Genomic DNA, 56156 nt, shown 5'->3' with positions numbered 1-56156 from the left:
CTTTTATTGGTGCTCAAGGGGTTAATGTATGCCTGGTGCTTACTGACATGTGTGGGGGGAGGGGGCTGTGTGACACAGGCACAGATCGCAGGTTCAGCTATGCTGAATCCTGTAATCTGTCCCTGCCTGTCACTTAGGAGATCTGCCCACTTTGTTTACACAAGCGGGCGAATCTCCTCACTTGATCCCCGACGATCGGGGAAGAGCGGCGGTGATCACCGCCTCTCCTCCCCTGGCCCGACTTCCGCTGTGTCTAAATACAAGGGGAGGAGTCCAGCGACGTAGCGATAATGAGCTACTTTGCCGCAGTACGCTCCATGTGAGCGGTCGGCAAGTGGTTAAACTCTTGCAATGCAGACCACATTGTCCCAGGATAAAAATATTATTATGATTAGGATAAAATATTTGTCATCCCAAATTTCATTGTATTGGACGGGAGGCAAGGGTTAAGGCAGGCTCCCAGGCTGCAACTGCAGACAGATATACCCCTTAGGGACAAGTCCAACACAAGGCTACCACCAGAAGACACTACACCCCCCTACCACCAGAAGACACTACACCCCCCCCCCCTAAGGACACACCTAATCATCCTGATTGAGTATACCCCTGAAGGACACAGCATCCTCTAATGACAACTCCATGTATACGGCTAAACTGATGAAGGCAACATCAGGTGACTCTATGCTGGAAAACCTCTTTCCCGTAAGTGTCTTAATCTGATATCCTGCAGTGCACGTAGAAGTGTCCTGATTGGGGTTTGAACTAAGACCACTAAGACATTTTGCTGCTCTGTCCTGTTCCATTTGCACCCCTCTTCAAGAATTATCTTCTTGATTAAACATCATAGGAAAAAAGGCAATGCACTCCTATGGAAGTGCTAAAACACTTGCATTGCAGGTACCTTTGCCATTTTAGGCATCCTATCAGCCTTATGAAAGGAGGTGCAAAAACCTGTTAACCCTCCCTGGAGGTCTGATTATGTCAGAATTTTTTTTATCTCAAAGCGGTACATGGTTTTGCATGGAAATCTGTTTTATATTTTAGGCCTGTAATTCTTAGGAATAACTTGCTTAAATCTGTCCAAACAAGAGTCTAGCAGACATCCTGGGTATGATAAAGTTTGAAACACAAAATCATAAATTATAATAATAATTAATTTTATTCAATAATATAATCAAACCAAAAACAGTGAAATGTGTACAAACAAGGGATGCGATAATACTAGTCACTGTAATAATGGTTTAGTAAACTTCTCGGGTATGAAAGATTTTGAAATATGGGACTGCACAAAGTCCGACGTCACAATAGGGACAATAGAATCTGGTTTCCTTTCTTATTTTCCTTCCACTGTCATCTCTCTCGGAGCAACAAACCACGCACAACCTTGTAGGTGCTGACTTTTTCTCAGTTGGTGGGATGTAGTCCATGAAGTGATGACCAGTCAGGCGTTCTGGGTTGACAATGCCAATAGCATGACATCCAGATCTATTCCTAGCCATTGATGGCGTTTGGTGATTCAGAAAGATACGTTCGCAACTTTCCAAATTAAGTCCGAATGAATCACTTTTTTTTTTTTTTTTTTTGAGCAGAATGTAGTCATTCAACAAGCATTGTTTAAGAATATGTCTGAAGATCTTCTTATAGTACTTCTTTTGCTGTTTCCTCATTTCTGGGTAGATTGTGGGGCCTTGGCTACACCGGAACATTGTACCTTTTCTCTCAATATCTGGCGGCTGTTATATGATCAATTTGGATGTATATATTTTTTTATATATTTTTTTTTTATTATTTTTTTTGTTTGATTCTTTGCCTTCTATCAGCTTTAAGGAACATTATACAACTAAGTGTTGTAGGATGGATTACTAAGTGCATATTTGCAGTGTTCTGTGCTTCAAGGCAGAAGGTCTCTGTATTCATGCCCCCTTTCTCTGACTCTAATCATATGGGGACTGCCCATTTTCTCCTCTGTGATGGTCTCTTTGATCACATGGGACTATTTGTTGGCTGCTCGGTATTTGGCTGAACCTGTCTAGGGAGATGTGTTTTGCATATGCACCTCCCCGTCGACCTCCGCAGTTGTTTCTGTTGTTGCGGCCGCCGGAGGTTTCCTCCAGCTGCGCTACAAGCCGCTAGATACGTCATTTCCGGGTATGCAGATACCGAACTGACATGAGAGGATATGGGAACATCTCCCCGTATGCGCGCATCTTGCAGAGTTTGGCGGAGGGGGGGGAGGGGTGGGGGGGCGGGAGACCTTCAAGGACTGGGTCCCGCACATAAGAGGGGCCACGGCCTTGGACCTGTAAAGCACCCTAAACGGAGCGCCTTTAGGGTTTGGTATTCCAAGGGTCCAGATCCCAGGGTCCAGCGCCTAAAAAGGACAGTGTTACAGGCAAAACCTCATATCTGGTTCCCGAGGCTCGGGTACCATCCTTTTAGTCCATTGACTGTTTTAGATGGATCCGATAGCGAACACCTTAGATCCAGTGATCTTTGTTTGGGGTATGTTAGCATAAACTTCTTTCTTCTTCTTTGAAACATAACAAACATGTGGAGCACCATTCCACAACGACCTTCACCTTTTAGACACTGGCAAAAAAACTTCCTGTGTGGGAGGGGTTATATAGGGTGTCATCAATTCTGATTGGTTAATGTCAACAGCATAAATTGCATAATATTTCCAGTAGCGCAAGGATGGTGGTAACCTCTCACCATCAGTACATATGTATAAATATAGATAATAGTGATCGCTCATAAAACAGACACAACTTGTCACTCAGTAAAATCTGAATAAAAGTCCATAAAATTCCACCAAGACAGCAAAAGTTGTTACAAAAGTCCACAGTTGCTACACACTCCTGGGATGATAGCTACATGTGCAGATGGAGTATTGGATCACCATAAAACGCCGACGTGCTCAGAGGGGGAGAAAGAATGCAAACTCACCGACTCGACTGGCCCAGCCACTCTCGTGACTAAGCAAACAAGCCCAATGTTAAACACATCCACTTATAGGGATCAGGGATATCCACAGTGATGGGTGATCAGCAGTGCTCCAGACCATGTAGGAGAAAAATAAACTCCACTAGTGTAATAACGTCTAGAACACTTTATTCATATTAATAAGACAAATATTGCACTCACATGTCAATAGCATATCACTCGCATAAACAGTCATAGGGAGGTGTTCACCGTTCGGGTATCGTATCCAGACTCCACGCCGTGGAACGCACGCCTTCCGGGTGCCCAAACAGCAAGGTATAATGACGCCGCCTGGTCACGCCCGACGCGTTTCGTCAGTTCCGACTTCTTCGCCGGGGGTGTGACCATGACGGCGCGGCAGCAGTATAAATACCCCGACTCCCCGCCCACTAGGGAGGAGTCGGGATGTACAAATAACAGACAGCTGGTCACTTTCTGCTAAACAGCGGTCTCTAATGTAAATAAATTCTGTTGTCTAACAACCACAGCCGCCGACTAGATAGAGGTTTAGTAGCCACTCCCCCACACGCTCCAAGTGTAATGATGACATGCGTAGCTTCCCCGCTTACTAAGCATGTCTTGGAGACAGGAAATAAACCAATCACATACATTAGTTGGACAGCCGCACACCACATACACTAGGGCTGCGCATCTTTACTTACCTCACGATTCGATGCGATTACGATTATTAGGGTCGCGATTCGATACGATTCGATTCCGCGATGCATCACGATTACTGCCCATGCCCAGCCCACTGCCCAACGGTTTTCAAAACTTTATAAAAAAAACAAAAAACAAACAATCAAGCATTAAAGAATCATTTTTATTTTCATTTGCTTTTAAAGGACACTCTTGTCACACTACAGGAGAGGGTCAGAGTCTGCAGACACACTACAGGAGAGGGTCAGAGACTGCAGACACACTACAGGAGAGGGTCAGAGACTGCAGACACACTACAGGAGAGGGTCAGAGTCTGAAGACACACTACAGGAGAGGGTCAGAGACTGCAGACACACTACAGGAGAGGGTCAGAGTCTGCAGACACACTACAGGAGAGGGTCAGAGTCTGCAGACACACTACAGGAGAAGGTCACAGACTGCAGACACACTACAGGAGAAGGTCAGACATACTACTACTACTACATACTACTTCTGTGGAGGGAGGGAGGGGGGGGGAGGGGGGAGGAGGGAGGGAGGGAGGGAGGGGGGGAGGAGCCAGGAATCGATTATTCAGGGTTCCCGCATCGTAACTGAATCGGAAAAGGCTGCATCGCGATGCATCGATGCGCCGATTTTCAACACCCCTAACATACACCGTCATTCAATGATCGGTGACACAAGCAGGAAGTCAGCATATGCATGATAAAATACACTTCAATCTAAATAAAGATGTCACATAAATCATGCTAAAAGTATTTAAATGATTCTATCAAAAAATGTGCCATAGCTAAAATATATATGAACAATATGACATACATTTTAAAACCACATGCAATCCTTCCAGTAATAATAAAATCCATGAAGTTAAAATACACATACATACATTATATATATATATATATATATATATATATATATATATTTATATATATAAAAAAAATTTGCATGTAAAAATGCATAAACCAGTCCGCAAAAGAGAACACAGAGATCATCAAAAGTTATTCTAAAAATATAAAATTTTTTTAAAAGATTCTAAAAATATTAGTCAGTCAAAAGTCGAAAAAGGGGAGGGGGAGATCAAAAAATATATTAGGAATTACTGATAAAACAATTCAAGTCAAGTTCAATATTCAAGCCAACCGGGCTAAGGGACTGTGTCAAGAATATCCATTTTGTTTCGCACTTGGACAGTTCCCTAACCCAATTGGCTCCTCTCCAAGATGGTGTCACTCTCTCTTATACCCCAGAACTGAAGGCATCTTGGGTCACGCTGATGATGTTGTCTAAAATGGGCGGACACACTATGTTCACGCTTACCTTTAATGATGTTGGTGATATGCTCACCTACTCTTATACATAAAATGCGTTTAGTGCGACCAATATAAATTAATTTGCAAGGGCACATTAGTGCATACACCACATGCGTTGTATCACAGGTGATTAAATGTTTGATACCAAAATCCTTATTGATAGCCTGAACAAAAAAACTACGTTTCTTCAAATTTGACTTCGTGAAGGAACAGGCCCTACATCTTCCGCAGGTGTGGAAGCCACTCCGCCCCGGAAAAAACGATGTGCTAGATGGGTCCAAAATCTTTTTAACCACCCTATCACCGAAGTTCGGGGCCTTTCTATATATGAAGGATGGAACCTCCGGGAGAACAGGCCCCAAGGTTACATCCATAAGTAAGACATGCCAATGTAACTGAAAAATGGCCTCTACTCTCTTGTAGTCCTCTGAGAAATCGGATATGAAACTCCATTCCTTATTATCCGTCTCCTGCAGAGACCTGTTGGTATTCTCCAGGCATGTCACTCTCGGGACTTTTAGAATATTATTAATTTCCTTATCCAGATCCTGTTCCCTATAACCTTTTTGCAAGACCCTGTCTTTCAATACACCTGCCCGGGACACAAAATCATTATCAAAGGTGCAATTGCGCCTCACTCTCATGAACTGACCTCAAGGAATGTTTCGGAGCCAGCTCGGGTGGTGACCACTTTGTATAGACAAATAGCTGTTCCGGTCAGAAGGCTTCAAGTAAACAGTTGTGGTCAACTTCCCCATCAATTTTTTTATATTTACGTCCAAAAAATGGATTTCAGTCTGGCTCCAGTGGAAATACAATTTGATATTATTTGTATTGTTGTTTAGATGACTCAAACTCAATAAGGGACAATTCGGTGTCATTCCATATGAATATAATATCATCTATGAACCTGCGATAATAGAGTAAAGCAGGTCTCTCTTCACTGAACACAAATTTATCCTCCCAGTCTGCCATGAAGAGGTTGGTGAGGCTGGGAGCAAACTTTGCTCCCATAGCCACGCCCCTTGTCTGGCTATAAAAACTTTGTTGGTACCAAAAGTAGTTATGCCCCAGACAAAAGTCTAGGGCTTTCTGATTAAACAACTTTTGGTTATGGGGTACATCTTCTCGCTTGCATAAAGCCCAGTTCAAAGCCAATAAGGCATCATCGTGCTGGATGATGGTGTAAAGGGACGACACGTCCACCATCACAAGAAAGGCAGACGAGTCGTCCCCCAAGACAATATCATCCAGAGACACGAGCAAATCCTTAGTATCTTTAAGGAATGCTTTTGTGTTCATCACACTGGGTTGCAAAAAAGTGTCCAGGTAGTGGCCTAATCTGGCACACACTGACCCAATCCCATTTACCATTGGGCGCGGAGGGGGGCACACAGGATCCTTGTGGATCTTCGGTAGAGAGTATTATGGGTATACGACACGCACTCGGTACTAGATAACATTTCTCTTTCTTTGTTAGTATGTGATTCTTGTAACCCTGATCTACCAACACTCTCAAATCCTTCTCGAAATCCCCTGTTACTACTATTTTATGGACTTTTATTCAGATTTTACTGAGTGACAAGTTGTGTCTGTTTTATGAGCGATCACTATTATCTATATTTATACATATGTCCTGATGGTGAGAGGTTACCTCCTTGCGCTACTGGAAATATTATGCAATTTATGCTGTTGACATTCTATTCCGTTTTTTTATGTTATTTATTTAAGTAGCAGCACTTTACATTTATATTTGTATTACCATCCTCATTTAGCACTTGGGGTTGCTTGCTTGGGTGCCGCGTTTTTTGTAAGCATAATTTTTTATAATTCTGATTGGTTGCCAGTGTCCTTCACCTACAGGCGGTTATATAACCCATATGTTATGATTTATGGCTCTGTCTCCTGTGATGTATGAAAAGAAATATGTTTTTTTTTTTTGCAAAATTGTCAGTGTTTTTTTTTGCGATAAAAAAAATAAAAAAACGCAGAGGTGATTAAATACCACCAAAAGAAAGCTCTATTTGTGGGGACAAAAAGGACCTCAATATTATTTGGGTACAGCATTGCACGACTGCGCAATTGTCAGTTGAAGTAACACAATGCCGTATCGCAAAAAAAGGCCTGGTCATGAAAGGGGGTCAATTTTCCGGAGGTCAAGCGGTTAAAGTATTACTAGAAATTAGACAAAGTTATTGCTGAATTAATAGGCTGGTACAGCTAAAAAGAAAAACTGCCCTTTTCCATAGTGGGTGTAAAGGTGGAAAACCTCAAGTGGTAAAATGAACATTACAATGATATATTTCATGTATAACAACCCTTTTATTTATAACATAAAGAATATAAACATTTTTGAGGTGCAGCCAAAACAAAAGACGATTTCAGCAGGAGAATCTGAATATTGCTGCAGACTGCAGCTGTCTGATTTAATTAAGTACACAAAGTTCCTGTGCCCAGGGGAAACATCTGAAAGTACAGTTGTCTTTAAACATCATTGCACATGTCCGACCTCCGATACATCCTGCAAAGCTTCTGTTTCCATATTGTGTAAATTTTGAGGCCCCAGCATTTGCTAATGAATTATTGTAAAATAGTTTGAAAAGAGCTCTTCTCCACAATGTATGTCTCTAAGAGCGACAAGAATGACACACCTTATTGGCCTGGAATATATAAAAGATCATGGCAATCAATAAACTGACTGAACATGTGAAAGAACTGACATACTGTATACATTTGCATTTTCCGAAAATCTTGCTAGTACTGCTGTCTTCTTGCTGGGCTTTGCACGTTATGTCAGTACAGACTATGGCAATGATGAAAATCAACTTATTTTATACACATGAAGTAATGGCAGTCATTTCTATTCTTTATCTATTCTTGGTCCATTTGATATTAAAGCCCAACTGAACTTCCAGTTTAAATTTCCAGGTGCATCAAAAGAGGTTTAATGTCTTACAGTTCCTTTTTTTCTTTTTTTTTTTAGAAAGCAGGCACATCTGACTGCTGTATAGATAAGGACCCTTGCTCTCTGTATGGAAGCAGCGAGATCTTTGCAAAGGTCCATCATATATTCTGTTAAGTTAGAGTGCAGAGCTCTCAATTTAGCAGACACGTGAGCTTTGATAATTCAATAATTCTAGAGCTTCTGTAGCTCCCTACCCATGACTGCTAGCGTCTAACTGTATTTTCCAAGTGCCATAGCCTCTTTTGATTGAAGGTAACAAAATGAATGCAAGCCTCTATTCAGAACAAGTCACCTGACAATAAGTGGCAGGATACAAAGCATGGCTGTCACTATGAAACTATAGATGTCACTAACCTCAAGTACAACTGGAAGCACACAAAATATAGTATTGATATGGTGTCAGAGACATAAGTGATTTCTTTTATGAAGTAGGTCTGCTGGCACAGGTTGTGAAGTGGTTAAAGATATGTTCTATGTAAAAGTAAAAAAACATTTAGATTAAATTATCTGAAAAGACCTAAGATCCTACAGCAAATACGCTGGCACCTATGCTTATGTTATTAAATGTGTTCCTACAATAATGCAAGAGATACTGTCTTCATTATTATAAATATAGACTTGTTTATGTAAGCATGGACAAAACTGATCTGTATAATAGGATTTGACAAGTGCTACTAATTAAACATATACCAACCCTTCACTCTCATGAGAATAGCAAATGTTCGGGATGTATTGTCGTAGTTCCACTGGGAACGTGTCAGGCACATCAAATTCCTGGTAGCACACGTTAGCTTCCTTCTCTGTGGAAAGATGCAACAGTCTCCTGGGATTTATTTTTTTTTTTAATCAAGTCATTTTTATTAAAAGTTTTTAGTTTTCAACAATACAATTAGGCCTCTTTCACACGGGCTGTCCGTATTTTTAACTGCTCCGGCACTTTTTTTTTTTTTTTTTTTCGGACATGGATGACACTTGTGTCATCCGGTCCGTATGTCCGCATATCATCCCATCCGTTTGCGGATGATATACGGACATAATGTATGTCTATGGGATTGCAGATGTCAGCGGATGACACCGCTGACATCCGATTTTGCGTCCTGTTTTTTAAAAGGAAGAAAAATAGAGTTCTGTTCCGTTCCAAAAAACGGAACAGAACTGAAAGGACACAAATCGGATGTCAGCGGATGGTCATCCGCTGACATCCGCAATCCCATTGACATGCATTATGTCCGTATATCACCCGCAAACAGATGGGATGATATACGGACATACGGAACACCCGTGTGAAAGAGGCCTTACGCTATAGTAAAAGCTTATTGTTAAAAAAAGAAACAAGGTTTGTATAACAATACCATAAAATAAAGTGAGCATATAAAACAGTATCAAATTCTCCATGGCTTTTCACTGACAAAAAACAAAAGTTTACCGTATTGAGTATACAGTATGTACTGACTTATAAGTCATGGAGTATTCTTATGGATGCCAATAGTCAGAGAGTTAGTGTTTTTTCATCATCTGCCATGTGTAAAGTTTTTCACTTTAAATATTTGACTTCTCCCTTGTAAGCTTATCCTACATCCACCTTGGTCTATTGCAATATCAATACCTTTACCAGTTAACACTATTTCTCTACGCAATGTGAAATTAAGAATTGCACAACACTGTTTATGGGGGGGGGGGGAGGGTTTATGGCGAAATTCACTTCTGTAATATGAGTTTTCGCGTTATATATAAGGACCTTGTCCACATAGTGAGCATTTCTGCTGGAAGTATATCTTCTGGGATCACTCCCAGAAGTGCAAATTTAGGATCTATTGTCACTCTTATTAAACATAGAGAATTCAAAGTTATAAACACCTTTTCACAGTAGCGGTGGAGTTTGGGGCATCGCCATAGCATTTGAATAAGAGACCTGTTGCCTGTATTACATCTGGGACACATTGGCGATGCAGACTTTCCCCGAGCCTAAAGTTTCTGTGGGGAGTAGTGGGATCTGCGAACAATGAACAAGTGAGTTAGACGCTGGGAGGGTGAGAGAGAAACCATTGGCAACACCTCCAGTGCCATAGTCCATTCCTCATCATCCAGAGACTCCAAGTCCCTTTACCATGAAGTAAAACGAATAATCTGCGTCCAAGCAATAACAGAAGTTTGTAATGCAGAATATAAATCACCTATTAACCTCCTTTTTGTACAAGATGTAGAAAAACAACTTTACTTATGCTAATCTGTACTAGTAATGAATGTTACTTTTTTTTTCTCTCTCTCCCTCTTATTTTGTGTTAATTTCTATTTTTGCAATTGTTTTCTGACAATAAAAATATATTCAATCTAAAAAGATATCCAAATCCTTGAATATGCCAGTAAGTACTGTTCAACCACTTAAGAAGTGGAAAATTCGGGAATCTCTTGATACCAAGCCAAGATCAGGTAGACCAAGAAAGATTGCAGCCACAACTGCCAGAAGAATTTTTCAGGATACAAAGAAAAAAAAAACACAGGTAACAGGAGAAATACAGGCTGCTCTGGAAAAAGTTACGGTCTGGTTGTTTCAAGGCGCAAGATCCGTCAATACTTGAATGAAAATTAGCTGCATGGCCTTTACAGCACCAACACCACAAAAAAGCCCAGTTACAATATGCCCGACAACACCTTGATACGCCTCATAGATTCTGGCACACTGTAATCTTGGGTGATGAGACCAAAATAGAGCATTGAAATATAGATTTCTAATAAGCTTTAAAACACTTTGTTACTATTAATTATTTGATTTTCTATTTAGACACAGATTCAGGGCTGGTTCACACCACAAAAATGCACTCCAGATCCGTTCCGGATGTGTTTCTGCATGTGCATTTTTGATTCATTCCCGTGTGTTTTTGATGCGTTTCAGGATGCATTCCAGATGCTTTTTTTTCCACTATGCTGGGGTCTGGTGCATGTTTTACTTTTTTTTCTGGAACTGGAATGTCCTGTACCTGACCACACTGTGTGAACTATGCCATTGGAAAGCATATAACCTACTTTCCATGCATTTTTGATGAAGAAAAAAAAAAAAAAAAAAAAAGCACCGGACTGCATGTGGTATGAACTGGCCCTCATACATCAGCAGTCTACAAGAAAATCCTCCTTCAGATCTTTCTCTGAGGACAGGAAATTCCTGGGAAACATCATGTGACCTCTGATCAACAAAGAATAAATAAGGTATTCAGATGCTTTTTTTAGATTAAATGAAATACAGTGGCATGATCTTTACACATAATTAGAACAGATGATGACAATTAGACATTGTATGCTTAGGATTAGGGATGCACCGAAATAAAAATTTTGGGCCGAAACCGAAAATGCAGGATGCCCTTGGCCGAAAACCGAAACAGAAAAACTGAATTTTTGTAAAATCTTACCTGTAAAATTCCTTACTCTGAGTCCTCCAACAGTCGCCGCCGCCTCTAAGTCATCACTGTTGGGTATTGACTTCCGCTCCGCAGGAGTAGCTAGGCATATAGACTTAGTCAAAAGACAAAAGGCATTAGCATATACACACCCATGGGGGCTGTCCCATCTGGTCAATACCCCCCTGCATAACCACTCCCAACTCAGTTTGGTAGCATAGCAGTAGGTAATAAGAACCCCAAAAGAGGGGCGGGGCGGCGACTGTCGGAGGACTCAGAGAAAGGAATTTTACAGGTAAGATTTTACAAAAATTCCGTTTTCTCTTACGTCCTCCCACAGTCGCTGCCGCCTCTAAGTCATCACTGTTGGGATGTCCCAAAGCAGTATAGACATGAGGGGTGGGAGACACAACCGTAGAAAAGGCAACGCAGTACCCACATCAGAGAAAGGAATCTTACATGCACCTTAAGAGAACCAACTGGGCAACAGAAAAAAACAATGCTCAACAGGAGCAACAGCCCAGGAAAGCAAATGCCAACAGCCAGGGACCCAGAAAAAAACACAAGGGTCCATCATGGCACTGCCGCACTGAGAACCTTGCGGCCAAATGAGGCATCAGCTGATGCCAGAACGTCTACTTGTAGATTTTGGAAAAAGTGTGCACCGACGACCAAGTCGCAGCCTTGCACACCTGGGCCACCGAGGCCCTACGCCAATAGGCCCAGGACGCAATCACAGATCTGGTAGAGTGCGCCTTAACAGGGAAGGGTGGAACCCGTTCCTTCAAGGCGTAAGCCTGTTCAATGGTCTGTCTGATCCATTTGGCAATAGTCGCTGCGGATGCAGCCATGCCCTTCCGAGGTCCCTCAGGAAGGACAAAGAGGGAATCCGTTTTACGAAAAGATTCCGTAGATGACAGGTAAACCCTGATAGCCTTGACAACATCCAAGGAGTGCAGAGCAAGCTCCTTAGGATGCTTAGGCTTCGTACAAAGCGAAGGTAGGACAATGTCCTCATTAATGTGGAACTCAGAGACCACCTTAGGAAGAAAGGAGGGATGCGGACGCAAGACCACCTTATCCCGGTGAATCACCAAGTATGGAGAACGGCAAGATAACGCTGCCAGTTCCGACACTCTGCGAGCTGAAGTGATTGCCATCAAAAAGGCAACCTCCTTAGACAGCAGAGGCAACGAGATATCCCAAATGTTTTCAAAGGGAGCACGTTGCAACACGGACAGAACCAAGTTCAAGTCCCATGGAGGTAAAGGCTCCCTCCGGGGAGGGGCCAAATGTCGCACACCTTGAATGAAGGTGTGATCAAGAGAATGGGACGCCACAGGGCATTGGAAAAGAATAGCCAGTGCGGACACCTGGCCCTTGATCGTGGCCAGCGCCAGGCGCTGGTCCACACCAGACTGGAGGAAGGCCAAAACTCTCGACACAGAGTACGAGCGAGGGGAGAACCCCCTGGACTCACACCAGGCGGAATAAGCCTTCCAGGTACGGTAATATATTTTACCAGAGGAGGTTTTTCTAGCCCTGACAAGGGTAGGAATGACCTCAGAGGAGAGACCCCTGTCCCTCAGGACCTGGGTCTCAACAGCCAGGCCGTTAAAGCCAGCGACTGTAAAGCAGGATGGAAGATCGGACCCTGAGACAGGAGATCTTCCCGCAGAGGCAATCGCCACGGAGGCGCCACTGCCAGGTGAACAACATCGGCATATCAGGACCGGCGTGGCCAGTCCGGAGCCACCAGAATCACCAGGTTTGTTTCCGAGGCTAACCTGCGGAGGAAACTGGATAGCAACCGAATCGGAGGAAAGACATGCATCAGACGATACTGATGCCAAGGGGCCACTAACGCATCCGAGGCGTCCGCCAGCGGATCGCGCGTTCTTGCCACAAACCTTTCCACCCATCGGCTAAGCCGAGATGCGAACAGATCCACATCCGGGGATCCCCACTTCACACACAGCATTCGGAAGAGCTCCGGGTGTAGGGACCATTCCCCGTGGTCCAGGGTCTGGCGGCTCAGATAGTCGGCCTGCCAATTTTCCACACCCGGAATGAGAACTGCTGAGATCGCCGGGACATGAGCCTCGGCCCAAGACAGAATGTCGGTCATCTCCCGGGCCGCCCGAACACTCCTGGTGCCCCCTTGGTGGTTGATGTAAGCCACCGCGGTAGCATTGTCCGTCTGTACCCGGACAGAACGGCCCCGAAGACAGTCTGACCACTGGAAGAGACAGAGTTTTATCGCTCGCAATTCCAGCACATTTATCGGGAGGGAGGACTCCACCTCCGACCAAGTGCCCTGGGCAGACAGGTTGCCCAGGACTCCATCCCAGCCCGACAGGCTGGCATCCGTGGTAATCACCGTCCACACCAACGGACGGAAGGACTTGCCTTCCGCCACCGACGTGGACTGGAGCCCCACAGAAGAGCCAATCTGGTCCGACGACTCAATGAGACACTCAGATCCAGGGACTGAGGCTGTCTGTCCCACCTGGCCAGGATCTCCGCCTGGAGAGCCCGCGTGTGAAACTGAGCAAAGGGTATCGCCTCGAAGGCCGACACCATCAACCCCAGGCCCCGCATACAGGTCCTGAGTGACGAGGACAGATGGTCCCTGAGGGACCTGAGCTCGTCCTGCAAGGTCCGGAGCTTGTCCTCCGGCAGAACACCTTTGTCTGAGCAGAGTCCAGAATCATTCCCATATAGGGAATCGGATGCACTTTGCCCACCTTCCTGGGCACCGTGAACAGATTGGAATAAAATCCCCGAAACCTGTCCCGATGAGGCACCGGGACAATCACCCCCTGAGCAAGAAGGTCCTACACCGCTTGATGCAGGTCCTGCCGACGCCCAGGAGACAAGCGAAGCTTTGAGGGAAAGAATCTGCTGGCCGGCCGGGAAAGGAATTCGATCTCGTATCCTGATCGAATGATTTCCTGAACCCACCTGTCCGATATCCGGAGCAGCTAAGGTTGGAGGAAACCGCGCAAGCGTCCCCCCACCCCTGAAACGGGTGAGGGCGCCCCTTCAGACAGAGTCGGACTGACCCGCCATCGCCCGACTCCTGCTTGCCCGCCCAGGGCTTCTTCTGGTTGCCCTGGGCCTTGAAGGGTTTCGCCCATGGATTGGTTCCGAAAGGTACGAAAGGACCCCTGAGTGGATCGAGACGCAGAACCCCGCTTGCCACGAAAGGACTTGTTCTTCGGGTTCTGGGGCAGCAAGGTGCTCTTGCCCCCGTGACGCCTTTCACCAGGGTATCCAACGCCTCGCCAAAAAGGCGAGAACCAGCATATGGAAAATCAGCAACTGTTTTCCGCGAGGACTGGTCAGCCGACCAGCTCTTCAGCCATATCAGTCGCCGGTTAAGTACCGAGACACTAGACAGGCGTGCTACTAAAGGGGCCTCATTCAAGGCCGCATCACACAGATACATGATTCCCTGGTGGATTTGATCCACCATTTCAAGCCGGGCAGGCGGAACATCATCAGACACGAGGTTGCTCCTAAGCACCTTCGTCCAATCAGCCACCGCCTGAGCCACTAAAACGGACGCGAAAACGGGTCTGAGCAACGAGCCCGCCACCGTATAGGAATGGCGGGCCAGAGACTCCAACCGCCGGTCCGTGGGATCCCGGAAAACCGAGGTATCCTCAGAAGGAACCAAGGTAGCCTTGTTTAACAAAGCCACAGCGTGATCTACCTGTGGAGGCACACACCATAGTGATTCCGTAGCCGGTGCAAACGGATAAAGCAATTTGAACCGACTAGGCACCAGGAATGGACGTTTTAACGTGCGCCACATTTCATTAACAGTGTAATGAAACTCCGCTGGGCAGGGAAAAACCTGCGCCGACTTGCGGGTCCTGTGCATCCCAAATGAGGACACAACGCCCGGAGGACAGGGCTCATCCTCCAAATGTAGTGTTTCCTTAACAGAAACAATAAATTCATCCATGGTCGCCCGCTCTTCAGGCGACCCCGGGGAAGAGGTATTAACCCCCTCCACCTCAGCCTCCCCCTCAGACCCCGGGGGGTCCAAGGATGAGCGAGACCCTGAAAAGGGCACGCTCGCAGCAGCAGCCATATCCCCATCTGAATCAGAGGAGAGAGACAATCTGGGCCTCTTTTTTGCAGCACGTTCAGACATCAGCATTTCCATATTAGACACCAAAGTCGCCACCACAGCAGCCAAATCGGGTCGCAGCGGGGCCACAGGAGAACTGGGGACCCCCCCCCCCCCAGAGCTGGGGGGATTTGCTATCCTGAGAATCCATTGCTCAAGGTAACAGAAACAAACAGTGCAATAAAATGTGAACTGCCCCTTTAAAATCGCTGCGGAATGCGCAGCCCACCGCTACAGAAACAGTGACAAAGACCCCAAAAGGAGAAGAGAAAACTGAGCCAGAAGTGATAATACAGAGGAAAATTGAGAGCGATAACCTGCAGAGCCCGCAGAGTGTTGCTACCGATGTCCTGCTGCAGATGGAAAGGAAGTGCTGCTGAAATAGGCTGAACTATAGACTGCCAGACTTAGGGAAAATGGCTGCCCCATAGGGATGCATTGGAGGCTACGCCAAAATGGCCGCCGAACATGCGGTCGGACCGATCGTCCACCTCCCACAAAATGGCGGCGGATGGCGCCAAAATAGCATGCAGTATTGCCCCCAGGGAAGCTACACATGCCTGCCCATAGCCAAGATGGCGGACCGCGCGAACATACACCGCTGCGGTCGCCACACAAAAAAACATCTGCACCCCCAACAATGCACCGAAGTGACACAGGGAAGGGGACCCCCAGAAAACATACAGTATCTGCACAAGCGATCCCCACAGGGACTGCATAGGGAGCCACACAGGTACAGACATGGGGAACACACAGCAACACAGACTGCCACCCCAGACAGAGGCCCCACACAGAAGTACTTACCTGTACCTGATGGCGTGGGATGCCTCTATGAACGGAAAACCGCTGTCCTCATCTGACAGGGAGTGCCGTGAGCCAGGGACATGACACTGCAGCATCGCAGATGTGTCCTGTGAGGTAGCCACCTCACGGCTGCATCCCTGCAGCGAGCAGGGATGGGTCGTTCGTAATGCCAGGGCGAACCATAGCTGAACGCTCGATGGCGGGCTGGGGGTCCATCTGACCCTTCTGCCCTGGAGAACCAGGGTGGTCAGTCCGAATCCCAGCACCGCATGATCCATCTTCATCAGAAGAAACAATTAACACTGGAAGCGGACAAAATAAACAGCTAGTAAAGTAAGAAAAAACTGACATTTTCAAAGAAAATCAAATAAAAGATTAGGAGGGCTGATACTGAAGCCCCAGCACAGGGAAGCCTGACTACTCCTGACCCTAGGCAGATTAAAACTTGAGTTGGGAGTGGTTATGCAGGGGGGGTATTGACCAGATGGGACAGCCCCCATGGGTGTGTATATGCTAATGCCTTTTGTCTTTTGACTATATGCCTAGCTACTCCTGCGGAGCGGAAGTCAATACCCAACAGTGATGACTTGGAGGCGGCGGCGGCGAAATGACTTTTTCCCCGAAATGATTTTAAATTAGATCAGCAGTGATGAGTTGCCTGTCATTCATCTAACAGCTCCACATACATAGTGGGCAAGCTAGTTCAGATGATGGCGTCCTGTGCAGCCTGCAAGAAAAGGAATTGTGTATGCCTGTATGGCTGGAGCAATGCTGCAAAAATGTTTGTTATGTTGTGACAGTGGGACGCCGCCCCTACCAGAACACTCCATTGAGCGATCTCCGCCATTGGCTAAGAGAGCTGACTGGGAGTCAGTCGGCTGCTGGTTTTCCAGCATGCTCGTCTGACTTCTATTGGATAGACCTATCCGATTCTGCAACCTAAAGGGATGTTCGGCCAAAAACAAACTTACTGCGCATGTGCCATGTGTTCCAACATGGCCGTAATGCATTGCAATAGCTTTCCTAATGTGACAGAACACGTAGCAGCGGCGGACATTTTCTTACACCCACGCAAGTCTTGAATTGTACATTTATTGTAACAGAAAATGCTGTGAATCGCATACTCCACACAGCGGTGTGTGGTGCAAATTCCAAGAAGTAGATAGTAATAAAATGTGAACAGCAATATTCAAATGAAATACAACAGCATGATTCGCATACTAGACAATGCTCAAAAAAAATGTGCAAATAATGCAACAGATCAAGAATAAATTCTTAATAGATGTGCAAATATGACAATAAGTGCTGAAAAATGGGTATAATAATTTATGATACCCATTTTTCAGCACTTATTGTCAAATGTGCACATGTTATGGTTAGGAATGTATTCCTGAATTTGTTGCATTATTTGCACATTTTTTGAGCATTGTGTAGTATGGGAGTCATGCTGTTATGTTTCATTTGATTATTATCAACTTTTTGGGATTTGCATCACATACCGAGGCGTGGAGTATGCGATTCACGTCATTTTAGAAAGAGAGCGCTTTAATGGGAAATTAGATTGAAGAGGATAGATTGAAGAGGAGGATCCGCTGTGCATCCTGGGTCCCTCTCCCCCGAGACGTCACTGGTTGCTAGACGCCAATCGGCTGGCCGTCTAGCAACCCCTGTAAATCACAATGAAGCGCCGGCTTAGGATTGCAGCGGTCAGCAGAGATACCCGCAAATGACAGGGAAATGAAGGGCTCACTTTTTACTGATATCAGCGGCCATACATTTTCGGCATCCTTAACCCCTTATCGGCCGAAATTCGAGAGTCACATTTTCGTCCGAAATTATCGGTGCCTGAAATTTCGGTGCACCTCTACTTAGGATCACTTTAAAGAACATTAACTGACCTCAAACTGTTATGGGTAAAGTTCTGCAAAATGGAGACTTAACATTTTAATGCTCCGTTGCTTTTAGGATGCCGACAATGCCAGCATGTAAACAATTGGCTGCTATGGTAGCCAGGCATATGTTAGCCTTTTTTAAGTCCTAGCTGCCAGCTTTCTAGTACAGCCGTGGCCAAAAGAGAATGACACAAATATTAATTTTCACAAAGGGCAATCTTAGTAGAAAACCTGTTAAGAGTCTGCAAAGGACTTGAGACTGGGGCGGAGGTTCACCTTTTAGCAGGACAACAACCCTAAAAATCCAGGCAGAGCTACAATGGAATGGTTTAGATCAAAGCATATTCATGTGTTAGAATGGCCCAGTCAAAGTCCAGACCTAAATCCAATCGAGAATCTGTGGCAAGACTTGAAAATTGCTGTTCACAGACACTCTCCATCCAATCTGACAGAGCTTGAGCTATTTTGCAAAGAAGAATGGCAAAAATGTAACTCTCTAGATGTGCAAAGCTGGTAGAGACATTCCCAAAAAGACTTGAAGCTGTAATTGCAGTAAAAGGTGGTTCTACAAAGTATTGACGAAGGGGGGCTGAATACAAATGCACACCAGTTTTCAAATATTTGTTAAAAGTTTTGAAAAACATTTATCATTTTCCTTCCACTTCACAATTATTTGCCACTTTCAATTTTTCAAAGATTGGAGATTACATTGTGTTTAAATGCACTAAAATTGTTTTTGATTTTAATGCATTTTTAATTGAAAATACAGATTTGAGAAGCCATAGTGCAAATATCTTGTGGCAAAAAAAAAAAAAAAAAATTACAACTATTTTATTCTAAATAGTCTCTGCTTTCAGAAAATCTGTAATGTTTTGAGGGTTTTAGGTGTGCATTCATGTAGCGCTCGTGCTTGGTAACTGGCCTAATGCAGTCACATATGGGAGACCGTCCTCAGCCCTGTGTAATATCCTGCTGGTTTCCTTTCCACCAGTGGAAAGTATGTATAACATGCTGGGGAGAGGGGGGCAAAGAAATTTGCTTACATGCAGGGAATCCTAATCACATTCCTTAATATGAACAAGGCCAACAAGGGGGCAAGTCTTTGAAATGCAATATTGAAAAGACAGAGCTGCAAACAAGTACAAATTTGAGTCACATCAATAATTGTTTTCAGGTAAATGGTACAAATAGTAGGCAGTATAAAGAACTTTGATGCAATTAACAGCAACCTATCAGAAATCATTTTTCAATGGCCAACTTGGACAATGATGACTAATGTTTGATGTGGGTAACTGCATTTTACAAAATGCCAAAGTGATAAAATAAAGTGTGTGTTGGGGGGGAGGGGGGTTGCCATTGCTGACCCCTTCAAGAAATGCCATTTGCCTGCCTATTATGTTGATCCACTGATTTTTGTACTTTCTGACTTACTGTCCTGGGGAACATGCATGCAGATTAGGAAAGATGGATAAAAAGTACTGAATTCAGGGAATCAGTGTTTTCAGCAATGGCAACCTTCTTGTTTCTCTTATGACAGGTTACCTTTGAGGGAAGGTTGGTAAGTGGATGGGCAGACGTACCATTGGAGCAATTGTTAACATACTGTCCCACAGCCAGCGGATTATGGGGGAAACTTGTCAGCCATGTGGAATCGCACATCTTCAGAGGCCCCAGCTGGTTTCTTCTGCTGCAAGACCTGAAATACATTTAGCCTCATGTATAAACTGGTGGACTGCCTGCGTTTACCTTCTAAAAAAACAGTCAATGTCTTTCTTTCAAAATTGAACCTGTCCAGCCCATAGAAAAAAGGGAAGCTGATTGGTTGCTAGAAGGCAAAAACAAAGTTTTCTCATTTTAACACTTTATACACTAAGCTAAATATTCTAAGATTTGCAATTTCCGAGTTTACATATGATGCCACCAGAGCACTCCATGTAAAATTTTCAATGAAAGGCAACACATATCTCACCGGTATACAGACTTTGAGATCCCCTTGTCATTCCCATCAATGAGAATACCATCCAGGCATCGAAAAATAAATGGGTTTCCGACTGACTGAAAAAATATTGGCTCATACTTTTGGTAAATGGCACCTATTAAAATAAAACAATTCAGAAAGTTACAAAAAGGTAACACCTCATCCGTGCAAGTCATTCACCACATTACTATTCAATTAGATGTTACTATAGGTATATGAAACAAATATAACTCTAGAGTAGTATAAACTAAGCTTTGCTTCCTTAAAGAAATAAACAATTTGAAGAATCTTCATAAAAAAAAAAAAAAAAAGAAATGGAAAAGATGGAACTGCAACTATGATTTCTCAAGGTAAGTATCTATGACATAGAGGAGCACAGACCTTAGTAGGAATACTGCTTACATATTAATGCAGCAAATAGTGTACAATATTGTTATAGTGTAATCAAGACTACACTGATTAACAGGGAAAAAGTGTGCTATGATATAATTTTCTGCTAAAATACTACATAGTTCTCTTTGTGAGGGGAAGGGCAGCTGTGTTTGCCATAATCAACCCTGTCTGTACTGTGCAGGCAGGTCTCCATTATCAAATCAACTAGATTTGAACACTGCCTGCCCTAACAAAGGGTTAAAGTAGAGCTAAAGGCAAATGTTTTTCTCATTTTAAATAGAGTAAGGAAGGTAATAACTTTGACAGGTTTTTCTTTTTGCCAACAGTTTCCCATTGAGGAGACTTCCCTTCCTATAGTCAAAACAGGAAGTAAGATATGGTCCCTTCAAAGTGAGGGTTTCCCTAGTTTTCTCCAGGGTCACCAGAACTTCTGTCCCTGTTGGTAGAGTTCCCTTGTATTACTCTTCTAGGTACAACCCAAAATTTGAGGTTTTCTTTTACTTTGAGTGATTACGGTAAACAGGACAAAGGGACAAGGGGGTGAGACTCTCTAATGGGGTACTGAAAGATTGTATTAATATGCCTTATGATATTTCAGATATATATTTCAGTTTATGCCCATCCTGTGATGAAATGTGGGCCCTTGCATTTGCATATTAACGAGCTAACCATTCATCTACCTTGGTCAGCAGACAGCTATGTTTTGCATTTAGACGACATGTTAAACCACCTGTCCATTCATTCATTTGAACACTTGTCAGTTGGATACTTAGCATTTAGATTACAAGACATGTTGCATAGACAATTGACAATGGCTTACATTAACACAGACAAGCTGAACACAAGACGGACCGATACTACAACAAAACACCTCATATTGACACAAATGCATAGGGAAACAAAGCCTTTCATGTACAGTTTCTGTAAGACATGTAAATTGTAAACCAGTTAAAGCTGTTTTTTCCTGCTCAAACATGCTTTAAATATGAGCTTCACTTGCAATAAAATTAGTTGTGACTGCACTAAGTTTGAGTGCTGTGTGTTGTCATAACTCCCAGCTGGATGGAGGGGAAATTCATTATCTATTGGGGGGTTAGCAACTGAAGGGCTGTAATATCATCGTGATTGCCTCCTGACGAGAATTGAGCTAACAGTTTACCAGATAGCAATAACGACCTGACAGGTGTTCTAATCCTTTTCCAATCCACACCGTTTTTGCATTTTTTGCACACATGCGTAAAACAAAATGACTTTTCCTACAGCTTACCTGTTAAATCCTTTTTATGAAGTACATTTTGGGACACTGAGCAGCCATAATAATTACTATCTGGGTTATACGTCACCTATAGGTGAATAGACACTGGCATCCAAAAACAAAGGAAGTCCCCCCTCTATATAACACCTCCCATACAGGAAGTACCTCAGCTTTGTAGCAAGCAATAAACATCCCAGACAAGAGGGGAGGGACCTCTGTGTCCCGTGATGTACTCCAAGAAAAGGATTTTGCAGGTAAGCTATAGGAACAAAATTGAATTTTTGTCATTGTACATCACGGAACACAGAGCAGCCATAATAATTACTATCTGAGAGGTATGTACTGTAGACCAAGTAGCGGCCCTGCACATCTGAGCCATAGAAGATTGATGGGGAACTGCCCAAGAAGCGCCTACTCTTCTGGTAGAGCGTGCCTTTACTGGAAAAGGTGAAACCTTCCCCTTTAAACCATATACCTGGAGAATGACCTGGCAAATACACTGATAAATTGTAGACCTACATGCTGCCTGCCCTTTCCTGGGCCCTTCTGGCAGCAAAAACAAAAGGTCAGTCTTCCGAATCTGAGCTGACATTTTCAATGCATGTACTAACATTGAGAGATTGTAACAACTTTTCCTCTGCTGTTTAAGGATTTGGAAAGAAGGAAGGCAGTATAATGTCCTGATTCAAATGAAAAAAGGACACTACCCTGGGAAAAAAACACTGGGTGTGGACATAGAATCACCCTATCCTAATGTAAGATCAAAAATGGCTCCTTACAAAAAAGAGGGGCTAACTCTGATACTCTTCTAGCTGAAGTTACTGCAACCAAAAAGACTAACTTTCTGGTCAAAAGAACCGGAGGAATATGCTGAATGGGCTCAAAAGGCTGTTTCTGTAGAACCACCAGGACCAAATTTAAATACCAAGGACACAATGGTGGCCTAAATGGTGGAAGCATACGTAGCACCCTTTGTATGAAGGCTCGGACCAAGGAATGCGAAGCAATCGGTCTTTGAAAAAGACTGACAAGGCTGAAATGTGACCTTTAATAGTGCCTAAGGCTAGCTTCATATCTACCCCTACTTGCAAGAAGGCTAGAATTCTCCTGATGAAATATTTACAGGAATGCCACTTCCAGGCCTCACACCAAAAAATGTAAGACTTCCAGACTCTGTAATAAATGAACCTAGACTGGTTTCCTAGCGTTGATCACGGTAGAGACTGCAGGACCAGATATACCCCGCTCCCTCAAAATCCAGGCTTCAACAACCAAACTGTCAAATTTAGAGACTGTAAAGCAGGGTGGAATATCAGACCCTGAGAGCAGATCCGGAGGCAGTGGGAGAACCCATGGCCTTTCCACCGCCAACCTTAGAATTTACGCATACCAAATCCTCCTGGGTCAAGCTGAAACCGCCAGGGTTACTGGTTTCCCTTCTTCCTGAAACCTGCGCAGAAGTCATGGCAGCAGCTGAACCGGGGGAAAGGCATCGATCAGGGAGAACTGCTCCCAGCGAGTCACCAAGGCATCCACTCCGACTGCGAGTGGATCCCTGGTCTTGGACCCAAATTTGTCTAACTTGTTGTTGGAACTTGGATGCCAACAGGTCTACCTCTGGTACCCCCCATCGACAAATTAATGCAAAGATCTTGGGATGCAAGGACCATTCCCCTGGAAACATCTGTTGGCGACTCTGCCCAGGTTAGGAAGTGACCCACCTTCTTCTGGGGTGACTGACTCTTGGTGCCCCCCTGATGGTTGATATAGGCCACAGCCGTGGCATTGTCGGATTGTACCCTGATGGGGCAACCCGAAGTCTGGGAGTCCAGTACATTAATGCCCCACAAACCACTCGGATTTCCAGGATATTGATGGGGAAGCTCCTTTCTAACCAGGACTATTTCCTTTGGACAGTGGCTTCCTCTAGGACTACTCCCCAGTCAGAGAGACTGGCATCTGTAGTCAACACCTTCCAGACTACTGGAAGAAAGGATTTCCCGCTCCAAATACCTGGCTACCAACCACCAACCTAGACTCTGACGTACCCTAGGTACTAGAGACATGCGAAAATTTAGGGCTTGGATCCTTTTGCTCCAGGCTGACAGAATGTTGTTTTGTAAGGGTCTGGCATGGAATTGGGCAGAAGGAACTGCTTCGAATGATGACACCATCTTCCCTAGCAACCTCATACAAAGATATACAGAAGAATACTTTTTCCCTCTTACAATCCAAACTAGATCCTTCAGGGCTATGACCTTTCTTGGCGGCAAAAACACATTTGCCTGTACTGTGTCCACAAGGAAACCCAGATACTCTAGACCAGTGGTTCTCAACTCCGGGCCTCAGGACCCATTAACAGGCCAGATTTGCAAGATAACTGAAATACATCAGGAGGTAATATATTTTGCTGCTCAGTGATTGCAGTATTCTAGTCCGCATCTCCCCAAGGTGATACTTAAAATCTGGCCTGTTAGTGGGTCCTGAGGACCAGAGTTGAGAACCACTGCTCTAGACTCTGAACCGGCTGCAACACTGACTTTGCCAAATTCAGAATCCAACCCAGACGTTCTAAGAACTGAACTGCCCGGAACACATTCTGGCGTAGAGTAGAAGCCGAGCGGTCTATAAGTACTAGATCATCTAGGTATCCTACCACTGCTATCCCTTGAGACCTTAGAATAGCCAATACTGGAGCTAAGAGCAAAAAAAAAAAAAAAACCTTTGATGGGCCTGCAAAATTGGCATGTGAAGGTATGCATCTTTAATGTCCATGGATGCAAAAAATTCTGCTCCTTGCAGACAGACCAAGACTGAGCGAATTGACTCCATTCGGAATTTGCGAAGGTTTAAGAATTGGTTTAGAGCTTTGAGATCCAGAATAGGTCTCATATCTCCATTTGGCTTGGGGACTACAAAAAGGTTTGAGTAAAAACCCCTGAATTTCTCTTCGTCTGAAACTTCTGTAAATCACTGCTTGAGACCTCAGATGGTCCAGAGCCAGAAAGAAGGATCTTCTTTTTAGAGGATCTGCAGGTATGTTTGACCTTACAAACCGAGGATGAGGAAACCCCCGGAAATTCTAGTTTGTACCCCTGCGAGACTGAAGTACTGTTAGAAGTACTGGGAACCTGACTGTTAGACACCTTAAAATAAGGACGCTTACATCACCTCTTAACTGGTAGAAGGGTACTCTTCCCCCCCCCCCCCAAATCTTTTGGATATATTTGTCCAGATAATCACCTAATAGGCGCTCCCCATTAAAAGGGAAAGCCAGCTAGCAATTTGTTAAACAGTAATTCCGCAGACCAACTTTTTAGCCAGAGGATTTTGCACATATGAACTGACAGAAGAGCAAACCGTCACATTTGCTGTATGGAGTACTTAAAAGCATCTACTGCAAAACACAAAGCCCCGAAGAAAATCTGCTAAATCTTCGGCAGACTCCCTGAGAAAGAGCACTCCTGGACACACGTTTAATACGGTCTTTCAAAGATTATAGCCATAGTTGTATTGCAGACCCTGCAACAGCAAGGGAAGCTTTTAGTAAAGATTCCAATTTCTTATGACCTGGATCTTTAAAAACCTGGGCATTATCTACAGGGCAGGGTAAATTTCTTTTTACAGAAGAAATAGCAGCATCCACTGTAGGCATACTCCATTTTCTTGAGAATTTTTCCTCCATAGGATACAACAAAGAAAACCTTTTGGGGGGGAATAAAAATCCTATCGGGGTGATTCCAATCAGTATAAACTATCTTCTCTAAAAGCGAATGCAAGGGAAAAGCCTGAGAATTTTGAGGAGGTAGTAAGGAGACTAATGAGGAAAAAGACTTCAGAAATTTCTAGGGGAGACCGGACCATTTCAGTAAGAGACAATTAACAATCTCTGGGATTGAGAGGACATAAATGGCTCCTCAGACCCTAACTTCATGGAATCCTCTGCTTGGCCTTCTTCCAAGCCATTTACAGCTACTTCTCCTACATCCTCTGCTCAATCCTGAACTAAAACGGGGGGCTCACGTGAAGGGGATCTATTATGTTTCCTCCCTCCTGGTGACACTAAAGCACTCATGCCAGCAATTTTTCCCTCAAGGCCGACTAAAGCTGATGACAAATTGTCCTTAGTGACATAGGCTGAGACAGAAGCACTAGATATGGCTACTATGCCTGACAACCGTAATGGCTCAGATTGGCCAGTAGCCCCTGGCCTCTCAGGGGAGGATAACACAGAGGATGCGTGGCTAAGATCTTCCAATCCTGACGGTGGCACACTTGTGCCCCTTCCCGCTGTGCCCACCCCACACCGTTTCCGGGAGGACATTGCTCCAGACAAGAAAACTTGAGGTACTCTTTAGTGTACTCAAAGCTTGTGCCAAGCTGTAACAGCTTATCACACACACCACAGTTATCCTAAAGTAACAGAACTTGTCAGTGCCTGTAAACGTCCACCCACAGTGACTCACGCACCCAGCTGCAGCTGCTCTGTGTCCCATCCAGCTTCTAAAAGAAGCTAATGCTGCCGGAAACACTTCTCAAATGCCGCGCTGCCTCCGCCGCTTACTGCACATGTGTGGCGTTCTACTTGCATGTCTGCATGCCACAACATCACCGACTAGCCCCCTTCTGGCTCCATTTGCATACTCGTGCATGTAAATAGGCTGAACTTGTGCGCAGAATCTCCCGCCACAGGGATGGCCACCAAAGGTGCTCCCTTAACCTGAGCCACAGAGGGTAAGTGGATGCGCGCGTGGGAGCCATCAGCATCAGGGGGGGTTGAGAACAGAAAAGACATCCAAGGTACGCAGGTCACAGCTGAATACACATACTGCCTCTAGTGGAGACATAAAATATGGCACCCGGTATCTGGTAAAATAGAAGGTAATAGTGGATCATAATTAAAGTGAACTTACCATTCCCGCTGCAGGATTCCGCCTATAACTAGGATCAAATCTTCACCCACAGTGGGTTCAGTCACTTGTCGACCTTCAAGAACCAGGTCCCCCTAATTTTTGGGGCCACTCCCTTGGACCTGTAGGGCACCCTGCCAGAACGCCTTTGGAGTTAGTCTTATCAAGGGTCCGGATCCCAGGGTCCAGCGCCCAAGAGGGTCGCATTACGGGCAATACCTCGTTCCTTTTACCAAGGCTCAGGTACCATTCTTTTAGTCTTCCACTTTCAAATGGATCTGGTTGCCAATCCCCTTGGATCACAGGGTCCAGCACCCAAGAGAATCGCCTTACAGGCCATACCTCGTTCCCTTTACCCAGGCTCAGGTACCATTCTTTTAGTCTTCCACTTTCAAATGGATCTGGTTGCCAATCCCAGATTGGATCCAGAGATCTTAACCGGGATTGTAGCATAACTTTTTTTCTTCTTTAAAGCGGTTGTAAACCCTATAAAAAAAAAAAAAAAAATAAAAAAAAAAAACCTGCAAGACAAAGGCATAATGAGCTAGTATGCATCGCATACTAGCCCATTATGTGTAACTTACCTTAAAACGAAGCCCCGACACGGACCCCCGGACATCGCTGCGGGCACTGCCATGATCCCTCGTCGTCTCTTCCGGGTTCGGCGGCTCCGGCGCGCTGATTGGCCGGAAGAGACGGCTCCGGCGCGATGATTGGCCGGAGCCGCGATGACGTCACTCATGCGCGCGGGAGTGATTTTTCCGGCAAGCTCCCGGCAACTTAATTGAAGATCCCCCCGGACCTTCAGAGCACATGCGCCGCTCGTGCGAGCGGCTGCATGCACTGTAAATATCTCCTAAACCGTGCCGGTTTAGGAGATATTATTTGTACCTACAGGTAAGCCTTATTATAGGCTTACCTGTAGGTAAAAGTGTCAAAAAGCGGGATACTACCGCTTTAAAAGTATGGAGAGCTTCTCCAACCATGACATCACCTCTAAGACACTGGCGAAAAAAAACTGAGGTACTTCCTGTATGGGAGGGGTTATATAGAGGGGGACTTCCTGTCTTTTTGGTTGCCAGTGTTCATTTACCTATAGGTGGTGTATAACCCAGATAGTAATTATTATGGCTGCTCTGCGTCCCGTGATGTACGATAAAGAGAAATCATTTTAGGCCTTCAGATTACATAAATCCTTCAAAACATTTTTTGAAAGTAGACACCCTAGAGAATAAAATAGTGGTAGTTCTAATTTTTTATGTCATGCGATATTACCACAAAGAATTTCAGAATGGCACACAAACAATTAAATTACCCATGTTTTTTTTGGTAAACTATAAAAGAAAAGGTTGCACCAAGTAAATAAATACCCAACATGTCAAACCTTAAATTTGTACACGCCCATAAAATGGCGACAAACTTCTGTATCCTATATTTATTAATATAATAGGAAACACCTTAAATGACTTGTGATCTCTCAAAAAAAAAGGGATGTTTTCAGTCCTTGTAATAGGAATAAAAGTGATTAAAACAGAAAAAAATGGACAGTGGAAAAAAAAAAGTAAAATAAATTAAAAAAAAAAAATGTAAAGCTCCTAATCCCTTTGTGCTCACGCACAGAAGTGAATGCACATGTAAGCGGTGTTCAAACCACACATGTGAGGTATTGCGGCGAACGTTAACAGGAAAGCAATAATTCTAGAGCAAGACCTTCTAAGTAATTCTAAACAGGTAACCTGTAATTTTATTTTTTTTATAATCTTTATTTATTCAAGGTTTTTACAAAACAATGGTATAATAAGAAAAAAAGTACACATGGTAAAATTGCCCAATCAATATTCAGCTAAACAAGTCAACAGGGTAGATTGCATTTCAACAGATTTTGCCCCTGGGCCAAACAGAGTATATCACTCATCAAAGTCTAACCTGTGAACTGGATCAGCATACGCAGAAATAAGACATCATGCTTATCCAGGAGGTTGTCAGCATATACAAAGGTGTAAAATATTGGACAAGTAAACAATAATTATTAATAAAAGGAAGAGAGAAAAGGAGAGTCAGGGGACAAAGTTAGTTATAGTCTAGAAGAGTCAGGGATGCTATCATTATATCTAACTGCATAAGGGCCTTTAGGGTCAACTGGGACTAGAGTGGGGGCCTAAGAGGGGTAGCTGCCAATCTGGGGCGGGTATATTTAGGCATCAGGGATCTCTTTGGAGTAGTACATCCACCCCGACCAAACATCACGGAAGTGGTCCAACTGTCCTTTAACAGTAAACACCCAACGTTCAGTCCCCATGATGTGGTTCACTTCACTTTTCCATTCAGCCAGTGTGGGACAAGTGGCCTGTTTCCATTATCTTGGGATCAGGCATTTGGCAGCGTTCAATGAATAGGGGGGGGGGGGGGGGGGGTCACACTTTTTTTGTATCGTTTAACCAAGGACCTAACATCATGGAAGAGGAACTGAAGCAATGCATACTTATAACTGGCTGTATGGATGTTTTCTGAATCCAAGGAATTATTGAATCCCAAAAAGCACTAATCCTTGGACAATCACACCAGAGATGAAGGAATGTACCACGTTGGTTGCAGCTGCGCCAGCAATTGGGATCAGGCCCTGGAAAAATTTGCGCGAGGCGAGAGGGTGTTCTATACCACCTGGTCAGAAACTTGTATGAGGATCCTTGAATGCGAGTACTGATGGAGGAAACATGGGCCAGATGTACAATTTTCGGAATCTGTGGAGGAGAAAATTCAGTCCCCAACTCCCTCTCCCATTCTTTAATATAATATGGAGTGGTCTGCGAATGCGCCCCAAGCACCAACTTCTACATATGGGATAGCAAATGCTTAGATTCTAAGGGCTGTACACACCAGGATTCGAAGGGAGATAATGTACCCAGAGAGTGCAGTGACGCCTGTAATTTAGAGAGAAAGTCAGTTGTCTATACCTCCAAGTTGCCTTAGAGGGATCGCAGGGTGTCTGCGGGCAATAATCGCCCATCAGGGGCGAATTTAGCACATGACGTTTTCCCATCTACCCCCAGGAATGTCTATCTCCCAAAAAAGTTTATCCTTGCCCCGAGAAAACCATGGGAGGCCCCCTGAGAGGGGTTAGATGGGAAGCCCTGGCGGCATACCAACCAGGGCAGGACTGGCATACCGGGAAATTTCCCAGTAGGCTGGCAAGTCCCACTGCCCTGGGGCTGCTTGAAAGGCAGTGGCACCCAAAAAAAAATTGGCAGTGGCTGGCCCAACATGTCAACTGCGCATGCGCCGCTGCCACTCGGGAAAGCCTGTATACGTTCAGCCATTCTTGGGCAGACGGTGCATGGTCAGTGACGGAATGGCGCTGGGCAGCGCCATTTTTAAATTTAAGGTACCTCACAGATCGGTAGATAAGACCACTCCACAGCCCCTGCATCTACTGTACCATGCCTGCAGCCTCTGCCTCTCCTGTACCATGCCTGCAGCCTTTGCATCTCCTGTACCATTAGGGTTACCACCTCCTTCCTTTAAACCAGGACACATAAGAATTACACAGGTTCTGAGGCTAATATAATGCAGATAAGGCAGTAAGTGAGTTTAATTACCACCTTAATCAGCCACAGAACCTGTGTAATGAATGTGTCCTGGTTTAAAGGGATGAGGTAGCAACCCTATGTACCATACCCACAGCCTCTGCATCTCCTGTATCATGTCCGCACAGCCCATGACATCGCCTGTACCATGTCCACAGCCTCTGCATCTCCTGTACCATGTCCACACAGGCCATGACATCGCCTGTACCATGCCCGCAGCAGCCTCTGACATCTCCTGTACCATGCCCGCAGCAGCCTCTGACATCTCCTGTACCATGCCCGCAGCTTCTGACATCTCCTGTACCATGCCCGCAGCTTCTGACATCTCCTGTACCATGCCCGCAGCTTCTGACATCTCCTGTACCATGCCCGCAGCTTCTGACATCTCCTGTACCATGCCCGCAGCTTCTTACATCTCCTGAACCATGCCCGCAGCCTCTGCATCTCTTGAACCATGCCCGCAGTCTCTGCATCTCCTGTACAATGCTTTCAGCCTCTGCATCTCCCCAGGGGTGTCCAAACTATGGCCCTCCAGCTGTTCAGGAACTACAATTCCCATCATGCCTAGTTATGCCTGTGAATGTCAGAGATTTACAATGCCTCATGGGACGTGTAGTTCCGCAACAGCTGGAGGGCCGTAGTTTGGATACCCCTGTCCTATACCATGTCCGCACAGGCTATGACATCTCCTGTACCATGCCCGCAGCCTTTGCATCTCCTGTACTATGCCTGCATAGTCTATGACTACTCCTGTACCATGCCCACAGCCCCTGCATCTCCTGTACCATGCCAGCAGCCTCTGAATCTCCTGTACCATGTCCGCAGCCTCTGAGATCTCCTGTACCAAGCCCGCAGCTCCTGCATCTCCTGTACCATGTCCACAGCCTCTGACATGTCATCCTGTACCATGCCCGCAGCCCCTGCTTCTCCCGTACCATGCTTGCAGCCCCTGCATCTTCTGTACATATGTTCTTTCATATCTGTCTTATCTATATATAACACACTCTTCAAATGTGCTTTAACCAGTTCTGGACCAGAAGGCTTTGCCCCCCTTAATGACCAGGCCATTTTTGCGATTCGGCACTGCGTTACTTTAACAGAAAATTGCGCGGTCATGCGACACTGTACCGAACTAAAATCGATGTCCTTTTTTCCCACAAATAGAGCTTTCTTTTGGTGGTATTTGATCACCTGTGCGATTGTTATTTTTTGCGCTATAAACAAAAGAAGAGCGACAATTCTGAAAAAAAAAAAAAAAAAAAAATCATTTTTCACATTCTGCTATATAACATTTAGAGTTTTTTTTTTTTAAATCTGAATTTTTCATCCTTTTAGGCCAATTTGTATTCTTCTACATATTTTTGGTTAAAAAAAAACGGAATTTTTGTAAAATCTTACCTGTAAAATTCCTTTCTCTGAGTCCTCCGACAGTCGCCGCCCCTTCATATTCGTCACAATAGGGTTATTGACCTTTTCTCCGTAGGAGTGGCTAGACAACAGAATATGTTAATATCAAAGCTTTTAGCATACCCCACCCCCAGGGGGTGGTCCCCTCAGTCAATACCCTCCTGCTTCCTGCATTCCTACCTCAGTTTCAGTAGCATAGCAGTAGAGTACATAAACAAAACCCCAAAAGAGGGGCGGCGACTGTCGGAGGACTCAGAGAAAGGAATTTTACAGGTAAGATTTTACAAAAATTCAGTTTTCTCTTACGTCCTCCGACAGTCGCCGCCCCTTCATATTCGTCACAATAGGGACGTCCCAAAGCAGTGTAGACATGAGGGGTGGGAAAAAAAGCAGCCGCGCCTAAGGCAACGCAATACCCACATCAGAGAAAAGAACCTTACCAAAGGAAGGAAAACCAACTGGGCAACATGAAAAAAACTTGCTCAACAGGAGCAACAACCCAGGAAAGAGCAAGCAACCTAGGGGTAAAAATACCCCAACAGCCAAGGACCCAAAGAAGGGACCCTAAGGCACTGCCGCACTAAGAACTTTACGGCCAAAGGAAGCATCTGCCGATGCCTGAACATCCACCTTGTAGAATTTTGAGAAGGTGTGAACGGACGACCAAGTCGCCGCCTTACACACCTGGGCCACAGAAGCCCGATGATGACAGGCCCAAGACGTACTCAGGGATCTTGTAGAGTGCGCCTTCACAGGCATGGGAGGAACTTTCCCCCTCAAAGCATAGGCCTGTTCAATGACCTGCCTGATCCATTTGGCGATGGTAGAGGCCGACGCCGCCATGCCCTTCCGAGGCCCCTCTGGAAGGACAAAGAGAGAATCCGACTTGCGAAAGGATTCAGTTGATGACAGGTAAACCCTGATTGCCCGAACAACATCCAAGGAATGCAAAGCCACTTCCTTTGGATGTTTAGGCTTTGCGCAAAGCGAAGGCAAGACAATGTCCTCATTGAGGTGAAACTCCGAAATCCTTTTCGGAAGGAAAGACGGGTTAGGACGCAAGACCACCTTATCCAAGTGAACCACTAAATACGGAGACCTGCAGGACAAGGCAGCCAGCTCCGACACCCTGCGAGCCGAGGTGATTGCCACCAAAAAGGCGACCTTCTTGGACAACATAGACAACGAGATCTCCCTGATTTTTTCAAAGGGAGCCCGTTGTAACACGGACAGAACAAGATTCAAGTCCCATGGAGGCAAAGGCTCCCTCCTAGGAGGGACCAGATGCCGCACCCCTTGAACAAAGGTGCCAACTAAAGAATTAGACGCCACAGGGCGCTGAAAGAGAACGGCCAGAGCAGAAATCTGACCCTTAATCGTGGCCAACGCCAAACGCTGGTCCACGCCCGTTTGAAGAAAAGCCAACACCCTTGATACCGAGTATGAACGAGGGGAATACCCCCTGGACTCACACCAGGCAAAATAGGCCTTCCAAGTACGGTAGTAAACCTTCCCCGAAGAGGTCTTTCTAGCCTTAATCAAAGTGTGAATGACCTCAGGGGAGAGACCCCTATCCTTCAGGATCTGGGTTTCAACAGCCAGGCCGTCAAAGCCAGCGACTGTAAAGCAGGATGAAATATCGGCCCTTGAGACAGGAGATCGTCTCGAAGAGGCAGACGCCATGGAGCGTCGACCGCCAGATTCACGAGGTCTGCGTACCAAGACTGGCGAGGCCAGTCTGGTGCCACCAGAATCACCGTTTTCGGTTCCGAGGCCAACCTCCGAAGGAACCTGGACAGCAGCTGAATCGGTGGAAAGGCATACAGACGATACTGATGCCAGGGCGCCACCAACGCGTCTGAGGCGTCTGCCCGAGGATCGCGCCTTCTTGCCACAAATCTTTCCACTTTGTTGTTCAGACAAGGCGCGAACAGGTCCACATCTGGGGACCCCCACTTCTCGCACAACATCAGAAAGACATCCGGGTGAAGGGACCATTCTCCCTGGTCCAGGGTCTGGCGGCTCAGATAATCTGCCTGCCAGTTGTCCACCCCCGGAATGTGAACAGCAGATATCGCCGGGACGTGCGTCTCGGCCCAAGACAGAATGTCGGCCACTTCCCGAGCCGCTCGGGCACTCCTGGTGCCCCCTTGGTGGTTGATGTAGGCCACCGCTGTGGCATTGTCCGTCTGCACCCGAACCGGACGGCCCTGCAGCATGTCCGACCAATGCCGAAGGCAGAGATTTATTGCTCGCAATTCCAGAATGTCGATCGGAAGGGAGGACTCCTCCTCCGACCAAGTTCCCTGGGCAGACAGAACGCCCAGAACACCACCCCAGCCCGACAGGCTGGCATCCGTGGTGATCACTGTCCACGACAAAGGACGAAAGGACTTGCCCCTCGACACCGCCGGGGACTGGAGCCACCACAGAAGGTCCCTTCTGGTGCGATGACTCAACGAAATCTGGAGATCCAGAGATTGCGGTTGTCCGTCCCACCTGGCCAGAATCTCCCTTTGGAGACCCCGCGTGTGAAACTGGGCAAAGGGTATCGCCTCGAAAGCCGAGACCATCAGTCCCAGACACCTCATGCACGTCCGGAGGGACGAGCACTGAACGTCCCTGAGGGACCCGACTTCTTCTTGAAGCTTCCGGAGCTTGTCTTCCGACAGGAAGACCTTCGCCTGAACAGAGTCCAGGATCATTCCCAGGTAAGGAAGACGAACCGATGGACACAGCGTCGACTTTGGAAAATTTATCGTCCAACCGAACTCTTGCAGAGTCTGCATCGTGAGGGACAGGTCGTTCACCAGGCCCTGACTGGTCGTAGACCGAACCAGAATGTTGTCCAGATACCCCAGGATCGAGATGCCCTGGGCTCTCAACAAGGCCAGAACCGGCGCAAGCACCTTGGTGAAAACCCGCGGAGCCGAGGCGAGACCAAAGGGCAACGCCACGAATTGGTAATGATCCTCCGCAATGGCGAATCGAAGGTACTGCTGGTGACCCTCGAAAATGGGGATGTGAAGGTACGCATCCTTCAAGTCGATGGAGGCCATGAATTCCCCCGGAACCAGGGCAACCACCACCGAGCGCAGGGATTCCATGCGGAACTTGCGAACCCGCACAAAGCGGTTCAGAGCTTTCAAGTCCAGAATCGGACGTACCTTGCCCTCCTTTCTGGGCACAGTGAACAGATTTGAATAGAATCCCCGAAATCTGTCCCGATGAGGCACCGGAATCACCACTCCCTGAGCCCGCAGGTCCCGCACCGCCAGGTGCAGATCCCGCAAGCGCTCCGGAGACAGCTGAAGATTTGAGGGAAAAAATCTGCCCGCCGGCCGAGAGAGAAACTTGATCTTGTATCCAGATTGAACGATTTCCAGAACCCACCTGTCCCGAACGCGGGCCAGCCAGGGTTGAAGAAAACCGAGCAAACGTCCCCCCACCCCAGAACTGGGTGAGGGCGTCCCTTCAGGCCGCATTGTTATGGGCAGCGGACCCGGACTGGCCGGACTTCTGCTTACCCGCCCACGGCTTTTTCTGGGAGTCTTGTCCCTTGAAGGGCTTACCCTTATAGTGCGACCGAAAGGCACGAAAGGACCCCTGAGAGGGTCTAAACGAAGCATTCTTCTTACTGCGAACAAACTTAGACTTGCAAGTCTGGGGCAAAAGAGTACTCTTACCCCCAGAAACACCCTTGATCAGAGTATCCAAGGATTCGCCAAAAAGGCGAGAACCCGCGTAAGGCAAATTAGCCAAAGTCTTGCGAGAAGATTGGTCAACAGACCGACATTTCAGCCAGATCAGGCGACGGTTCAACACCGCCACACTCTGCAGACGCGCAGCCAAAGGGACCATATCTAGGTCCGCATCACACAAATACATGACACCCTGATGAATCTGATCCACCATAGCCAATGTCGACGGCGAAGCAGAGTCAGCCACCAGAGTGCGCCTGAGCACCTGCGTCCAATTCGGCAATAGCCTGGGCTGCCATAATGGAAGCAAAAATAGGCTGCAGCATAGAGCCCGCAACCGTATAAGAGTGACGGGCCAGAGACTCCAATCTCCTGTCCGTAGGGTCCCGGAACACCGGGGTATCCTCAGCAGGAATCGCAGTGGATTTATTCAAAATCGACACCGCGTGATCCACCTGAGGCGGCACACACCAACGCTCATCAGTAGCTGGTGTAAAAGGATAACGCAGCTTGAACCTACTCGGCACAGCAAAAGGCTTCTTTATGTTGCGCCACTGCTCCTCAACAGCGCGCTGAAATTCCGTAGAGCAAGGAAAAACCTGCGACGTTTTGCAAGAGGACATGGTTCATCAAAGCAAGAGGACATGGTTCATCCTCCAAATGCAGCGTTTGTTTGATAGAAGCAACCAACTCATCCATGAGTGCAAGCTCTTCAGACGAGCCAGGGGGAGAATTATCAACCCCTTCCACCTCAGCCTCCCCTTCAGACCCCGCAAGGTCTAAAGAACGAGACCCTGAGAAGGGCACTCCAGCCATAGCATCCCCATCGCCCTCCGAATCAGAGGAAATTGACACCCTGGGCCTTTTTGTGGATCGATCAGCCACCAGCATCTGCACCTGAGCAGCAAGGTTAGCCACAATAGTAGCCAGATCAGCCCCCTCGGGGGAAGCAGCAGCAGCCCCCTGGCCCCCTACCAAGGAGGGAGGAAACTTGCTTTCCTGAGAATCCATGCCCCAGTAACTTCGAAAAAAAAAAAAGGAGTACTGCCCCTTTAAGGTCGCGGCGATCGCAGCCCACCGCACTCACAAAACACACTGACCCACCGGGCTAGGAATACAAAGGCAAGGAATACAGGAATGGAAGGTAAAACCTGGAGAGGTCACACAGGCTGCTGCTTCATCGATCGCTGTCCTCAGAGCAAAAGGAAGTAATGCGAGACTGACCGCCCTCATAAAGCCTATGAAAGGCTACACAAACATGGCCGCCGGCCGAGGCTGTAGAGGCAGAAACACTGACATGTGGCCCGCGCGATCGCCGCCAAAATGGCGGCGTTTGGCACCAAAACGGCGGCGTTTGGCGCCAAAACGGCGCTCTCATCACACAGGATCGGCCACCACAAAACTGTCACAAAAAAATGGCGGACCGCAGCAGCGGTCGCCGCACAGTATGCCCACAACATGTCTCACAATCATGTCCTTCACAGCACACAGCATGTCACACAGCCTGTTACACAGAGCAGAGCAGGAGAGCCCCCCCCCCCCCTTGCAGCCCACAGAGAGCAGCTATACTGACAGGGAGCTCAACATTATGCACAGACATGCAGGGTCCCACAGTCCCAGACTGACACCCAAGACAGACAGGTCCCCACACAGAAATACACTTACCATCCGGATGGCGTGGGGAGCCTGCACAAGCGATAAAACCGCTGCACTAAGGACAGAGAGTCGCAGCCAGGACGCAGTGGAATTGCGGTGCGAAACCGCATGGCGTCCAGTGAGGTAGCCACCTCACCGCAGCATCCCCGCAGCGGACAGGGATGGGTCGTTCATATTTGCCAGGGAAACCTAGCTGAACGCTCGATGGCAGGCTGGGAAGCCACTGGCCCTGAACCCCGGGTAACCAGGGAGGCCAGCCCGAGACCCAGCACCGCACGATCATCTTCATCAGAAGACCTAACTAGAGCTGAAAATAAACAGCTAAGTAAAGAAAGAGAAAAAAACTCCAAATAAAATCAAAAAGAGAAAAGAAGCTGAGACTGAAAAGCCCCAGCACAGGAAACGTCTAACCTACTCCTGAGCTAGACAAATGAAACTGAGGTAGGAATGCAGGAAGCAGGAGGGTATTGACTGAGGGGACCACCCCCTGGGAGTGGGGTATGCTAAAAGCTTTGATATTAACATATTCTGTTGTCTAGCCACTCCTACGGAGCAAAGGTCAATAACCCTATTGTGACGAATATGAAGGGGCGGCGACTGTCGGAGGACGGAAGAGAAAAATAAATCGCAATAAGCGTATGTTGATTTGTGCAAAAGTTATCGTGTCTACAAACTAGGGGAAAGATTTATGTCATTTTTATTTATTTATTTTTTTACTAGATATGGCGGCAGTCTGCGATTTTTAGCGGGATTGCGACATTGCAGCAGACAGATCGGACCCCTGACATTTTTGGTGGGGACCAGTGACATTACTACAGTAATCAGTGCTAAAAATATGCACTGTTACTGTAATAATGACACTGGCAGGGAAGAGGCTAACCTAGTGGGTAATCAAAGGGTTAAGCGTCTAGTGGAGTGTTTTCTAACTGTGAGGGTAGGGACTTGTGAAATGATCATAGAGACCTGTGATCCTATATAAAAAGGATGTGATAATTTCAGAGAGAACAACGGTCTGCTGTGTTTACAACAGTTGACTGTCGTCCTCTCTCAGTGGGGAGTGATCGCGGTTGCCCGACGGCAATCGCGGCCGCCGGTCCAGTGGATAGGCATCCCCTATGCCTAGTGGGGGCGGGAGGGTGCCGCCAGCGGCGCTTGCTCAACCCACAGCACCACTCCTGGGAACCGACGTACCCCTACGTCGAATAGCGCAGCCGAGCCAGCCTGATGAAGTAAAACTGCGGCGGGCGGTCAGCAAGTGGTTAAAATGCATGGTTTTCCCTTTTATGAACAAGAAAATAATGACGTTATACTGTTGAACTGATATGAAATTATTTTCAGGGCTGAATTTTATTCCCAGTCTGGCCCTGATACCCACCATGAGTATTTAGTCTGTCCCACACCATGAGAGTTGCCCTAGTCAAGGGAGAGGTCCAATCAGAGTCCTCCCCACCCGTATCAATGGTGCCCCAGCCAAATTCCTGCCTACTAAAGACTTTTCTAGAGGAACCCAGATTTTCGTAGGGGTATCATGAGTCCAATTTAGAATACGCACTAGGGTCATAGCTTTTTAGTACAAAGATACATTCATCAATCCTGTCCCACCATTCCTTTTGTGCCTCCGCAACACTTCATATGCGAGGTTGTTTACCATGCCAGAGGAACTTCAAGAAGGATCTTTTCAATCAATGTTCACATTAGCAGCGCTTAAGAGAGCGATAGTTCTCTTATTTCAATCATTTAAGTCCTTCATCCATTCAGCAACATGCTTAAATGTTAAAAAAACTTTAGCCAGGGAGTGTGAATGGCTTAACAAGGTATGTTCAAACGATTCAGAAAGATCTTCCCGTCACCACACCTTGTGCGACCTCTCCCCTAGATATTAAACACTCACCAGAAATCGATCAAAATTGGCTTTGTTATTAACATTTCAGATCATCGTTTCTGGGTTAATCCGCTGCTCCTCCTCCACTTCCAGCACAGTGTGAACTTCAGAGCTGACCTCATAGCATAATACTGTTTATTTAAGCCATTAAAACAGTGATTCCATAGTCCTTCAATATATAGGCTTACATCAAAGTGTTCGTAACAAGCATGTACACTTTACTCAAGAGTGTGTGCCGATCTCACCACAGTAGCTCACAGCTGTTACTCCAATCAGAAGCACTGTTTGCCGCTTGCGGGGATCCTGGGAGGCACACCGCAATTGATCACGTGGTGAGCAATAGATTGATCAGTTGCGGTGTGCCTCCCGGGATCCCTGCGAGCGTCTAGTAGTGCTTCTGATCGGAGTAACAGTTGAGCTACTGTGGTGAGATCGGCACACACTATCTTGTGTAAAGTGTATATGCTTGTTACAAACACTTTTATGTAAGCATATAAATTGAAGGGCTATGGAATTATTGTTTTAAGGGTTTAAATATACAGTATTATGCTATGAGGCCTCTATCCTTTGTATGACAACCTGCATATGCCATCTGTTGGGAGAGGAGATGATTGCTTGGTGAAAATCAGTGTGATTGAAGGAGGGATTTAATACAGCTCTGAAGTTCACACTGTGCTGGAAGTGGAGGAGGAGCAGTGGATTAACCCAGAAGGGATGATCTGAAATGTTAAAGCGGAGTTCCACCCTATTTTTGAACTTTGCACCTTCCGTTAGATTAAACGATCCTGAAAAAGAGTTGGATAGTTCTGCAATTTTTTTTTTTGTTTCACTTACCTTATTTTTTCAGAAAATTAACTTACCTTCCTTCCACTTCCTCCTCCTGGAGCCGTGGTCCCCGACGTCACTTCCTCCTTTGCATTGACTCCTGGGAGATGAGCATCATCAATCCCAGGAGTCAATGCGCCTGCACCGGTGTCCCTCGTCACTTCCGGGCAGGCGCGTCATTCCCTGCCGATGGAATAGAACAGATTCTGGGCATGCGCAGAACCAGCTGCGGGATGACGCGCCTGCCCCGGAAGTGATGAGCAGGGCATTCTGTGACTCCAACATCACGGAAGAGGACACGAAGAGGGACGCTCCAGCTTCAGCTGCCAACACCGGAGGTGGAACACAGGGAAAGAGGAAATCGCTGAGGTGAATGGGTGTCCTAACAATCAAACAGGGTGCTGGTTAGGTCCGCAAACCCGGCAGCTGTACACAAATAGAAATAGGCAACCGCACTCCAGATTTAAGGTGTGAAACGATAAATCCATTTATTGAAGATCCGAATGATCCAAACAATCCATAGTGACAAAATGAGAGACAGGGGACAAACACGGTTGGTGCGTTTCACGAAATTACTTTCGCTTAATCATAACCATGTGAATACACACCGGAGATGGCTGTGCTGGACAAGACATTTTCAAGGTAAGTTTTTCTTCTTACAGGTAAGCTAAGCAAGGGACAGTTCAGAGGCTATTGTTGCTTAAATGCACTAGACCTGACTGTCCTAGGGGTATTTTTTGTTAAAAAATGTTTTTTTAGGGTGAAACTCCGCTTTAATAAAGCCCATTTTGATTGATTTCTGGTGAGTGTTTAATACCTAGGGGAGAGGTCGCACAAGGTGTGGCGACGGGAAGATCTTTCTGAATCGTTTGAACATACCTTGTTTCACCATTCACACTCCCTGGCTAAAGTTTTTTTAAACATTTAAGCATGTGGCTGAATGGATAAAGGACTTTAATGATTTAAATAAGAGGAGAACTATCGCTCGCTTAAGCGCTGCTAATCTGAACATTATTTTTCATTTTATTCAATATTTGATTTTATGTGGACAATGGAACCATGAGTATAAGGTTTTAATTTTATAGCAGAAAATTGGGGTTCCCCTAGTTGGGACTTTTTAATTTTATAGCAGCAGCTAGTATATTAATCTTGCAAGTGCACATTGTATCATCCTAAGCGCTAGGTGACCAGTCACTTTCCTTTTGTATTGATCTTTTTAAGCGTTTAAAATAGGCTTGTGGTAATTGGATTGGTATAGTATGCAGCAAGTATATGATCCGGGGAGAATATTCATTTTGATTACGTTTATACATCCGAACCATGTCAGGGAGTAATCATTACATGCGTTCAAATTTCCCGAAATCTGCTCTAGCAGTCTACCACAGTTAACGTCATACAGAACCCTCGGGTCAGGGGAGATACGGGTGCCCAATAAGGTAGGGAAGCTGTTTGCCATTGGAACTGAAAAGAGTGCCTAAGGGCATTAGTCATCTCCGTTGGAACATAAATGGGGAGAATTTCCAACTTAATATAATTCATTTTGAGTCACCAGGGGAGGAAAATTAAGAGTATTGACCAGGGTGCCCAGATACTGGAGAGCCCTGTCGGTCCACTTAAACCCAAAACTACTTTTTAGAGCCCACGGAAGAGGAGCAGGAAACCCGACCCCCATCGCCTCCGATTTACCGAAGTTTATTTTCATGTTGGACAGCATTCCATAGATCTCAAATTCCTTCAAGTTTGGGAGGGAAACCACTGGGCTGGAGATAGAGAAAAGCAGGTCATCTGCGTAAACAGAGACCTTGTGATGAAACGTTCCCATGCCAATCCCACCAATGTCTGGGTTCAGGCAGACCCTACATAGGAAGGGCTCCATAGAGAGGGGGAACAGAAGGGGCGAGAGTGGGCACCCCTGTCTGGTGTCATTACTGATGTCGAAGGGGTTGGACATATGGCCATTCGCTTTCACCTGTGCAGAGGGATCTGAGTAAACAGACATAATCCGTTGTATATAATTCATTTTAACTTTTAAACGTTTTTAAACTGTCGCCTATGAAGATTTGTAAGTACCGTAGTTCGTCAGCATTCCACGAGCGTGTGCAAATTTAAAGCGTGACATGTTAGGTATCTATTTGCTCAGTGTAACATCATTTTTACATTATACAAAAACATTGGGGTAACTATAATGTTTTTTTTTCCATTCATTAAAGTGTATTTTTTCCCCAAAAAATTTCATCTGAAAGACCGCTGCGCAAATATTGTGTGACATAAAATATTGCAATGATCACCATTTAATTCTCTAGGGCCTCTGTTAAAAACAAAATATATAATGATGGTTGGCAAATGTCTAACAAAAAAAAAAAAAAATGTAATAACCCCTATGTGATGATTTTCTGGTGACAGGTTCTCTTTAATGAGACCCTGGATGTCTCCCATGTGCTCCATTGAATGTATTGCACTTCTGAGCACATTGCATTAGGTTCATTCCCAGGTATACTGGTTGGGGACACCAAGAGGCGGACCCGGAAGTGACTTCAAATACGTCGATTTCCAGGTCAGTCACAAGGAGGGGAGGAGACTTGACGTGTCCACTCTCTTGCCTTCCCTCTAGCTGGCGGAACCCGCTATGTCAGTTTTGGGCCCACAGATGGGCAAGCGGAGTGCGGAATACATGGGTGGGGCGTGTACTGTTACCAGGGGTGTGTGGAAGCAATCAGGCAGGCATGCTGTGTGAATGGGAACACAAACACAGTTGGATTTTCTCAAATTGTACTGCAAAAGTGGAAACACACTTTAAACCCAAATTCCAGGCAAACAGCACTACACAAAGTTGAAACGCATACGTTTACTCATATACCTGATAAAAAATGTCATAATCCTAGTCAAAAATTCTTACGATATTCAGTTCCCTTGCACAGACAGAAAAGTGACTCACCTATTTTCTGGTTCAGCTTTGTTACCTTTTTTTGTCACCTACCCACCTCTAGCTTCATCATTGTGCAATGAATTGGCATTGATATCTTAGTCCAAGAAGAGTGTAAAGCCGACCCAGGAAAAGCATAGGTAAACCAGAAAGTATATAGTATCTGGTAAGAGTGATTATCCAGTGTAGTAGAGGTGTGTGCATTACAAGAATGTCTGGACAAGATTACGAATCCTTTGGTAGATAAATTAATCATTAGTGTTGGTAGATAAATGAATCATTAGTGTTTTAACTATGTACTTAACTCTGCCTGGAATTATACATTAGTGGTAGTAAACTCTACTTTTTTTTTTTAAATGGTTCCCCTGCAGGTTCATATAATAATGTACTACATACTAGCACATGATGACAAACTCTACTTACCACTCCGCTTATGTAGAGTGAACACAGAGACTGCCCACTCTCCTCTATGGGAGGTCGGATGTAAACAGCGCCTGTCCGTTTACACCCAACTGCCATCTGATCCTGTCCTCCAGACGGATGAAGTACGATCCCCATCTGTCTATTTTAGTGGAAAGGATTGGTCTTGCATTAGGCACGTCCGTTTACATCCACCTCTCCAAAGAGTAGACTGGAGGGGCCACCTGCAAAACTGACAGATGGACCCGATTGGTCCACTAGTGCGAAGGGACCTCAAATGCAGCCTTCATGTGGTGCATTGCTGGTGCTTCCATCTTCACCCAGTTTTCCTGCTGGGTTTGCACTCTCAGACCATGAAAGCTGGGTCATAGGGACGTCAACCCAAGCCATGCGCACATGACTCACAATCACAGCACATCGCTCTGCACTGATGGCATACTCCGTGTGCCCTGAATGCAGAGCTACCATGCCACATTTGCAGCCGCTTTGAAAATCTTCATAACTGCGCAAGTTTAGAAGATATTCCCAGTACCTACAGGTAAGCCTTATAAGCTAACCTGTAGGTACAAGTGAAAAATAAGACATTACTACTTCTTTAAAGTGGAGTTCCATCCATTTTTAAAATTTACTAGCAGCCACATGCCTAGCCGAATTGCATTTACAAACTGCTAATTTATATATTTTTTCGAAATACCTTATTGGACATGTCCTAATGTGGCACTTTCGTTCTGGCCGCCTAGGCGATATCGTCACAAGGCGATTGATTTCCATGGACTCCTGGGATGTCTGTGTCATCTATTCCAGAAGTCCATGGGTATTGCCTAATCCTGAAATCTCGCATGATTTCGGGGGGAGTTAGAAAGGAAGAAACAGTGGCGTGTAGTTGCAATACTGCGCAGGCGCAAGATCGGGGAGGTGCATGCTGGGTAGTCAGCTGCACAAAATCCCGGAAATGAAGACCAGAAGGCTTCAGATGCCCACAACAGCGATGAACCCTGCCTGCTTTCGAGATCAGTATCCAAATGTTACAATAGAAGTGGTAACAATAAATTGAATTGGGGGACTGGAACTCCACTTTAACACTAACCAGTATTTGGGTTTACAAAAATAACATATTTATCTGTCACTTCTTTCCACGGAGGAAGCAGTTAGGCTCCTTTCACGCTGGTGGAGGACTTTACTGCCCCTCTGAAAAGCAGTCTACTATAGACAGGAAGTAAAGGAAAATCTCCCCTATGGGAAAGATGAAAAAAAGCTAATGGGTTATAACCCTTACTTACTCGGTCCAAATTTAAATTAATAAAAAAAAAAAAAATTAAAGTTACTTACTGGTAACGTCTTTTCCAGTAGTCTTTCAGGACAGGCACTTCTGAGAGAACCTGGCTCCTCCCTTCTTAGGAAACACCGCCCCAATTTATTGGATTTAAACCTCCCTCCAGCTGGCTGCCTCAGTTCTTCAAGAGTATCTCCGGCCACTGGGGAGACACAAAGATATATCATACTAACCTCCATCCTCTGATCATCTTATATTCAGACCTTCTTCGGGTGGGTATTAGTGCTGTCCTGAAAGACTACTGGAAAAGACGTTACCAGTAAGTAACTTTAATTTTCACTTATCGTCTTTCAGAACAGGCACTTCTGAGAGGATAAGAGAGTACTTACTTTCAGGGTGGGACTACCGCTTGCAGGACTTTTCGCCCAAAAGCCTGATCTTTAGCGGATAGTAGGTCCAGTCTGTAGTGTTTGGAAAAAGTTGTGTAGCTGGACCAAGTTGCTGCCCGACAGATCTGCTCCGGGGTAGCACCAGCTCTTTCCGCCTGAGAGGCCACCATTGCTCTTGTAGAGTGCGCCTTAATACCCATAGGGACCTCCTTACCGGAAAGTCTATAAGCATCACTGATGATTAATCTAAGCCATCTGGCTATTGAACATCTGGACAATTTAGTACCCTTCTTTGAACTATTAAATAAAACAAAAAAGGAGTCTGACTTCCTGAACTCCTTCGTGATGTTTAGGTATTGCAGAATGCATCTTCTGACATCTAAACTATGAAAACTAATTTCCTGTTCCCTCACAGGTTTTGAACAAAACGTCGGTAGAACTATCTCCTGGTCTCTATGGAACCTTGAGTCTACCTTGGGTAGAAACGCTGTATCGGTTTTAAAGATAACCCGATCTGCAAAAATTTGTAAAAAAGGTGCTTTAACCGAAAGGGCCTCTAGCTCACTAACCCGCCTGGCGGTCGTGATTGCCACTAAAAAAAACTGTCTTGAGGGTTAAATTTCTCACCGAACAAGACTCCAATGGCTCAAATGGCTCTTTAATGAGAGCTTGCAAAACTATGGACAAATCCCACATTGGAAATGGGAGATTTCCTGCTGGTCTTTGCCTATTCAGGGCTTTGAAAAAACGGATCACCCAGGGATCTTTTGCTAAAGGTATTTCCAGGAATACGCTAATGGCTGAAATTTGGCCTTTTAGGGTGCTGATGGCTAACCATTTGTTTGCCCCCTCTTGTGGAACTCGAGTACTGATATTGTGCTTCCTGCGTCTAAAGAGCTTGCTTTGCACCAGTTTCTAAAAAACTTCCAAGTTTTTAGGTAGATGCTCTGTGTCTCTTTCTTCCTGCTTCCTAGCAGAGTCTGCACCAGTTGGCCCGAGAAACCCTTGCTCTTTAACAGTTCTTCTTCAGTAGCCAAGCTGCAAGGTTCCAATGTGTCTGAAGACAGAGTACTGGGCCCTGGGAGAGGAGATCTTCTCTCACTGGTAGCCACCAGGGGGGCTCTACCGCTAAGTGATTTAGGGTCGAGAACCACGGTCTCCTCGGCCAATGTGGTGCTATAAGTATTAGCGTCGTACTTTCCTCCTGAAACTTCCTCAAGACCGCTGGTATTAGCACTGGTGGGGGGAAGGCATAGGATTTGGGGAACACCCAGGGTTGAGCTAGAGCATCCACCCCTAGAGCTCCGTCCCATCTGCTCAGGGAAAAATATTGAGGTGTCTTCGTGTTCTGCCGTGAGGCAAACAGGTCGATGTTTGGCATTCCCCATCTCTGGGTGATTCCATTGAACACCTCCTGATTTAGCGTCCAGTCTCCTTCTCTTACCGTCTTTCTGCTGAGAAAGTCGGCTAGTTGATTTAACTCTCCCTTGAGATGAACTGCCGAAAGAGAGAGAACTTGGACCTCGGCCCATTGCAAGATCTTTTTTGCCAGACCCCATAGGAGATTGCTTCTGGTTCCCCCCTGTCAGTTTAGATATGCCACCACTGTGGCATTGTCTGACCGTACCTGAATTCGGTGTCCCTGCAAGTCCTCCTGGAAGGCTCTGAGGGCTAGCTCTACCGCCCTCAATTCCCTCCAATTGGAGGATTGTTTTGCTTCCTCCAGTCCCCAGGGCTAGCTTGGATCCCAGATGGGCCCCCCAGCCTATGCCGCTTGCATTTGTGGTGATGATGGTGGAGGCCATCTGAACCCAACAGAGGCCTTGTGATATATTTTCGGCTTTTCTCCACCACCACAGAGATCTTTTCGCTGCGGTTGGGATTTGTATGAAGGTATCCAGGGAATACTGGCTGCGGTCCCAAGCTTCCAGGATGAATAGTTGCAGGGGACGAAAGTGCAGGCCTGCCCACTGAACTGCTGGGATGGCTGCTGTTAGTAACCCCAGTATAGACATGGATTGTCTGACTGAGATCGCTTGGTTTGCTTGCAACTGTCCTACTGCCCTGTTTATTTTCTGCTTTTTGTCCGGGGGTAAGAAGATTTTTTGGACCCTGGAGTCTATCTCGTACCCCAAGAACAATATCCTTTGTGTTGGTACTAGGGAGGATTTTTCTAAATTTAGTAGCCAACCCAGGTCTTCCAGAATCCGTGTTGCATCCCGGAGATCCCTGGACAATTGTTCTTGGGAGTGGGCGAACAATAACAGGTCGTCTAGGTACGCGATGACCGACAAACCCTGTAGTCGCATAAATGCCAAGGTCTCTGCCATTACCTTCGTGAATATTCGGGGGGACGAGGAGAGGCCAAAAGGGAGGGCCTGAAATTGCCAGTGCTGAATGTCCTCCCCTGTTTTTACGGCTAACCTCAGGAACTTTTGGCTTTTCTCTGCAATGGGAATGTGCAGGTATGCATCCTTGAGATCTATCGAGGCCATATAGCACTGTGGGGGAAGGATGGTTCTTATCGAATAGATAGAGTCCATCCTGAACTTCCTGTATCTGATTGAGCGATTCAGGGGTTTTAGGTTTAAGATTAACCTGTAACTGCCTGAGGGCTTTATCACCACAAAGATGTGGGAGTAAAACCCTTCTCCCACTTCCCTTGCTGAAATTCTTAGAATGACGTTTTGTATTTTTAGTTCCTTGAGAGAGGAGAGTATGGCCCTGGACTTCTGTTCGCATTTTGGCAGATGGGTGATTAACATTCTGGCAGGAGGGGGGCTTGAGAACTCCAGCTGATAACCCTGTCTTATTATCTGCAGGATAAAGGGGCTGGAGGTGATCTCTTCCCACCGAGGGAGAAAGGTCCCCAGTCTTCCTCCCACAGTGGTGAGGTTATCATTGAGACTTTTTGGGCTGTTCAGGAGGGCGAAAAATAGCCCCCCCGCGGCCCTTCCCTCTTTGACTCCAGGATCTTCTCTGTCCTTCAGATTTCCTTGGAGCCGAAAGATTTTTCTGGGGATAGGACTTTCTATTGAATCCCGTCTTTTTCCCCTGCTTAATTGGGAAGGATTTCTTTCGGTCTGCCGTGTGATCCAGGACTGTTTCTAATCCTGGACCAAATAAGCGGTCCCCTGTAAATGGGATCCCACACAATTTGGCTTTAGAGCCCCCGTCTCCTTGCCAAGTTTTTAACCAGAGGGCTCTTCTAGCCGAATTGGTTAAGGCCGATGACCTGGCCGTCATGCGCACCGACTCCGCAGAGGCATCCGCTATGTATGCTACTCCCCGTAGCAACATGGGAAATGAGGATAATATGGTCTCCTTACCAGTCTCCGCCTCAATGTGTGCCTTTATCTGAGTTAGCCAATACTCCATGTTTCTGGCTACTACCGTAATTGCCATAGCAGGCTTAAGATTTCCTAGAGCTGAGTCCCAGGCTTTCTTCAGGAGGGAGTCTGCTCGCTTATCCATGGGATCAGGGAGTGACCCCATATCCTCGAAAGCCAAGTCCGTATGCCTGGAGACTCGCGAAAAGGCTGCGTCCAGTTTATGGGATTTGTTCCAGACCGCCGAATCATCCTCAGAAAAAGGAAATCTTCTTTTCAGGGCTCCTGAAAAGAAGGGTTTCCTTTCTGGGTCCTGCCACTCGCTCTTTATAGTGTCTACTAGGACTTTGTGTACTGGAAAAACCTTTTTCTTAGGCTTGCCCAGACCCGCGTACATCTGATCATGCAAGGATAATGTTTTCTTCTCTTCCTGGATTCCTAGAGTGGTGTGGATAGCCGCTATCAGGCCTTCCACCTCTTCCAGAGACAGTTTGTATCTAGAGGTCCTTTTGGATTCCCCATCCGACCCCTCTGCCTCAGATTCCCCTGGGGAATTGGGGGGTGTGCTATCGCACTCTTCCCCTTGATGTACAGAACCCGCAGGTACCTCCCCACTTGTAGAGGGTAGTAACTGCGGTGTTGGAGCATTTTCCTGCCGTGCCGACTGGGGTGAACTCTGTGGAAGCTGGGTGTTAGCAAACAATTCCTTAAAGGATTGGAAAGTGCTAGCAAGCTCCTTGACAGAGGTGGCTAAATCTGCGTTTTGACTTTCCGTGTGTTCCTTAACTAAACTCTCCAGACATTCTTTGCATAAGGGTTTAGTCCAAGTTTCCCCCATATTCTCCTTGCAGGAAGGGCATCTCTTCTTGGAAACATGGGCTGGCTTTTTCTCTGAGGCTTTCTGTAATTTTAAATATAAAAGGCATAGTTTAAAATCCACTTCCTAATGCTCCCCAGTCTGCACAGCTTGCCCCACCAGAGGGTGTTGCTAGGGACGACCATCACCAAGAAGATCCCACAGTGTGACCCTCAGCCTCCCTAATCCCCTTAAAAAGAGCCCTAAGGGAACAGAAAATGGAGCTAGTGGGAGAAGAAAGGGAGAACCACCCCAGGCCTCCTTACCTTATGGTGGCTGGTGCTGTTATCTCCCGGAGTGGTAACTGAGGTCTGTGCCTCCGACATGACTCCTGGAGTGGCTCTGTTTTCTTATCCTGGCAGCTGTCCCCCAGCTTGTAGGACGCACCAGCCTTTCATATCTGGCGCGCTCACCGCCGCGACCCGGAACCGGAAGTCGCGGTTTGCCGCCGGAAGTGCCCGCCCCTACCGGAAGTGACGTCCCCCATCATCCGGCCCGGCTGCTCCACACCGCCGCAAGCGGGGGGCAGAATGCACTATGGCGGACGCTCTCCCCGAGCGTGGTGAGCGGACCCCCCAGCCAAGAAACTCCGCTGAGCGAGGCTGTGGTGATAAACGAATTTTCTGCGGCCAAAAGTTAAGCGGGTCCCCCCCGGTGCTGTCTTTCTTGGCCGCCTTCTGAGAGTACCTGACTCCCTCTAACTTCAGCCTCCTGGCTTCAGCTAAGGCTCCTCTTGGACGGTGTCTCCCCGCTGGAGGAAACACCAGAACTGAGGCAGCCAGCTGGAGGGAGGCTTAAATCCAATAAATTGGGGCGGTGTTTCCTAAGAAGGGAGGAGCCAGGTTCTCTCAGAAGTGCCTGTCCTGAAAGACGATAAGGGAAGGTTTTGCCTTTCCATTTTAGTGTATATATATATATATATATATATATATATATATATATATATATATATATATATATATATTAGAAAATGGCTGGCCAAAATTACAACAGCAAAACATACATATTTGAACTGTGTATGGAGCTGTTTGCCTGGAGTTAAACACAAGTCAGTTTCATGTTCTAAACTGTACCGGGGTACATAGACACTACGGCTCCTTTGGGCACAAACCCTCTAGAAACGAAAACTCCAATCCCCGCTGAGTCCAGAGAGCTTGGACGTCTTTCAATGGCGAACCCGAGAGACCTGTACAATATCTCATCCACTTGTAAAGTGACATTCTGCTCTGTGTGGCAGCCCTGTGCGTCTCCAGTGTCTGGGTTATAATACAAGAACTTCGTGCAATCAGGAAGCATGTGGAGGAGGTCTCTCTGTCTGTACAAATCCGCCCTGAATAAAGCTTGGAAGAGGCGGACTAATGTGTTGTTCACATCATCATCAGGAACAAGTTTGTCATTACTGCTTTCCGACACATCGCGCAAGGTTCTGTAAAAAGAAAATAAAAAGGATCATTCATTAAGAGTGTAAATTATAACATGCTGACTACACTGCAGCTGACCAATGCAGCCTACTCTAAACATGCCTATGATTGGACAATAAAAGGAGCAGTGGAATGCTGATAAGATCATCATTCTGTCTCTGCTTTCAGGAAGCTTTTTCAGTTAGGCCATAGACGGAGCGAATTTCGTTATTGTACGCACGGGTAGCCGAGCAGGTAGGGGTAGGGATTATTACTGAGGGCTATAGCAGCTGCTAGCAATAATCACAGGTGAATCCAGCAGGCTGGTTGTACCCAAGGTGTCGATGACTCAACTTGGGTACATTCAGCCTGCCCTTACATGGTTGGAATCTCGGCCAGTTCCTGCTGAACCAGCTGAGCTTCATACCGTCTATGACCAGCTTTAGGGACAACACTGTGCAATACATCAGAGTCAGGTTGCCTCGCAGTACAGTTTCTCCTTCTCCCAGTCTAACTGCTGCTTTATCAGGGATTACAGGAGGCTCATATCAAGTCAGTTTCAGGGAAGTTTACCAGCTACATAGAAATACACTTCCAATAACCTGGTGCTTACTATGCAGCACCTCTGTGGCTACCTGAATACAACAGCCGTCAGGGGAGATTACTCTATATCAATGCTGATTAGTGTGGATGGAGGAATCTATTAGTGGGCTGAATGAGAGAAATCTGTCCATGTATTGTTAGCTTAAAGTGTTACTAAACTTACAACAGTAAAATCAGTCTGTATATGCAGTAAAGCATGCTTGTTATACTCAATGTGGAACCTAAGAGGTTAATCCTCTGCATTGTTTAAAAAGGCTGTTTGATTCTGTCTTCTCTGATCCTCCCCACTTACATTTGGGTAGACAAAAGACGAAGAATAGATGAATCCGACGCCTTCGTAAGGGGAAACGCGTCGGGTGGAGAAGTCGCACTGTCACTCTTCGCGGTCCGCGCTGCAGAGCGGCCGCGAACATCTGATTCATCTGTTCGTCTTCTTTTGTCTACCCAAATGTAAGTGTTTTACCTTCAATAAAATCCCACCGTAGAGGATAATGCACTATTGCCTGCCTTCATTTTTGTTATATGGGGAGCAATTCTGCGGACACCCTTTGGAAGTGACCCCAGGAGGAAGTGCATATTCCTACTGCTAAGGAGCCAGGGCAGGACTACCCAAAGAACGCTTATTTTGGACAGTGGGGAATCCAGACACCTATTGCAAAATCCTTAATCTGATTTGTGATCATCAGACATCCGGTAAGAGTCCTCACACATTTTTACACAAGGTGAAGGATTGGGCAGTGGGAAGAATCTTTGCTGTGCCAAACAGGTCTATAACATCTTCATAAGTGCATGCTAAGTTGCCAGTTGGTAAGGGTACCTCTTCCTCAGCCACACGTGGTCCCGTGGGGGATCCAAGGATTCATAATCTGCACCTTGGTTTATTTGCACCATAAACATCAAAATTTACCTGCACAAGTTTTTTGGACTTTATTGGGACTTTACATTCATCACCTTCTTTTCGCACACAGAGTGTTCAATATTAATATTTGTTACAGTTTTTGTTTCATAATTTTGTGTACATTTCTGTTGACAGTGACACCCACCCATTTTTTCACTTAGAGTTTTCTTGGACTCATATAGTGATCATCTCAGCATATCAATCGCACCTTACGCCCTCTTTTTTTCACCCACCACAGGGTGCCAACCAGCTAGCCACCACAGGGTGCCAGCCAGCCACCCACCACAGGGTGCCAGCCAGCCACCCACCACAGGGTGCCAGCAAGCCACCCACCACAGGGTGCCAGCAAGCCAGCTATTCACCACAGGGTGCCAGACAGCCAGCCATCCACCACGGGGTGCCAGCCATCCACCACGGGGTGCCAGCCATCCACCACGGGGTGCCAGCCATCCACCACGGGGTGCCAGCCATCCACCACGGGGTGCCAGCCACCCACCACAGGGTGCCAGCCAGCCACCCACCACAGGGTGCCAGCCAGCCACCCACCACAGGGTGCCAGCCAGCCAACCACCCACCCACCAACCAACCACAGGGTGCCAGTCAGCCAGCCACCCACCCACCACAGGGTGCCAGCAAGCCAACCATAAAACATTAAACAAAAATTAGCATGTTCAGTACCAGATTTGTGTAAAAAAATGTCTTTATTTTTCAAAAAACTTTAAATGTACAAAATATCGGCCCATATCGGCCGATACCGATATGTGATGGCCAAAATATCGGTATCTGAAAAGAAAAACCAATATCGATCACTAGTACAGATAGTACACTCTGCACATGCTCAGTTTGGTGTATATTGCCAGAGTTTTTTTGTTTTCTTGGGAGAGTACACGTAATCAGCACAAAGCCAATCAGCACTGTCCAGACAGAGGATCAGGAGTCCTGCAGCCTCCTAGGACAATCAGAGTATAATGAAAACTCCTCTTACAAGCTTAAACCAGATACTGATAGAAGTCACAAGACTGCTATATACTGCTGATGAGCAAGGGTATTTAGCAGTTTATATTTACGAAAATAATTGTTTCCATGTTCTGTGAGAGACCAGATACAGTGAATGCAGGCTCCTGGATTTAGTAATACTTTAAAGCTGAAGTCCAGGAAACCTAAAAATTCTCCCTTGCAGTGGCGCATTTCCTGCCTTGCAAGGGTTAATGTCTCTTTTCTATTGCAAGGGTTAACTTCCCTTTTCTGTCTGGGAGATTTGGAAAAGCAAATTTAAAGTGGATATACACTAGTAGATTATTATACAAATGTTCATAGGAACACTTTTAGAAAATTCTTTGTATATTTGATGACGGGACAAATGTCATTTGAAAGTACTTTAAAGATTAATTTGCTTTTAACTCCTTCCTGTCAGTCTTACTCATATATGCGGCCTCCTGGTGGGTGGGCATTAGCACCGAGCGGCCACATATATGCCTAAAGATAAACAGAGCTGTGCCAAGAGCGCACTCCTGGCAGTTACCGAAGGCTCCTGATCTTTACTTGCGATCGGGAGGTTTCCGATCATGTGACCGTGTTTTTTTTTTTACTGAAAACACATTTCAGTAAAAAACAAATTAAAAGTTAATTTTATGGGGCACAAAAAACCGCAAACATTTACCCAATTTTTTTGCAAAACATAAGATGAGGGAGCACTGGGTAAAAAGATACCCGACATGTCAATCCTCAAATTTGTGCGTGCCTGTGAAATGGTGACAAACTTCAGTACCTTATATTTTCCATAGGCGACACTATAGGTCATCAGTTTAGCGTTACAGGGAAGGTTTAGTGCTAGAATTATTGCACTCATTCCAGCATGCGCGGTGATATGTAACATCTGTATCACAATCAATGTTTTCAGGCATAGGCACCCCGCCATGTGCATTTACGTTTGTACGTGTGTATATGTGGGGGTGGTGCCTCAATTTTTTTTTTTTCGGGGGGGGGGGGGGGATTTATGTGCTCGGGCATAGCTTTAATGTTTTCCAAATAAAAAAAGTATATATATATATATATGTATTTTTTTTTTTTTTACTTTTTTTTTTTTCCTATCACATAGGGGTCAAAAAATCTCCTGTGTAATGATTTTTTTTTTTTTTTGGTGACAGGTTCTCTTTAACCACTTAAGCCCCGGAAGATTTTACCCCCTTCCTGACCAGGGCCTATTTTGCGATTCGGCACTGCGTGACTTTAACGGACAATTGCGCGGTCGTGCGACCTTGTATCTAAACGAATTTGGCGTCCTTTTTTTCCCACAAACAGAGCTTTCTTTTGGTGGTATTTGATCACCTGTGCGATTTTTTGATCATGCGCTATAAACAAAAAAAGAGCGTAAATTTTGCAAAAATAACAATATTTTTCACATTTTTTTAATATGAAATTCCCCCCCAAAAAAATTTAAAAATCAAAATTTTTTAACATTTTCGGCCAATTTGTTTTATGCTACCTATGTTTGGTAAAAAAAAAAAAAAAAAAAAAAAAAAAAAAAAAAATCGCAAAAAGTGTATTTTTATTGGTTTGCGCAAAAGTTATCGCGTTTACTAACAAAGGGAAAGATTTTTGTCATTTTTGTTGTTTTTTTTTAACGCGTAATGGCGGCGATCTGCGTTTTTTTTGCGGTACTGCGATATTGCGGCGGACATATCGGACCCTTGACTGACATTTTTGCCACTTTTGGGGTTACCAGTGACATTTCTACAGTAATCAGTGCTATACATATGCACTGTTACTGTAAAACTACACTGGCAGTGAAGGGGTTAACTTTTTTTGAAAGGGAGGGGCTATGTGTGTCCCTAGGGGCGTGCTTTCTACTGTGATTGGCTGTGGCTTCAGATGTATGAAGAGTGATCAACGGTTCTACGTAGTAGAACCGTATGATCATCCTTCATACACAGGGGAGAATGACAGGCAGCTTGTTTACACAAGCCGCCTGACTTTCTCCCTCTCCCCCGCCGATCGCAGAGTGACCGGCGGACATTGGGTCCGCCGGTCACACGCGCAGGGGGGGGGGGGGTCCGTGACCACGTGGGAGCGTGCCTCCAGCGGCGCGTGCTCGCTCCCTAGACCCTCACAAGCCCTACGTCACTTTGCCTGTGAGGGGCTGACCGCCGACGTAGATAGTCGTGCGGCGGTCGGCAAGTGGTTAATGAGACATACAGGATCTAAAAGGCCCCAATGTCTCCCCTGTGCTCCACTGAATGTAGTGCAATGCACATTGCACTGCATTACATTCTTTCCTGATCTTGATGGCCAGGAAAACTGTCAACAGGGACCCGGATGTGATGTCATACATGTCAGTTCTGGGTCAGCAACAATGACACGCGTCCACTCTCCTCCCTCCCCGGCGGCTGCAGATGGACAGGATACATGTGGGGGGGGGGGGCACTTCCTCTAGTCTACATATAATACAGGGAGGGACCTCAGATAATTATATATATATATATATATATATATATATATATATATATATATATATATATATATATACACACATACATACATACATAAATATACAAAAAAAATTATATATATATATATATAATGCTTATTCTAAGGTGTTCTAGAAAATTAATGCAGATTTTTGCAGGTATGTTAGAAGTCACAGAATTGGGAGGTGAATGAGTGGAAGTAGTGGTGGTAGAGGATGGACATGTCGGTCATTATCTGAGATCCCTCCCTGTATTATATGTAGACTACAGGAATTGTCCCTCCACCAGCCAGAGCGTCATTCCCAGTGCCAACCTGTAGGGGGAGCTGTACTCGCCACACTCATATACAGAATAGGGGGCAGACCCGTCTCCCCACAACAAGGACCTCTGAGCACACCTGCGGTTCCGGACCAGGTTCAGGGCCACCCAGGGCACAAAGCGGTGTCGGTATGACTTCCAGCGGGAAAGCAGAGCCCTCAGCACCGAGCCCGGGGAAGAGGACGACATCACCGCCAAGCAGCACACCTGCTTTCTTACTGGGAAGGGCGTGAAGTCGCTGTAATAGAGAGAGGTGCTCTCGTCCTATCAACTGTCTCCCTTGTTGCTGCTCCTCCCACCGCGTTCGTGCGTGTGGAGGATGGGTTGTACGTCTCAGACGTCTTCCTGCTGATCCTTCCGCCGCGTTGTAGCCAATCAGAAGTTTCGTTTATGATGCCAGCCGGTCACGTGAAAAGCTCTTGCAATGCTCGTTCCTTTGCCTTCATAGAGTCTCTAGGTGGGCGAGGTTTGCTGACCTTTTTTTTTTTTTTTACTGACAACGGGTACAAATATCACAGAAGTGTTGTCACTGCATGTATACTG

General features: G+C 45.9%; 1 protein-coding gene across 3 annotated transcripts; it reads right to left on the bottom strand.

The window, feature by feature from the left end:
* Window positions 1-7447: 7447 nt before the first annotated feature.
* SETD9 (SET domain containing 9) lies at window positions 7448-55837 on the bottom strand. Of its 3 annotated transcripts, XM_082243552.1 has the most exons (6): window positions 55693-55837; window positions 50001-50353; window positions 20116-20239; window positions 19727-19842; window positions 8612-8717; window positions 7448-7612 (listed from the first exon to the last, which is right to left on the bottom strand). In XM_082243552.1, the coding sequence occupies exons 1-6, from the start codon at window positions 55800-55802 to the stop codon at window positions 7525-7527; spliced, it is 897 nt and encodes a 298-aa protein (XP_082099678.1). In that variant the 5' UTR covers window positions 55803-55837; the 3' UTR covers window positions 7448-7524. The 3 variants fall into 3 exon arrangements, with proteins under 3 accessions (XP_082099678.1, XP_082099680.1, XP_082099679.1); XM_082243554.1 differs by lacking the exon at window positions 55693-55837 and having other exon boundaries at window positions 50039-50289; XM_082243553.1 differs by lacking the exon at window positions 8612-8717 and having other exon boundaries at window positions 7486-7612.
* Between the last annotated feature and the right edge of the window lie 319 nt (window positions 55838-56156).

This window comes from Pelophylax lessonae, assembly GCF_965119305.1.
Source record: "Pelophylax lessonae genome assembly, chromosome: 1".
Taxonomy (NCBI): Eukaryota; Metazoa; Chordata; class Amphibia; order Anura; family Ranidae; genus Pelophylax; species Pelophylax lessonae.
This window is presented reverse-complemented; position numbering and strand designations above follow the sequence as displayed.

Coding starts and splice junctions, on each gene's coding strand:
- SETD9 (XM_082243552.1), bottom strand. CDS start 55,802: ATGTCGTCCTCTTCCCCGGGCTCGGTGCTGAGGGCTCTGCTTTCCCGC. Junction 50,354..55,692: donor AACCTGGTCCGGAACCGCAG/GTGTGCTCAGAG, acceptor TTCTTTTTACAG/AACCTTGCGCGATGTGTCGG. Junction 7,613..8,611: donor TATTCTCATGAGAGTGAAGG/GTTGGTATATGT, acceptor TATATATTCCAG/GCCAATAAGGTGTGTCATTC.